General features: G+C 47.3%; 4 protein-coding genes and 1 long non-coding RNA gene across 7 annotated transcripts; all 5 read left to right on the top strand.

The window, feature by feature from the left end:
• The first annotated feature begins 23,427 nt into the window (after positions 1 to 23,427).
• Positions 23,428 to 24,483, top strand: LOC109732995 (BTB/POZ and MATH domain-containing protein 2-like). Its single transcript, XM_020292202.1, has one exon. It carries the CDS (start codon positions 23,428 to 23,430, stop codon positions 24,481 to 24,483), a length of 1,056 nt encoding a protein of 351 aa, XP_020147791.1.
• A 3,049-nt stretch (positions 24,484 to 27,532) lies between these two features.
• Positions 27,533 to 30,008, top strand: LOC109733017 (uncharacterized). 3 transcript variants are annotated; one of them, XM_040391990.2, is made up of 2 exons: positions 27,533 to 28,279; positions 29,698 to 30,008. In XM_040391990.2, the coding sequence occupies exons 1-2, from the start codon at positions 27,665 to 27,667 to the stop codon at positions 29,743 to 29,745; spliced, it is 663 nt and encodes a 220-aa protein (XP_040247924.1). In that variant the 5' UTR covers positions 27,533 to 27,664; the 3' UTR covers positions 29,746 to 30,008. The 3 variants fall into 3 exon arrangements, with proteins under 3 accessions (XP_040247924.1, XP_040247925.1, XP_020147808.1); XM_040391991.2 differs by lacking the exon at positions 29,698 to 30,008 and adding an exon at positions 29,214 to 29,668; XM_020292219.3 differs by lacking the exon at positions 29,698 to 30,008 and having other exon boundaries at positions 27,533 to 29,146.
• A 785-nt stretch (positions 30,009 to 30,793) lies between these two features.
• LOC109732993 (BTB/POZ and MATH domain-containing protein 1-like) lies at positions 30,794 to 31,900 on the top strand. Its single transcript, XM_020292200.2, has 2 exons — positions 30,794 to 31,423; positions 31,502 to 31,900. Exons 1-2 carry the CDS (start codon positions 30,794 to 30,796, stop codon positions 31,898 to 31,900), a joined length of 1,029 nt encoding a protein of 342 aa, XP_020147789.2.
• A 1,699-nt stretch (positions 31,901 to 33,599) lies between these two features.
• LOC109733035 (uncharacterized) lies at positions 33,600 to 37,289 on the top strand. Its single transcript, XR_012187239.1, has 7 exons — positions 33,600 to 33,837; positions 33,937 to 34,191; positions 34,415 to 34,684; positions 34,775 to 35,435; positions 35,519 to 35,910; positions 36,040 to 36,328; positions 36,429 to 37,289. It is a non-coding gene; the product is annotated as an uncharacterized lncRNA (long non-coding RNA).
• A 4,842-nt stretch (positions 37,290 to 42,131) lies between these two features.
• LOC109732992 (peroxisome biogenesis protein 5-like) lies at positions 42,132 to 58,900 on the top strand. Its single transcript, XM_073501767.1, has 18 exons — positions 42,132 to 42,152; positions 42,246 to 42,587; positions 43,356 to 43,481; positions 43,555 to 43,708; positions 43,797 to 43,990; positions 44,200 to 44,490; positions 45,316 to 45,435; positions 46,160 to 46,300; positions 46,976 to 47,148; positions 47,384 to 47,597; positions 47,716 to 47,943; positions 49,289 to 49,479; positions 50,102 to 50,186; positions 50,567 to 50,682; positions 50,918 to 51,134; positions 57,372 to 57,438; positions 58,457 to 58,538; positions 58,637 to 58,900. The coding sequence occupies exons 1-11, from the start codon at positions 42,132 to 42,134 to the stop codon at positions 47,935 to 47,937; spliced, it is 1,998 nt and encodes a 665-aa protein (XP_073357868.1). The 3' UTR covers positions 47,938 to 47,943; positions 49,289 to 49,479; positions 50,102 to 50,186; positions 50,567 to 50,682; positions 50,918 to 51,134; positions 57,372 to 57,438; positions 58,457 to 58,538; positions 58,637 to 58,900.
• Positions 58,901 to 71,036: the final 12,136 nt, after the last annotated feature.

Below are 71,036 nucleotides of genomic sequence, written 5' to 3'. Positions count from 1 at the left end.
GAAGGGGTGGATCCTACTCCCGGTGGGAGTAGGACTCCCCTTGGGGCGCGCCTAGGAGGCCGGCCTTATTCCCCTCCTCCACTCCTTTATATACGGGGGAGGGGGCACCCCATAGACACACAAGTTGATCATTGATCTCTTAGCCGTGTGCGGTGCCCCACTCCACCATAATCCACCTCGGTCATATCGTAGCGGTGCTTAGGCGAAGCCCTGCGTTGGTAGCTTCATCATCACGCCGTCGTGCTGACAGAACTCTTCCTCGAAGCTCTACTAGATTGTGAGACGTCACCGAGCTGAACGTGTGCAGATCGCGGAGGTGTCGTACGTTCGGGACTAGGATCGGTCGATCGTGAAGCCGTACGACTACATCAACCGCATTGTCATAATGCTTTCTCTTACGGTCTACGAGGGTATGTAGACGACACTCTCCCCTCTCGTTGCTATGCATCACCATGATCTTGTGTGTGCGTAGGATATTTTTTGAAATCACTATGTTACCCAACAGTACCCTGATCTTCTTGCGCTCTCTTTCGGTAGCATAGTCGTGTGCGTCTTGCGTGTGATCCTAGGGTCGGCGTTTGAGGGCTACCCCATCACCTTGTATTGTTCGGCCATGTACTGTGTTGGTTTTTTTAGGCAATCTCGCGAAGCTTTTATTTAAACCGTCACAATGTTTACAGGGACGAAGGAAATTCCTTCTGGCTGACCGAGCCATACATGACGACCAGGATGTAAATTTAAGGCATGCTTCGCTAGATTGTGAGCCTCCTTATTGGAGCTGCTATACTCATGAACTATGTTACATGAAATAAAAGAAGTGGTTGTCACCCTAATCTCCTCGATGACAGCTCCGTACGCCGATCCACTTCCCGTTTTGATTTCTGACACCACACCCTGGCAATCTGACGCTAGATGTATACGGTTAAGATTCAAATCTTGAGCCAGAGCCAAGCCTTCCCTAATCGCCATTGCTTCAAGAGTTGCTGCTTCACCTTGATTTTTGAAGACAAAAGCCGACGCACCTAGGAACAGGCCATCTCTACTTCTGCAAATTGTGCCCACTGCTCCATGTTTTCCTCCTCTGCTCACGGCTGCGTCCACATTAACCTTCACAAAAAGCTCAGGTGGCGCTAACCATCCCGTCTCTCTGGTAACTGTAGTTCCCTGAGAAACTCCCTTGAGCTAAAGCAAGAAGCTCTCCCAGGTAAGTGTTAACAAAACCATGAACTGCAAATGGGCTTTTGAAGATACCTTCATATATTGCCTTGCGCCGCGCCCCCCAAATGGCCCATAAAGTTATCGCAAATCTGATAAACTCATCCGATGATAAAGATCTGCTCATGGCAGAAATCCAGTCCTTGGCACAATCTTGTTGATTGGTACTGAGCTGGTCCAGAATCGGTTCGGTAGAGAGTGCCCACGTGCAACGAGACATAGGACAATCTAGTAATGCATGCCTCCATGAATCATGAACTCCACATAAATTACATGCTGCCGATGTGGCCATGTTTCTCCTATGTAGCAGTGCACTCGACGGAATAGAGCTCTTTGCCAATCTCCACATAAACACCCTGATCTTTGATGGGACCTGCACCTTCCACAATGCCTTCCATTCCGCTCCTACTGCTTCTTCAGTTGATGAACCTTCACGACCCTCCAGCCATGCCTCTCTGTTTAGCTTCGTGCGTACAAGCATGTGATAAGTTGAGCTTATGGAAAAGTGGCCACGAGGCTCCTCACTCCATGCCCAGAAGTCAGAAATCCTCCGAGTGCATAAAGGTATCTTTACAATTTCCTCCGCATCAAAAGGTGTGAAAACAGTCCGCACAAGCTTCTCTTTCCACGAAGTTGTTGCTGTTTCTATGAGTTCTGCAACACGCCGAGGAGGATCCGCAACCAAAGAAGTGATCGGCCTCTTGAAGCTCTTTCTTGGGATCCAATTATGGTTCCAGATGTCTGTATCTTCTCCATCTCCTATTCGGCAAATAATGCCCTGTGCCACTATATCTCTTCCATCAAGTATTCCTCTCCAGATCTGTGAGGGATGAGATCCCAACTCTGCATCCAAAAGAGACCGATCTGGGAAGCAGATAGCCTTCAAAATTTTCGCACTCAAGGACTCTGGATCGTGCAACACCCTCCATGCTGGCCTAGCCAAGAGAGACAAGTTAAATAGTTCCAAGTCTCGGAATCCCATACCGCCCATATATTTTGGCATGGTCATTGTATCCCATGCTGGTTTTCTTTTACCTCCCTTGCTTCCCCACCAGAACTGACGGATTATAGTTGTGACACTCTCACACAGCCCCCTTGGGAGCCTAAAACACGACATAGAATAGACCGGGATTGCCTGGGCCACTGATTTTATGAGTATCTCCTTACCAGCTGCCGATAGTAATTTTTCCATCCAACCCTTCACTTTCTCCCAAACTCTATCCCTCAGGTATTTAAACGTACCGTTCTTAGAGTGTCCCACTTCAGTTGGCATGCCTAGATAATGATCACTGAGAGACTCATTATGTACCTGAAGTTTGTCCTTCACTCTGTCCCTTAAGGTTTGAGGACAACCTTTGCTGAAGAAAATGGATGACTTTGCATTGTTCACTTTCTATCCTGAAGCCCCACAATAGGAATTGAGTAGGTTCGATACCTGCTCTGCACCCTCCACACTAGCCTTGAATAGCAGCAGGCTGTAATCTGCAAATAAAAGATGGTTAACGGCAGGGGCCGTAGGTGCCACCTTAATACCTGTCAACAATGATGACTGAGAACTGGATTTTAGGAGGCACGAAAGGCCCTCTGCTGCAATCAAGAAAAGGTAAGGGGAGATAGGATCTCCCTGCCGTAGCCCTTTGGATGGGTTGAATTTCTCAACTTTCTCCCCATTGAATAAAACTGAAAAAGAGACGTTGGAGATCATAGACATGACTGTGTCAATCCAGACTTGTGCAAAACCCAGTTTTCCCATGATAGCTCTTAAATAGTCCCACTCCAGTATGTCATAAGCTTTCATCATGTCCAATTTTAGAGCACAAAAACTATTGTTTTTTGATTTTCTCCGTTTCATAAAATGCAGACACTCGTAAGCACAAATTATGTTATCTGTTATCATTCTCCCTGGCACAAAGGCTGACTGCTCCTGAGATATGATATCTGGTAGAACTTGCTTCAATCTATTTGCAACATCTTTTGAAGCTATTTTGTACAAAACATTGCATAAACTTATGGTCGAAATTGCGAAAGGAGAGTGGGATTGTTCACCTTCGGGATGAGAACCAGGATGGTCTCATTAATGCATTCGGGGCTCTCCTCCCCTCTCACAATCCTTAAGACAACACTGGTCACATCATCTCCACACACATCCCAGCGTTTCTGGTAAAACTGAGCAGGGAATCCGTCCGGGCCCAGAGCCTTTGTTGGGAACATCTGAAAGAGTGCTATTCTTACCTCTTCCCGTGTGTACGGAGCACAAAGGTCTGCGTTCATCGCTGTTGTCACCTTGCATGGTACATGTTGAAGCACATCCTCTACCCCTTGCACCCCTTCTGACGTATAAAGAGTCTGATAAAAATTATTCACCATCTCCTTCAACTCAGTTGGGTCACTAACTCCTACACCCAGCGCATTTTCAAGGGCCCTTATCATGTTCTTATTTCTTCTTAAGCTAGCTCGAAGATGAAAAAACTTTGTATTCTTGTCACCCGATGACAACCATTCGACACGGGCCCGCTGCCTCCACATGATCTCTTCTAGGTGATAAAGCTCTACCAGCCTTTCATTAGTCTTGAGCTCGACGTGTGATGGTGTCGTGCGCAACAGATCCCCACGTAACTCCTCCAGTTTAAGTTTTAGATCCTTGATCTCCCACCTCACACTTCCAAAGGATTGCCTACTCCATCTAGTGATCCCCTTGGAAACAACATCTAGCTTATCATGCAACCTGGACGGTCGAACACGGGCCCGTTGCTAACCATTATGTGCTTACAATTCCTCCAAATCCTTCGTGTTTTTCCCACATAGCCTCATAACGAAATGATTGGCCCATGGTCCGATGTAGCCGTTGTATGGTTCTCCAAGCTCGCCGATGGGAATCGGGCCAGCCACTGAGGATTAACCAAAGCCCTGTCTAACCTGCATCTGGTGTAGGTACCTCCAACCACCTTCTTCTCGAAAGTCCAAAATCTCCCTTTATAACCAATGTCCATTAACATGCAAACATCCGTGGCTTCGCGGAAAGCTTGGATTTGTGCATTGCTGCGTTGTCCCACCCCCTCGTGTTCGTTTGGACGTAACACTTCATTGAAATCACCCATGCAAAGCCAGGGCAACGAGCTCAAAGTGCTTATGTTTTTTAGTACTGTCCACGTTTGATGCCGCAAGTGAGTCTGGGACTCTCCATATACACACGTCATTCTCCACATCTCCTGTCCTGGCTCCTCAACAGACACATCAAGATGATAACAAGAGTAACCCAAAACTTCGATCTTTATTTCATTATTCCAAAACAAACCTAAACCTCCACTTCTACCCTGACTATCAACTGCATAAGCTTGATCATAACCCAAAGTGCTTGCTAAATTTTCTACCCTAGATCCTTCGATCTGTGTCTCAACAATACATAAAAGGGTAGGGGCAAACTTCTCCGTGAAACCGCGAAGTTCTTGGACTGTCGCCGCATTGCCCACACCGCGACAGTTCCAACATAAAGCACTCATTGGGCCCGGCGGCGCTCCTCGAAGGAGCCTGCCAAATTCTTGACTGGAATGCTAGAGCTTTCCCTCTCTTCACCTTCTGTCCTTGAGCGCTTCGGTCTCTGATTAGAGGTGGGCTAACAATGTTAGTGCCCCCCGGAACGATAGCTAGAGCATCAACCTTTGGATCTACCTTCTGTTGCTCCCTCATCATATTGCTTCCAATTAGGTCCTCCCGTTCCACCCTCTTTCTGCTTGGATCATCCAAGGTCATGTCATCCATCCCCGGGTACTGTGCTTCATCAAGTTCTTCATCTCTATCAAAAACAGGCTCGTCCGCTCTAGCTGCATCTCTGTTACCTCTACCCCGGCCGCCTCTACGGCCTCCACGGCGTCCCCTTCCACCTCCTGGACCTCGTCCACTCCTCATGGACCATGAAGCACGCAGGTCCTTGAACACCAGAGCAGATTTGGGATGGATACCATCTCTGTACTCCTTGAAAGTATGGCCCAAGTGACCACAAACTGCACACCAATCCGGCAATCTTTCATACTTTACCCTGTAAATTTGTCTCCGTGTGTCCCTTATTATTGACACCGCATTCTTCAGGGGCCTATGTACATTGATCTTTACCCAAACACGGTAAAAATTGCCCGTGAAATCATGTGAAGCTTTCTCCGAGAACAAAACTTCCGCAACTTTGGCCGCTAGAGAAGGAACTAGATGAGCATACAGATTCGGGACATCATGTATCTGGATCCATATGTCCAAAGTATCAAGCTTAACCTAGGATGGTTGAGTCACACCATCGTAGGGGGTTATGATCACAGCATGACCCCTGAAATTCCACGGCCCTTCCTACATCACTCTTTCCCAATCGCCGAGGCATCGAAACTGAAGTGTATAGAGGTTCGCCTCCAGGGGCTTGAAGTTCACTTCCTGCGCCAGATCCCAAGCTGCTCGCATATTTCTAAAAAACCAGCCTTGACTGTAGGGTTTGTTGGGGATCGTTGCAGAAATTAAAAAAATTATACGCATCACCAAGATCAATCTATGGAGAGACTAGCAACGAGAGAGAGGGGAGTGCATCTTCATACCCTTGAAGATCGCGATGCGGAAGCGTTACAAGAACGCGGATGAAGGAGTCGTACTCATAGCGATTCAGATCGTGGTTGGTTCCGATTTAAGCGCCGAACAACGGCGCCTCCGCGTTCAACACACGTGCAGCACGATGACGTCTCCCACGCCTTGATCCAGCAAGGAGAGAGGGAGAGGTTGGGGAAGACAACTCCAGCAGCAGCACGACGGCGTGGTGGTGTTGGAGCAGCGTGGTACTCCAGCAGGGCTTCGCCAAGCACCGCGGAAGGAGGAGGAGGTGTTGGAGAGGGGGAGGGCTGCGCCTTGGATGTGGTGCGGCTGCCCTCCCACCTCCCCTCTATTTATAGGGGCAAGGGAGAGGGGGGCCGGCCCCCTCCAGATGGATCTAGAGGGGGGCGGCGGCCAAGGGGGAAGGCTTGCCCCCCAAGCCAAGGGGGCGCCCCCTTCAGGGTTTCCCCCAAACCCTAGGCGCATGGGCCCTAGGGAGTTTTGGCGCCCAGCCCACCTAGGGGCTGGTTCCCCTCCATATTCAGCCCATAGGGCCCTCCGGGGCAGGTGGACCCTCCCGGTGGACCCCCGGAACCCCTTCGGTGGTCCCGGTACAATACCGGCAAACCCCCGAATACTTCCGGTGACCGTATGATGACTTTCCATATATAAATCTTCACCTCCGGACCATTCCGGAACTCCTCGTGTCGTCCGGGATCTTATCCGGGGCTCCGAACAACATTTGGTAACCACGTACATACTTTCCCTATAACCCTAGCGTCATCGAACCTTAAGTGTGTAGACCCTACGGGTTCGGGAATCATGCAGACATGACCGAGCCATCTCTCCGGCCAATAACCAACAGCGGGATCTGGATACCCATGTTGGCTCCCACATGTTCCACGAAGATCTCATCAGATGAACCACGATGTCGAGGATTCAATCAATCCCGTATACAATTCCCTTTGTCAATTGGTACGTTACTTGCCCGAGATTCGATCGTCGGTATCCAATACCTCGTTCAATCTCGTTACCGGCAAGTCACTTTACTCGTTCTGTAATGCATGATCCCGTGACTAACTGCTTAGACACATTGAGCTCATTATGATGATGCATTACCGAGTGGGCCCAGAGATACCTCTCCGTCATACGGAGTGACAAATCCCAGTCTCGATTCGTGCCAACCCAACAGACACTTTCGGAGATACCCGTAGTGCACCTTTATAGCCACCCAGTTACGTTGTGACGTTTGCCACACCCAAAGCATTCCTACAGTATCCGGGAGTTGCACAATCTCATGGTCTAAGGAAAATATACTTGACATTAGAAAAGCTTTAGCAGACGAACTACACGATCTTGTGCTATGCTTAGGATTGGGTCTTGTCCATCACATCATTCTCCTAATGATGTGATCCCGTTATCAATGACATCCAATGTCCATGGTCAGGAAACCGTAACCATCTATTGATCAACGAGCTAGTCAACTAGAGGCTCACTAGGGACATGTTGTGGTCTATGTATTCACACATGTATTACGATTTCCGGATAACACAATTATAGCATGAACAATAGACAATTATCATGAGCAAGGAAATATAATAATAACCATTTTAATATTGCCTCTAGGGCATATTTCCAACAGTCTCCCACTTGCACTAGAGTCAATAATCTAGTTACATTGTGATGAATCGAACACCCATAGAGTTCTGGTGTTGATCATGTTTTGCTCGTGGAAGAGGCTTAGTCAACGGATCTGCGACATTCAGGTCCGTATGCACTTTACAAATATCTATGTCTCCATCTTAAACATTTTCATGAATGGAGTTGAAGCGACGCTTGATATATATGCCTGGTCTTCTTGTGAAACCTGGGCTCCTTGGCAACTGCAATAGCTCCAGTGTTGTCACAGAAGAGAGTCATCGGGCCCGACGCATTGGGAATAACTCCTAGGTCGGTAATGAACTCCTTCATCCAAATTGCTTCATGTGCTGCCTCCGAGGCTGCCATGTACTCCGCTTCACATGTAGATCCCGCCACGACGCTTTGCTTGCAACTGCACCAGCTGACTGCCCCTCCATTCAAAATATACACGTATCCGGTTTGCGACTTGGAGTCATCCAGATCTGTGTCGAAGCTAGCATCGACATAACCCTTTACGACGAGCTCTTCGTCACCTCCATAAACGAGAAACATATCCTTAGTCCTTTTCAGGTACTTGGGATATTCTTGACCGTTGTCCAGTGTTCCATGCCAGGATTACTTTGGTACCTTCCTAGCAAACTTACGGCAAGGTTCACATCAGGTCTGGTACACAGCATGGCATACATAATAGACCCTATGGCTGAGGCATATGGGATGACACTCATCTTTTCTCTATCTTCTGCTATGGTCGGGCATTGAGCCGTGCTCAATCTCACACCTTGCAACACAGGCAAGAACCCCTTCTTGGACTGATCCATATTGAACTTTCTCAATATCTTGTCAAGGTATTTTGCTTTGTGAAAGACCAATGAGGCATCTCGATCTATCTCTATAGATCTTGATGCCTAATATGTAAGCAGCTTCTCCAAGGTCCTTCATTGAAAAACATTTATTCAAGTAGGCCTTTATGCTTTCCAAGAATTCTATATCATTTCCCATCAATACTATGTCATCCACATATAATTTGAGAAATGCTACAGAGCTCCCACTCACTTTCTTGTAAACACAGGCTTCTCCATAAGTCTGTGTAAACCCAAACGCTTTGATCATCTCATCAAAGCAAATGTTCCAACTCCGAGACGCTTGCACCAGCCCATAGATTGAGCGCTGGAGCTTGCATACCTTGTCAGCATTCTGAGGATCGACAAAACCTTCCGGCTGCATCATATACAATTCTTCCTTAAGGAAACCATTAAGGAATGCCGTTTTGACGTCCATTTTCCATATCTCATAATCATAGAATGCGGCAATTGCTAACATGATTCGGATGGACTTCAGCTTGGCTACGGGTGAGAAGGTCTCATCGTAGTCAACCCCTTGAACTTGTCGATAACCCTTAGCGACAAGCCGAGCTTTATAGATGGTCACATTGCCATCCGCGTCCGTCTTCTTCTTAAAGATTCATTTATTTCCTATGGCTCGCCGATCATCGGGCAAGTCAGTCAAAGTCCATACTTCGTTTTCATACATGGATCCTATCTCGGATTTCCTGGCTTCAAGCCATTTGTCAGAATGCGGGCCCACCATCGCTTCTTCATAGTTCGAAGGTTCACCATTGTCTAACAACATCATTTCCAGGACTGGGTTGCCGTACCACTCTGGTGCGGAACGTGTCCTTGTGGACCTACAAAGTTCAGTAATAACTTGATCCGAAGTTCCTTGATCATCATCATTAACTTCCTCTCTAGTCGGTGCAGGTACCACAGAGACATTAACTTCATCATCAAGTTCTACTTTCCTCCCACTTACTTCTTTCGAGAGAAACTCTTTCTCTAGAAAGGATCCATTCTTGGCAACAAAGATCTTGCCTTCGATCTGAGGTAGAAGGTATACCAATTAATTTCCTTAGGGTATCCTATGAAGACGCATTTTTCCGATTTGGGTTCAAGCTTTTCAGGTTGAAGTTTCTTGACATAAGCATCGCATCCCCAAACTTTCAGAAACGACAACTTAGGTTTCTTCCCAAACCATAATTCATACGGTGTCGTCTCAATGGATTTCGACGGAGCCCTATTTAAAGTGAATGCGGCAGTCTCTAAAGCATAACCCCAAAATGATAGCGGTAGATCGGTAAGAGACATCATAGATCGCACCATATCTAATAGAGTGCGATTACGACGTTCGGACACACCCTTATGCTGAGGTGTTCTAGGAGGCGTGAGTTGTGAAACAATTCCACATTTCCTTAAGTGTGTGCCAAATTCGTGACTCAAATATTCCCCTCCACGATCTGATCGTAAGAACTTTATTTTCCTGTCACGTTGATTCTCAACCTCACTCTGAAATTCCTTGAACTTTTCAAAGGTCTCAGACTTGTGTTTCATTAAGTAGACATACCCATATCTACTTAAGTCATCAGTGAGGGTGAGAACATAACGATAACCACCGCGAGCCTCAACGCTCATTGGACCGCACACATCAGTATGTATGATTTCCAATAAGTTGGTTGCTCGCTCCATTGTTCCGGAGAACGGAGTCTTGGTCATTTTGCCCATGAGGCATGGTTCGCCCGTGTCAAATGATTCATAATCAAGAGATTCCAAAAGTCCATCTGCATGGAGTTTCTTCATGCGTTTGACACCAATGTGACCAAGGCGGCAGTGCCACAAGTATGTGGGACTATCATTATCAACCTTACATCTTTTGGCATTCACACTATGAATATGTGTAACATCACGTTCGAGATTAAATAAGAATAAACCATTGACCAGCGGGGCATGACCATAAAACATATCTCTCATATAAATAGAACAACCATTATTCTCAGATTTAAATGAGTAGCCATCTCGCAATAAACGAGATCCAGATACAATGTTCATGCTCAAAGCTGGCACTAAATAACAATTATTGAGGTTTAAAACTAATATCATAGGTAAATGTAGAGGTAGCGTGCCGACGGCGATCACATCGACCTTGGAACCATTCCCGACGCGCATCGTCACCTCGTCCTTCGCCAGTCTCCGCTTATTCCGTAGCTCCTGTTTTGAGTTACAAATATGAGCAACCGAACCGGTATCAAATACCCAGGAGCTACTACGAGCGCTGGTTAGGTACACATCAATAACATGTATATCACATATAACTTTGGTATTGCCGGCCTTCTTATCCGCTAAGTACTTGGGGCAGTTCCGCTTCCAGTGACCGTTTCCCTTGCAATAAAAGCACTCAGTCTCAGGCTTGGGTCCATTCTTTGGCTTCTTCCCGGCAGCTTGCTTACCGGGCGCGGCAACTCCCTTGCCGTCCTTCTTGAAGTTCTTCTTACCCTTGCCTTTCTAGAAACTAGTGGTTTTATTGACCATCAACACTTGATGTTCCTTTTTTATCTCCACCTCCGCTGATTTCAGCATTGAATATACCTCGGGAATGGTTTTCTCCATCCCCTGCATATTGAAATTCATCACGAAGCTCTTGTAGCTAGGTGGGAGCGACTGAAGGATTCTGTCAACGACCGCGTCATCCGGGAGATTAACTCCCAGCTGAGACAAGAGGTTGTGCAACCCAGACATTTTGAGTATGTGCTCGCTGACGGAACTATTCTCCTCCATCTTACAACTGTAGAACTTATCGGAGACTTCATATCTCTCGACCCGGGCATGAGCTTGGAAAATCATTTTCAGCTCTGGGAACATCTCATATGCTCCGTGTTGCTCAAAACGCTTTTGGAGCCCCGGTTCTAAGCTGTAAAGCATGCCGCACTGAACCAGGGAGTAATCATCACTACGCGACTACCAGGCGTTCATAATGTCTTGAGTTGCTGGGAAAACAGGTGCGTCACCTAGCGGTGCTTCAAGGACATATGCTTTCTTGGCATCTATGAGGATAATCCTCAGGTTACGGACCCAGTCCATGTAGTTGCTACCGTCGTCTTTCAGCTTGGTTTTCTCTAGGATTGCGTTGAAGTTGAGGGCAACATTAGCGTGGGCCATTTGATCTACAAGACATATTGTAAAGATATTTAGACTATGTTCATGATAATTAAGTTCATCTAATCAAATTATTTAATGAACTCCCACTCAGACAAACATCCCTCTAGTCATCTAAGTGATACATGATCCGAATCGACTAGGCCGTGTCCGATCATCACATGAGACGGACTAGTCATCAACGGTGAACATCTCCATGTTGATCGTATCTTCTATACGACTCATGTTTGACCTTTCGGTCTTCCGTGTTCTGAGGCCATGTCTGTACATGCTAGGCTCGTCAAGTCAACATAAGTGTTTTGCATGTGTAAATCTGGCTTACACCCGTTGTATTCGAACGTTAGAATCTATCACACCCGATCATCACGTGGTGCTTCGAAACAACGAACCTTCGCAACGGTGCACAGTTAGGGGGAACACCTTCTTGAAATTTTAATGAGGGATCATCTTATTTAAGCTACCGTCGTTCTAAGCAAATAAGATGTAAAAACATGATAAACATCACATGCAATCAAATAGTGACATGATATGGCCAATATCATTTTGCTCCTTTTGATCTCCATCTTCGGGGCTCCATGATCATCATCGTCACCGGCATGACACCATGATCTCCATCATCGTGTCTTCATGAAGTTGTCTCGCCAACTGTTACTTCTACTACTATGGCTAACGTTTAGCAATAAAGTAAAGTAATTACATGGCGCTTTCATTGACACGCAGGTCATACAATAAATTAAGACAGCTCCTATGGCTCCTGCCGGTTATCATACTAATCGACATGAAAGTCGTGATTCCTATTACAAGAACATGATCAATCTCATACATCACATATATCATTCATCACATCCTTTTGGCCATATCACATCACACGGCATATGCTGAAAGAACAAGTTAGACGTCCTCTAATTGTTGATGCAAGTTTTTCCGTGGCTGCTATAGGTTTCTAGCAAAAACGTTTCTTACCTACGCCAAAACCACAACGTGATATGCCAACTTCTATTTACCCTTCATAAGGACCCCTTTCATCGAATCCGATCCGACTAAAGTGGAAGAGACAGACACCCGCTAGCCACCTTATGCAACTAGTGCATGTCAGTCGGCGGAACCTGTCTCACGTAAGCCTACGTGTAAGGTCGGTCTGGGCCGCTTCATCCCACGATGCCGCCGAATCTAAGACTAGTAACGGCAAGTTAATTGACAAAATCGACGCCCACAACAACTTGTGTTCTACTCGTGCATAGAAACTACGCATAGACCTAGCTCATGATGCCACTGTTGGGGATCGTTGCAGAAATTAAAAAATTTCTACGCATCACCAAGATCAATCTATGGAGAGACTAGCAACGAGAGAGAGGTGCTACCTCTTGAGCACTGCGTTGGTTTTCCCTTGAAGAGGAAAGGGTGATGCAGCAAAGTAGCGTAAGTATTTCCCTCAGTTTTTGAGAACCAAGGTATCAATCCAGTAGGAGGCTACGCGCGAGTCCCTCGCACCTATACAAAACAAATAAATCCTCGCAACCAACGCGATAAGGGGTTGTCAATCCCTACATGGTCACTTACAAGAGTGAGATCTGATAGATATGATAGGATAATATTTTTGGTATTTTTATGATAAAGATGCAAAGTAAAATAAAAGCAAAGTAAAAAGCAACGGAAATAACTAAGTGTTGGAAGATTAATATGATGAAGATAAACCCGGGGGCCATAGGTTTCACTAGTGGCTTCTCTCAAGAGCATAAGTATTTTACGGTGGGTGAACAAATTACTTTTGAGCAATTGACAGAATTGAGCATAGTTATGAGAATATCTAGGTATGATCATGTATATAGGCATCACGTCCGAGACAAGTATACCGACTCCTGCCTGCATCTACTACTATTACTCCACACATCAACCGATATCCAGCATGCATCTAGAGTATTAAGTTCATAAGAACAGAGTAACGCCTTAAGCAAGATGACATGATGTAGAGGGATAAATTCATGCAATATGATAAAAACCCCATCTTGTTATCCTCGATGGCAACAATACAATACGTGCCTTGCTGCCCCTACTGTCACTGGGAAAGGACACCGCAAGATTGAACCCAAAGCTAAGCACTTCTCCCATTGCAAGAAAGATCAATCTAGTAGGCCAAACCAAACTGATAATTCGAAGAGACTTGCAAAGATAACCAATCATACATAAAAGAATTCAGAAGATTCAAATATTGTTCATAGATAAACTTGATCATAAACCCACAATTCATCGCTCTCAACAAACACACCGCAAAAGAATATTACATCGAATAGATCTCCACGAGAGAGGGGGAGAACATTGTATTGAGATCCAAAAAGAGAGAAGAAGCCATCTAGCTAATAACTATGGACCCGAAGGTCTGAGGTAAACTACTCACACTTCATCGGAGAGGCTATGGTGTTGATGTAGAAGCCCTCCGTGGTCGATGCCCCCTCCGGTGGAGCTCCGGAACAGGCCCCAAGATGGGATCTCGTGGGTACAGAAGGTTGCGGCGGTGGAATTAGGTTTTTGGCTCCGTATCTGATCGTTTGGGGGTACGTAGGTGTATATAGGAGGAAGGAGTACGTCGGTGGAGCAACAGGGGGCCCACAAGGGTGGAGGGCGCTTGGGGGGGTAGGTGCACCCCCCTACCTCGTGGCTTCCTCCTTTATTTCTTGACGTAGGGTCCAAGTCTCCTGGATCATGTTCGTTCCAAAAATCACGTTCCCGAAGGTTTCATTCCGTTTGGACTCCGTTTGATATTCTTTTTCTGCGAAACTCTGAAATACGCAAAAAACAGCAATTCTGGGCTGGGCCTCTGGTTAATAGGTTAGTCCCAAAAATAATATAAAAGTGAATAAGAAAGCCCAATAATGTCCAAAACAGAAGATAATATAGCATGGAGCAATCAAAAATTATAGATACGTTGGAGACGTATCAAGCATCCCCAAGCTTAATTCCTGCTCGTCCTCGAGTAGGTAAATGATAAAAACAGAATTTTTGATGCGGAGTGCTACTAGGAATAATTTCAATGTAATTCTTCTTAATTGTGGTATGAATATTCAGATCCGAAAGATTCAAGACAAAAGTTTAATATTGACATAAAAATGATAATACTTCAAGCATACTAACTAAGCAATTATGCCTTCTGAAAATAACATGGCCAAAGAAAGTTATCCCTACAAAATCATATAGTTTGGCTATGCTCTATCTTCACCACACAAAATATTTAAATCATGCATAACCCCGATGACAAGCCAAGCAATTGTTTCATACTTTTGACGTTCTCAAACTTTTTCAATCTTCACGCAATACATGAGCGTGAGCCATGGACATAGCACTATATGTGGAATAGAATGGTGGTTGTGGAGAAGACAAAAAGGGAGAAGATAGTCTCACATCAACTAGGCGTATCAACGGGCTATGGAGATGCCCATCAATAGATATCAATGTGAGTGAGTAGGGATTGCCATGCAACGGATGCACTAGAGCTATAAGTATATGAAAGCTCAACAAAAGAAACTAAGTGGGTGTGCATCCTACTCGCTTGCTCACGAAGACCTAGGGCATTTTGAGGAAGCCCATCATTGGAATATACAAGCCAAGTTCTATAATGAAAAATTCCCACTAGTATATGAAAGTGATAAAATGAGAGACTCTCTATCATGAAAATCATAGTGCTACTTTGAAGCACAAGTGTGGTAAAAGGATAGTAACATTGTCCCTTCTCTCTTTTTCTCTCATTCATTTTTTTTATTTGGGCCTTTTCCCCTTTTTTATGGCCTCTTTTTTTCGTCCGGAGTCTCATCCCGACTTGTGGGGGAATCATAGTCTCCATCATCCTTTCCTCACTTGGGACAATGCTCTAAAAAATGATGATCATCACACTTTTATTTACTTACAACTTCAACAATTACAACTCAATACTTAGAACAAAATATGACTCTATGTGAATGCCTCCGGCGGTGTACCGGGATATGCAATGAATCAAGAGTGACATGTATGAAAGAATTATGAACGGTGGCTTTGCCACAAATACAATGTCAACTACATGATCATGCAAAGCAATATGACAATGATGGAGCGTGTCATAGTAATCGGAACGGTGGTAAGTTGCATGGCAATATATCTCGGAATGGCTATGGAAATGCCATGATAGGTAGGTATGGTGGCTGTTTTGAGGAAGGTTTATGGTGGGTGTATGATACCGGCGAAAAGTGCGCGGTATTAGAGAGGCTAGCAATGGTGGAAGGAAGAAAGTGCGTATGATCCATGGACTCAACATTAGTCATAAAGAGCTCATATACTTATTGCAAAAATCTACAAGTTATCAAAGCAAAGTATTACGCGCATGCTCCTAGGGGGATAGATTGGTAGGAAAAGACCATCGCTCGTCCCCTACCGCCACTCATAAGGAAGACAATCAATAAATAAATTATGCTCCGACTTCATCACATAATGGTTCACCATACGTGCATGCTACGGGGATCACAAACTTTAACACAAGTATCTCTCAAATTCACAACTACTCAACTAGCATGACTCTAATATCACCATGTTTATATCTCAAAACAATTATCAAGCATCAAACTTTTCTTAGTATTCAACACACTCATAAGAAAGTTTCTACTAATCTTGAATACCTAGCATATTAGGATTATTTAAGCAAATTACCATGCTATTTAAGACTCTCAAAATAATCTAAGTGAAGCATGAGAGATCAATAGTTTCTATAAAACAAATCCACCACCGTGCTCTAAAAGATATAAGTGAAGTACTAGAGCAAAAACTATACAACTCAAAAGATATAAGTGAAGCACATAGAGTATTCTAATAATTTCCGAATCATGTGTGTCTCTCTCAAAAGGTGTGTACAGAAAATATGATTGTGGTAAACTAAAAACAAAGACTCAAATCATACAAGACGCTCCAAGCAAAACACATATCATGTGGTGAATAAAAATATAGCTCCAAGTAAAGTTGCCGATGGAAGTAGACAAAAGAGGGGATGCCTTCCGGGGCATCCCCAAGCTTGGCTTTTTGGTGTCCTTATATTATCTTGGGGGTGCCATGGGCATCCCCAAGCTTAGGAACTTGCCACTCCTTGTTCCCTAATCCATCAAATCTTTCACCCAAAACTTGAAAACTTCACAACACAAAACTTAACAGAAAATCTCGTGAGCTCCGTTAGCGAAAGAAAACAAAAGACCACTTCAAGGTACTGTAATGAACTCATTCTTTATTTATATTGGTGTTAAACCTACTGTATTCCAACTTCCCTATGGTTTATAAACTCTTTTACTAGCCATAGATTCATCAAAATAAGCAAACAACACACGAAAAAACAGAATCTGTCAAAAACAGAACAGTCTGTAGTAATCTGTAGCTAACGCAAACTTCTGGAACTCCAAAAAATCAGCAAAAATAGGACGACCTAGGAAATTTGTTTATTGATCAGAAGCAATTGGAATCAGTATTTCATCACGTTCTGGTGATTTTTAACAATTATTTTCGTGAACAGAAAGTTTCTGGAAATTTCTGCAAGATCAAATAACTATCATCCAAGAAGATCCTATAGGTTTAACTTGGCACAAACACTAATTAAAACATAAAAACACATCTAACCAGAGGCTAGATCAAATATTTATTCCTAAACAGAAGCAAAAAGCAAAAAAAATAAAAATAAAATTGGGTTGCCTCCCAACAAGCGCTATCGTTTAACGCCCCCAGCTAGGCATAAACGCAAGGATAGATCTAGGTATTGCCATCTTTGGTAGGCAATCCATAAGTGGCTCTCATGATAGATTCATATGGTAATTTTATTTTCTTACTAGGGAAGTTTTCCATGCCTTTCTTTAATGGAAATTTGAATCTAATATTCCCTTCTTCATATCAATAATTGCACCAATCGTTCTAAGGAAAGGTCTACCAAGAATAATAGGACATGAAGGATTGCAATCTATATCAAGAACAATAAAATCTACGGGCACATAGTTCCTATTTGCAACAATAAGAACATCATTAATTCTTCCCATAGGTTTCTTAATGGTGGAATCCGCAAGGTGCAATTTTAAAGAGCAATCATCAAAATCACGGAAACCTAGCAAATCACACAAAGTTTTTGGAATCGTGGAAACACTAGCACCCAAATCACACAAAGCATAGCATTCATGATCTTTAATCTTAATTTTAATAGTAGGTTCCCACTCATCATAAAGTTTTCTAGGGATAGAGACTTCCAACTCAAGCTTTTCTTCATAAGATTGCATCAAGGCATCAACGATTTGTTTGGTAAAAGCTTTATTTTGACTATAAGCATGAGGAGAATTTAGCACGGATTGCAACAAGGAAATACAATCTATCAAAGAGCAATTATCATAATTAAATTCCTTGAAATCCAAAATAGTGGTTTTATTAACATCTACAGTTTTGATTTCTTCAATCCCACTTTTGTCAATTTTAGCATCAAGATCTAAAAACTCCGAATTTCTAGAACGCCTTTTAGGCAAAGGTGGATCATATTCAGTCCCATCATTATCAAGATTCATATTTCAAAACAAAGATTTAATAGGGGACACATCAATAACTTTTAGATCTTCATCTTTATTTTCATAGAAATTTGAAGAACACGCTTTCATGAAGCAATCTTTCTTAGCACGTATCCTAGCGGTTCTTTCTTTGCACTCATCAATGGAAATTCTCATGGCTTTGAGAGACTCATTGATATCATGCTTAGGAGGAATAGATCTAAGTTTTAAAGAATCAACATCAAGAGAAATTCTATCAACATTCCTAGCCAATTCATCAACTTTAAGCAATTTCTCTTCAAGCAAAGCATTGAAATCCTTTTGCGAATTCATAAACTCTTTAACACTAGTCTCAAATTCAGAGGGCATCATATTAAAATTTCCATAAGAATTGTTGTAGGAATTACCATAATTATTAGAGGAATTGCTAGGATAAGGCCTAGGATTAAAGTTTCCTCTATACGCGTTGTTACCAAAATTATTCCTACCAACAAAATTCACATCCATAGATTCATTATTATTCTCAATCAAAGTAGACAAAGGCATATCATTAGGATCAGAAGAAACACTCTTACTAGCAAATAATTTCATAAGTTCGTCCATCTTTCCACTCAAAACATTAATTTCTTCTATCGCATGCACTTTTTTATTAGTAGATCTTTCAGTGTGCCATTGAGAATAATTAACCATAATATTATCGAGGATTTTAGTAGTTTCTCCTAAAGTGATTTCCATAAAAGTGCCTCCCGCGGCCGAATCTAAAAGATTTCTAGAAGCAAAATTCAATCCGGTATAAAAAAATTGTATAATCATCCACAAATTCAAACCATGAGTAGGGCAATTACGTATCATTAATTTCATCCTCTCCCAAGCTTGTGCAACATGTTCATGATCAAGTTGCTTAAAATTCATGATATCGTTTCTAAGAGAGATAATCTTAGCGGGAGAAAAATACTTGATAAAAGCATCTTTGCACTTATTCCAAGAATCATACTATTTTTAGGCAAAGACGAAAACCAAGCTTTAGCACGATCTCTAAGCGAAAAAGGAAATAGCTTCAATTTAACAATATCATTGTCCACATCTTTATTCTTTTGCATATCACACAAATCAACGAAGCTATTTAGATGAGTAGCGGCATCTTCACTAGGAAGGCCGGCAAATTGATCTTTCATGACAAGATTCAACAAAGCAGCATTGATTTCACAAGATTCAGTATCGGTAAGAGGAGCAATCGGAGTGCTAAGGAAATCATTATTGTTGGTATTGGTGAAGTCACATAATTTGGTATTATCTTGAGCCATCGTGACAAACAAGCAATCCAACACACGAGCAAACAAAAAGCAAGCGAAAAAGAGGCGAACGGAAAAAGAGAGGGCGAATAAAACGGCAAGGGTGAAGTGGGGAAGAGGAAAAAGAGAGGCAAATGGCAAATAATGTAATGCGGGAGATAAGGGTTTGTGATGAGTACTTGGTATGTTGACTTTTGCGTAGACCTCCCCGGCAACGGCGCCAGAAATCCTTCTTGCTACCTCTTGAGCACTGCGTTGGTTTTCCCTTGCAGAGGAAAGGGTAATGCAGCAAAGTAGCATAAGTATTTGCCTCAGTTTTTGAGAACCAAGGTATCAATCCAGTAGGAGGCTACACGCGAGTCCCTCGCACCTACACAAAACAAATAAATCCTCGCAACCAACGCGATAAGGGGTTGTCAATCCCTACACGGTCACTTACAAGAGTGAGATCTGATAGATATGATAGGATAATATTTTTGGTATTTTTATGATAAAGATGCAAAGTAAAATAAAGGCAAAGTAAAAAGCAACGGAAATAACTAAGTGTTGGAAGATTAATATGATGAAGATAGACCCAGGGGCCATAGGTTTCACTAGTGGCTTCTCTCAAGAGCATAAGTATTTTACGGTGGGTGAACAAATTACTTTTGAGCAATTGACAGAATTGAGCATAGTTATGAGAATATCTAGGTATGATCATGTATATAGGCATCACGTCCGAGACAAGTAGACCGACTCCTGCCTGCATCTACTACTATTACTCCACACATCGACCGCTATCCAGCATGCATCTAGAGTATTAAGTTCATAAGAACAGAGTAACGCCTTAAGCAAGATGACATGATGTAGAGGGATAAATTCATGCAATATGATAAAAAAAACATCTTGTTATCCTCGATGGCAACAATACAATATGTGCCTTGCTGCCCCTACTGTCACTGGGAAAGGACACCGCAAGATTGAACCCAAATCTAAGCACTTCTCCCATTGCAAGAAAGATCAATCTAGTAGGCCAAACCAAACTGATAATTCAAAGAGACTTGCAAAGATAACCAATCATACATAAAAGAATTCAGAAGATTCAAATATTGTTCATAGATAAACTTGATCATAAACCCACAATTCATCACTCTCAACAAACACACCGCAAAAGAAGATTATATCGAATAGATCTCCACGAGAGAGGGGGAGAACATTGTATTGAGATCCAAAAAGAGAGAAGAAGCCATCTAGCTAATAACTATGGACCCGAAGGTCTGAGGTAAACTACTCACACTTCATCGGAGAGGCTATGGTGTTGATGTAGAAGCCCTCCGTGATCGATGCCCCCTCCGGCGGAGCTCCGGAACAGGCCCCAAGATGGGATCTCGTGGGTACAGAAGGTTGCGGCGGTGGAATTAGGTTTTTGGCTCCGTATCTGATCGTTTGGGGGTACGTAGGTATATATAGGAGGAAGGAGTACGTCGGTGGAGCAACAGGGGGCCCACGAGGGTGGAGGGCGCGCCTGGGGGGGTAGGCGCGCCCCCTACCTCGTGGCTTCCTCCTTTATTTCTTGACGTAGGGTCCAAGTCTCCTGGATCATGTTCGTTCCAAAAATCACGTTCCCGAAGGTTTCATTCCATTTGGACTCCATTTGATATTCTTTTTCTGCGAAACTCTGAAATAGGCAAAAAACAGCAATTCTGGGATGGGCCTCCGGTTAATAGGTTAGTCCCAAAAATAATATAAAAGTGAATAATAAAGCCCAATAATGTCCAAAACAGAAGATAATATAGCATGGAGCAATCAAAAATTATAGATACGTTGGAGACGTATCAAGAGGGGAGTGCATCTTCATACCCTTGAAGATCGCGATGCGGAAGCGTTAGAAGAACGCGGATGAAGGAGCCGTACTCGTAGCAATTCAGATCGCGGTTGATTTCGATTTAAGCGCCGAACAACGGCGCCTCCGCGTTCAACACACGTGCAGCCCGGTGACGTCTCCCACGCCTTGATCCAGCAAGGAGAGAGGGAGAGGTTGGGAAGACAACTCCAGCAGCAGCACGACGGCGTGGTGGTGTTGGAGCAGCGTGGTACTCCGGCAGGGCTTCGCCAAGCACCGCGGAAGGAGGAGGAGGTGTTGGAGAGGGGGAGGGTTGCGCCTTGGATGTGGTGCGGCTGCCCTCCCACCTCCCCTCTATTTATAGGGGCATGGGAGAGGGGGGCCGGCCCCCTCCAGATGGATCTAGAGGGGGGGCGGCGGCCAAGGGGGAAGGCTTGCCCCCCAAGCCAAGGGGGCGCCCCCTTCAGGGTTTCCCCCAAACCCTAGGCGCATGGGCCCTAGGGGGTTTTGGCGCCCAGCCCACCTAGGGGCGGATTCCCCTCCATATTCAGCCCATAGGGCCCTCCGGGGCAGGTGGACCCTCCCGGTGGACCCCCGGAACCCCTTCGGTGGTCCCGGTACAATACCGGCAAACCCCCGAATACTTCCGATGACCGTATGATGACTTCCCATATATAAATCTTCACCTCCGGACCATTCCGGAACTCCTCGTGTTGTCCGGGATCTTATCCGGGACTCCGAACAACATTCGGTAACCACGTACAAAATTTCCCTATAACCCTAGCGTCATCGAACCTTAAGTGTGTAGACCCTACGGGTTCGGGGATCATGCAGACATGACGGAGACATCTCTCCGGCCAATAACCAACAGCGGGATCTGGATACCCATGTTGGCTGCCACATGTTCCACAATGATCTCATCGGATGAACCACAATGTCGAGGATTCAATCGATCCCGTATACAATTCCCTTTGTCAATCGGTACGTTACTTGCCCGAGATTCGATCGTCGGTATCCCAATACCTCATTCAATCTCGTTACCGGCAAGTCACTTTACTCGTTCCGTAATGCATGATCCCGTGACTAACTGCTTAGACACATTGAGCTCATTATGATGATGCATTACCGAGTGGGCCCAGAGATACCTCTCTGTCATACGGAGTGACAAATCCCAGTCTCGATTCGTGCCAACCCAACAGACACTTTCGGAGATACCCTTAGTGCACATTTATAGCCACCCAGTTACGTTGTGACGTTTGCCACACCCAAAGCATTCCTACAGTATCCGGGAGTTGCACAATCTCATGGTCTAAGGAAAAGATACTTGACATTAGAAAAGCTTTAGCAGACGAACTACACGATCTTGTGCTATGCTTAGGATTGGGTCTTGTCCATCACATCATTCTCCTAATGATGTGATCCCGTTATCAATGACATCCAATGTCTATGGTCAGGAAACCGTAACCATCTATTGATCAACGAGCTAGTCAACTAGAGGCTCACTAGGGACATGTTGTGGTCTATGTATTCAAACATGTATTACGATTTCCGGATAACACAATTATAGCATGAACAATAGACAATTATCATGAACAAGGAAATATAATAATAGCCATTTTATTATTGCCTCTAGGGCATATTTCCAACAGGGTTTATCAATATGAACCCTAGCCACCGCCATCCATCGAGCCGCGTCCTGAGGAATCGATCCCTCATCGACCACGACGTCATCCATGTCATCCTCGCGCAGCCCAAGCTCCGCCATCATCTTCTCTATCTCCGACGCTGATGAGGATCCATGTCCCGTCTTCGCCGCCATGTGTCAAACCCTAGCCCGCAGATGTGAATCGTCGGGCTTCCAAACCTCCGGAGGTGCCCTAACCCGAGCCAATCTTCCAGGAGAAGGGCGACAGGGACTGGAGCCCCAGCCGCGCCTCGCGGACCGATCGGCGGGAGGGAACAAGGTCGATCTCAACGGCGGCGGAAATCGCCTCTGAGAGCAAAAAAAACCCTAACCAGAGGGAACCTCTTGATGTCTCGCTTTTGCCGGGAACCTCTTGATGTCTCGTTTCAATCCATAATAAGTGTATTGTGTTGGTTGTTGCTTTATTTATAAAGCGGGGCGAAAACCTGTTTCGAGGAAACATGTCTGTCCCCCCCGGCCCGTTCTGTTGCCCTCACGTTTGTGATTACCAAGGAGACCGGCGCCAGAAACACACCCATGCCAATCAAGTAGTACTAGTATCCGGGTAAATCTCCGATAAATATGGGCGCAGTTAAAAACTTCGATTCGTTGTACGTACGTGGCTCTGTGCCTGCCCATCGATTCGTTTAGATCGATTTTGTTTCTCGAAACCTCTACGCTACAAGTCCGCCGGCCGGCCGCCATGGTTACCAAGTCCTCCTCGGCGGTGGTAATTCACGCCGGCGAGCACCTGTTCAAGGTCATCGGCCACTCCACGATCACGGGCAAGATTACGCTCACTTCCGACACTTTCCGCGTTGCTGACCACGACTGGGCTATCCTGTACTACCCGAACGGCGACGCTAGGGTCGTCGACGATCAGTTCAGTTCGATTTTCCTTAAGCTGGTGAACGCCGGCGAGGATGAGATCACGGTCTGCTATTCCTTCTGTCTCCAGGACCCCGCTGCGCCGGCGACAGGGGAAAAGCACATATACCAAAGCGGATCCCAGAAGTTCTCATCCACAAATTCGGCCTGGGGTAGGAGCAATTTTGTGAGTAAAGCCGATTTGTCCGGGTGCCTCGACGATGGCTGCCTAGTGATCAAGTGCACCGTCGAGGTCCCAAGACTGATGGACGACCGACAGGAGGGCGATGATAACGACGGCGTCATCGTGCCGCCCGCAGACCTAAGCAAAGATCTGGCTAATCTTCTAGACAGCGGGCTCAAGGCGGACCTGACCGTCAAGATTGGTTGGTTCAAGAGATTCAAGGTGCACGCGTGCGTGCTCGCTGCGCGATCGCCCGTCTTCCGAGCCCAGCTGTGCGGCGCCATGATGGAGAGCAGAGAAAGCAGCATCCGCATCGAGGACGTGGATGCCAAGGTTTTCGAGATCCTGCTGCATTACGTGTACAATGATCGTCTGCCGGAGTCTATGGACGAGACAACGGAGGAGACCACAAACATGGCGCAACATTTGCTTATCGCGGCCGATCGTTACGCAATGGAAAGGCTAAAGCTGATATGCGAGAGCAGGCTGAGCAAGGCGCTGGATATCAACACGGTGGGTTTCACCTTGGATCTTGCAGAGCAATACCATTGTCAGCAGCTCAAGGATTGTTGTCTCAGGTATATGACAAGAAACAGCAAGAGATTACAAGAAATCATAAACAGCGAGGGGTTTGCTCAACTAACGCGAAACCACCCACAGGCCGCATTCGATATTCTTGGACAAGTTATTGCCTTACTGGCAACTTAGTCATGTCATATCGACATGAATCAAGTGACAATACATCTTGAAAGCAGAAGCACATACCAGCTTGATCTCTATGTATTTACTGGTGTGTCATGAATTTGGTTTGTCTAATTGGGCTGTGTGAATGTCCTTGACGCACTACTTTAAAGCATCTTCCATGGCTTGTATCTTATTTTCTGGTAAGAGTGTTTATTTTACAAGACTACAACTAGTATAATACAGTGTGTGGTGATTAAATATAAAAGTTGGTTCTTTACATACAAGCTTACTCCCTCTCCTCATATATGTGTGCTACATCCCGGTATCTTGACCTTTTTCGTGATCAATAATATTTTACTTGATGTACATACTTTTTTTCAAGAAACTTTTGATATATCCATCTTCAATCATGACAGTTCATCGAATATCAGACATGATAAAAATTACTCCCATATTCATAGACCATCCAACGACGACTAAAGCAGTCAACCGTGCCTGCCGTCATCGCCCGTCACTCGTCGGAGCCGAGAAAACTTGTTATACTAGACAGTCAGGAAGCCATCGTATTGTAAATAATGATGGATTTGACAGCGACAGCTTGGATTTGAGAGGTATTTATAAGAGCTCTCCCCAAGCTTCCTCAGTAGATGTTGGTTCTCTCCTTTGATCCAAGGGCTCAAATGAGTCAAATCCTCTCCCCAACACATCTGAGTGTCCTTGGATATTTGTGGGCATTCGGTTTGGTGAAGATAGTTGCAGATGCCCTGACCCTCATACTTTAATGCGAACTATACACTTTGAATAAATTTTAAGCTTGAACTTAATATTTTACTCATCTAGTACTCCCTTCAATCCATAATAACTGTAGCAGTTTTGAACTAGACGTATATTTAACCTTAGTTCAAAAGTGTGACACTTATTTTGGATTAAAAGGAGTAGAATTTATGTCTAAAGTATATTCTTTCCTATCCATATTAATTTATGTTTGAAACATGCTTTTTTTCTTTCTGAATAAATTTTATTTATTGAAAGGCATCCATGAATTTGTACTAACCCCGCCTTTCAAAGTTTCAGCCACACAGGAGTTGGGTGAACCCACCTCCAATTGCCACATGCATAAAAATTCCTGTACGACCGGGTCGTACAGCCCCGACGGTGAGACCATCTCCTGCAGATGACATGTAGCAGAACTGGTCTCAAAGCAATATCCTTAGGCCAATTTCAACGGGTGACCCTATTTGGTCCGGCCGCGTCCATTTGGGGTGAAATGGACACAAATGGCAGCCCAACACGCGACCGCAAACGGATGGGCGTACATTTTTCGTTCGCCGTCAACCCATTTTTAGCCCAAATTTGGGTCGCATTTGTGTCGAAATGGACAGCACACGAATGCATGCGGGCGCTCTCTTTGTCCTCCACCTGACTTGCGCGTCGGTGGAACATAGCCCCTTCCCTATGCAGCATGCACCTCCCCCCCCCCCCCCCCCCCGCCCCCCGCCATAGCCACCGCCCATTTTTCTGGCTGCACAATAGCCCCGCAACATCGACACAAATCCCCCGCCCCTCGCCGGCTTTCGGAGGAGTTCTTGCTGGTGTTTGTGGGCTTTCTTCGCCGCCTCAGGTACTAGAGGAACCACAGCCGCCAGCAACCCCCATCTGCCCCAACACCGCCCGCCTCGTGCTGCAAGGCCACCCGCCACACTCGTCTCGCTACTACAAGCCTACTTCCTATACGGGGAGGCCGAGGTGCTCTTCACCGGCTGCGTCTCCACCACGACCGCAAGGTGTTTCCACTTTGGTCATAAAATCCCATTTACCCTCGAAAAAATCACATAAAATCTTCAAGACTTTATGTCATCGTCTCTGAGGTGGAAACTAAGCAAAAAACTTTTGCTCTCCGACAGAGTGATTCTCCCGAGGAAACTTTTCTTCGGGAGGGGGAAATCGAAGTCATCATCATCACCAACACTTCGTTCATCATTGGGATCATCATCTTCATCAACATCTTCACCAGCACTATCTCATCTCCAAACCCTAGTTCATCCCTTTTGTTCAATCATTGTATTAGACCTCCCATTGACTTTTTACTAGGAGTACTTGCATGTGTTGATTACATCTTGTAGTTGATGCATATGATATTTATTGATGAAAAATATTTATGTGAAGATTGTTTATCAAATATTTATACCCACTAATCATGATCCATATGATGTCTTGTGAGTAGATCCATTAGTTCTCGAGGACATGTGAGAAGTCCTGTTGCTAGTAATCATGTGAAGTTGAATACCATTTAATGTTTTGATGATATGTTGTGTTGTTATTCCTCTAGTGGTGTCATGCAAATGTCGAGTACATAACACTTCATCATCTTTGGGCCTAGGGGAGGGACGCGCCCCGTCCCGGCCACCTCTTGGGGAGGCGGCGCAAGGGCGGGGCCGGGAGAAGGTAGAGGGGGCGGGACCAGGCACGCGTGACCGGCGGGCGGGGCCCTAGAGGGGCTGGGACAGCCGGTGGCGACAGGGGTGGAGCTGGGGAGGAACTCTAGCGGGGGAGCCTGGTTACATGGCACTTCGGGCGTTAACTATAGTTTTTTTAAAGAAAACTATATGTTTTTGCAGTATTTAGGGGCTAACTATAGTATTTTGTGGACTAAGTGTTTGAATGAAATGGCCTATTACGTAACATAATTGGATGATTGCTCATTGGCAGTGCTTGTTGCCACAGAATTCGAATGATATATCATGAAAAAAGAAGAAGAGTTCAAATGATATGCCATGAAAAAAGAAGAAGAGTTCGAATGATATGCTTTACAATTTACACTGTCAATGTCAAGTGCTTGAAAATTTCGGTGTAATGCTATTGAGTTGTATGAATGCCAAATGCTTGCGAATTTCAACGTTATTTCGTTCATATTTTCAGTGTTTTCAAAATTTCAGTGATATGCTACAGATTGTACACTGAATATTAAGTGCTTGCGTGAATCCTGAGCGTTGGATGTAGAATGAGTGGCTGATATTGGAGGCAAGGCCACTTAAGCTGCGTCCGCGTGAGTGACTTGACCTCGCAAAGTCACTGAAGCTGCGTCCGCGATGGAGGCCGCCTCTTCCTGATTCCCCAAACCGTTTGCCCCTTTCCCTGTAGCGAATCTCACCTCCCGAACCAACTCGGGCTCGCCGGCGGCGACCGCCGCCGCGCCGGCTGCGTGATGGAGCTGTCGTCTGCTTTCGAGGAGCGCGTCCGGCAGATGGAGGACGCGCGCAACCACTGCATGACCCGCCTCCAAGCCGAGAAGGAGATCCAGGCCGCCAAGTCCCGCCTCCTCGCCGCCAAGGTCGCCGCCGCCCGCCGCCTCGAGGGCCGCCGCCTCCTCCTCGAGCGCCGCGCCGCGGACCTCGCCTCCCGCGCCCTCGCCGCCCGCGCCGGCATCGACGCCGCCAACGCGCGCCGCCTCGCCGTCGCCCGCGACATCAGCTCGACCAACGGCGAGATCGAGGAGGCGCAGCGGAAGGCGGAGGAGTGGGACCGCTTCTACGAGTCCAAGAGGAAGGAGATGGAGGAGTTCCGGGCGATGTCGCAGCAGTTCGAGGCGGGAGCTCGTCAGGAAGTGCAGAGGCTCAAGGCCTCTGTGTCTCAACTGCAGGCAGCCCTGCAGGAGCTGCAGAGCGGCGGGTTGCGCTCGGACGACGCCGGGATCGGGACCGCGGAAGCCAGGAAGGCCGACCTCATGGCCAAGAAGGCGAAGCTGGATGTGAGCCTGGCTGCTGCCCGACAGTTCAGAGCACTGCTTCGGCAGCAGCTCCAGAAAGCCTTCGCGTCACAGGTTAGGGATCAAAAGGCAGCACAAAACTGACTAGTATGTGGTACTCCAAGCTAAACGACCTTCATTAGCTAGCTCAATCGCTACGGATTAAGGATGCAAGCGTCGCGGACTAGCGGACAATAACATAGTACAAATGTAGTGTTAATTCTAGGCAGATGTTGAGCAAATTTTGAACTGATGGATGAGTTTCGTTGAACGAAGCGGGCTGCAGCTTGCACCCCTGCTACTGATGAAACGAACTTTAAATGTCTACAGGCAGATACATGCTTTTTTTTTATTTCAGTCTTGTTTAGAACACTGAAATTCTCCGGATTCCAATCTTTGCCACTCTGCTGGGTCTGAGACCAAATATTGTAGATAACATGTTGTAATTCAAACGCTAGATGATCAACAGCTAACCCATCATTGAGGCCACAGCAGCTTAGTGCTTCCTCGGCTTCTCTCTCTAGACTAAGATGTTTTACTTGTTGCATTGGTTCTTCGGCGCTGCTATACACACGATGCCTGCACACCGACGCCGTCGCAATGCCAACAGCGAGCATGCTCGCAAGAGCGCTGTTGGGGAGGGAGCATCGTTTGTAGGTCGTCCGGAGACTGTCGTGTGTGAAGCAATTTCCTTGGTTCTTCTTGTTCTTACTTCCGTTGTCCTGGCATGTGTAGGACAAGATGTTTTCCTCATTGCAAACCGAAAGTCGTCTGAATTCTTTAACATATCTTATTTTCATCAATTCCAAGTAAGTTGGATGTGCCTGAATATATGTAACTAGTGCTGCTATTTTCTTCTTAATGAGCCCCATTAGAGGTTCTCCCCTATGCTATTGTGAATATTTTATTTGTGATTACATACATTGGGTTTTCTCTTTTTAATTGGCTTGTATCATGAATTACACCAGGGTTATTTACTCTGACTTATTATGATGTATTCTCTATGCAGGGAATGCTTTCTGGCTTATTTTCTTTCTTGCTAATTTAGTTGCACTGATTGCCAGTAGAACAATGACAATTGCTATATTTCAATACCTAAATCAGTCCATTGGTTGCATTCCTCGCCTCAAAATTGTTAATACGTCTTGAAATTTTATGGCCAATATATGCATTCCAGTCATAAACTGGTTTCTGTTGGTTTTGTGTTTGCGCTTTATTGTGCTCTTTAGAAGCAATGTCAGCAATGCATACGGCAAATAATATTTCACTTTATCGTGCTCTTCAGAAGCACATCTTGAACAGCTTGGGGTGATGATAATGGCGATGGTGTATGTTAATTACAATCCTAACACTTTATAAGGGAGAGAAGTTTTTTTAACTTCAACTTTTCCAATACAACCATTAGATCCATAACTTTGATTTAGGCTGTTGCTATTATGGATATGTTTATTTCTTGTTGGAAAGAAGGTAATGGAACAATGCATCTACAATAGGTGGTATCTCCAAGTGAAACAACTATGGAGGGAGTGGCCAATCGATGATGGACGTGGGGCATGGCGACCTGCTTGATTGAGTTATTAGATCATATTGCTGCATTTCGGCATGACATATTTGCTCACTGTATTGTTTTTCTGAAATTGGAGAAGCAAGTAGCTTCCTCGAGGAGGGCCTAGCAATGCCACTGGTGGAATGATTGCCACATAGCATAACGAAATCTGGTTTGTTTTCACAGCAGTTGTTGCAGCTGTATGGATGATCTGTTTGATGTTTTTGGTCGTTCTTACAAAAGATGTGCGGTATGGTAGAGATCCTGGGAAGCATAGAGGTTCTAGCAAAACTGCATTGTTGTGTCTTCCAAATTCGAAGTGTGGGTGCGGGTTGGTTAGGGGATTGGGATGTGCCATTGATGGTGGTGCCGAGCTTGGATTGGGGAGGCAGATATAGGGGTGGAGCAAGAAAATAAGAGTGACTTATACAAAAAAAGGGTCGACAATGATGTTTGACGTGCATAATGATTCTAAAGGTATAATTGACATGATATGATTGTTGTTGGATCACTACAATATTTATGTTCTCATCACAGCATATGAACCATTAATTAGTTTTTAGCTCAAAAGTTTGTAATGTGTAGTGATTACATGAGCCTTCAAAGTAGACATCAGTTCGTGAAGCCTTCAAAGTAGACATCACGATCAAACTGAGCAGCACGGCATCTGGCGCGAGACGAAACGGCGGCTGGCAAGGGAGGCAGGGGCGCGGGACTGGCCGGGAGCGGCAGAGACGCGGACGTCGACAACTAGGCTGCTAGTAGGTCGCAGAGACGCGGCGCCGGCGTCCGAGCGGTAGCTCCGTGCGTCGTGCGATGCGTCCGTGCGTGCACGCTGACTGGGCCCTTTCTGCCTGGGACCTAGGCCGTGTTGGGCTGTTGTATCCCGGGCCCAGTACGAAACCACCAAGATCTATGGAGATCGATTCCCTACAAAAGGAAAAAAAAGTGGAGATCAATTCGTGGAGATCGGTTCCTTAAAAAAAAAGTGAAGATTGATATGCTCCTCGATTTCTTTTTCTGGGAAGCTCTTGCTCTTGATCATGCCGGCATCGGCGGCGGAGGCCACCACGATAACCAGCAAGACCTCGTCAACGGTGGTCGTCCACACCGGCGAGCATCTGTTCAAGGTCGTCGGCCACTCCCTGGTCACAGGAAGCAACACCATCCTCACGTCCGAGACCTTCCGCGCCGGCGGCCACGACCGGGCCATCGCCTACTACCCAAACGGCCGCGTCCCGAGGGTTGATGAGCAGTTCACGTCTGTGTTCCTCAAGCTGATAAGCCCCGGCGAGGGTGAGGTCAGGGCGTCCTACTCCTTCTGCCTCCAGGATCCTGAAATGCCATCGACCAACAAATTTATTTTTGGCAAAACATCATGTAAGTTCTTGTTCGGCGGTAAGGGTTTGGGCACCAGCAGCTTTGTTAGCAAAGCCGATTTGGCCACGTCCGGGTGCCTCAAGGATGACTGCCTCGTGATCAAGTGCACCGTTGAAGTCTACAAAGTCATCCGTGAGGACGAAGATAGCGGTAACATCACCGTGCCGCCCTCCAACTTGAGCATAGATCTCAGCGATCTTCTAGAGAGCGGCCTCAAGGCAGACCTCACTGTCAACATCGGTTCGTCCAAGAGTTTCAAGGTGCATGCGTGCCTGCTCAGTGCGCGGTCACCGGTCTTCCGCGCACAACTATGCGGCTCCATGATGGAAAGCAGGTAGAGCAGCATCTGCATCAAGGGTATGGATGATAAGGTTTTCGAGGCCCTGCTGCACTACATGTACAAGGACTCCCTGCCGGCATTCATGGAGGAGACCACGGAAGAGGCGACAAACATGGCACGGCATTTGCTCGTCGCAGCTGATCGATATGCGGTAGAAAGACTGAAACTGATGTGCGAGAGCAAGCTGAGCAAGGAGCTGGATGTCAAGACGGTGGGCTTCACTTTGGATCTGGCTGAGTGGTACAATTGTCAACGGCTCAAGGATTGCTGTCTCAAGTATATGGCAAGAGACTTTGAGAGGCTGCGAGACATAAAAAGAACCGAGGGATTTGAGCAATTGAAGAAGAACCACCCACTTGTCGTGTGTGATATTCTCGATGAAGTCATTGACAAACTGAATCAACAGGCTGTAATTACTTTGCCTCCGTGATCTGCAAGAAGTGACACTACAATCTTTGAGAAGAGATTGGTGAGAAGTCTATTTCAACACATTCATATGAATCATATATCATTAATTTGGTTTTCCTTTCCTATTCCCTCTCTTCCAAAATTCTTGAAGTTATAGATACGCCCTAAGTCAAACATTTTTAAGTTTGGCCAAGTCTATTGGAACGGAAGGAGTACCTGATTGACATATTTATTTTTCTTTGTGCTTGCACTCCATGGCTAAAGACAAACTCATCATAGTTAATCCTATTCTATTTTCCTCATCCTATTATACAACATTATATTATTATACTTTGCCTTTCTTTGTACATTAAGCACTCATGCAAACTTAAGTGACAAATTCTAAGGATGAAGCACTAGTAGAGAGAACACGACTTTAGAGGCGGTTTGCTACACAGCTTCTGGGCGGTCTCACTTACCATATCTAGCCAGCGGTCGCTAATACTCATAATACCATGGCCGGTTTCTACACAGTCTCCAATAACATCTATCTCGGGGGTTTAGACTATTCGGCTGAAGAACCGATTGGAATACTTGAGTTGTTTAGGCGGTTCCTACTAGTGAGCTGCATAAATTATATATCACATAGATATACACATATTATAAGTCTCGCATGTGTTTCATCAAAATAATTGACCACTGATTTGGTCAATAAAATCTATTAGTTACAAGTCACAAAAGGGTATACTCCATGATCCGCCACGTCGGGACGTCGTCCCCTTAGTAGATGGACGTGATGCAATCTTAACTTGTATGCTCAACATGCATCAGGGAGGATCATCAAGCAACGGGAGCTCGCGGATCTGGCTCCATGAAACCATGCCTGACATCCTCAGCTGATCTACTTTGTTGTCAACGAGGACCTTGGCTAATGGTGCATCGTTGTCAGCCTGGCTCCGTCCATGCCACTCCTTATTGATGTCACTCACCACGTGACGATGCTCACAATGAGAAAGAAGCACGACCATCATCACAACGAAGCACCATATTATAGTTTCTTTGGAAGGAATAGTTGCTTTTGTTTTAAACCAATGTGGTTTCAGTGATAAATAATTCTGCTAGAGAAAAAAAATTGTTTCCTTGAAAGAAATTTAATGGCACATTGGAAACACTTTGCTGGTCCTCTAGAATACATCTTCATCGCGCCACAAACAAAAAATAATACACTTGAAATTTATGCCGCTTTGTTTTATATATGTTGACGTATAAATGTATTGCGTAGTCTCTTTCATCAGATCGGTATTTGGGTTGCATTGACCAGAGCATGCACTTCTACAATATATAAGAGGGAAACAATGCATCATGCAAGAAAACGAAGCGACCTTTTGGTGTGCATTTAGTTGGATTCTTGGCAAGACAACATCCACATTGTTGCGGTATGCATGGATATCTAGAGAGGAGAGCCAGGAATAGAAGCATAGAACGAGCGGGAAGGGGCGATTTGGAGCCCGAGCCCAGCTGCTCTCGATATCTTGGCCTTCAGTTCAACGCTCGGGATTCGGAAAAAGGGGGTCTGGCGTGTCAGTCGCGGTCCGTGGAAAATTGGCGACGAGGAAGAATGCAAGGAGGTGGGCCCTTGGGACGGCAGGGCTGCAGTCGGGGGCTGGTCCGTGGACCAGGACGTTATTGTTTTTTCCGATCCATGGATCAGATAGAGAGGAACAGGACGTCGGGCGAAAAGCTGAGCCGTCTGTCCGTTACTTTGCGTGTCGTTCGTTCTGGAAACCCTTGCCGCCCAACCACCCCCACACCCGCAGTAATAGTTCGAGTGGCGGCCGCAGCACGACCCAAACACCCTCCCCTCCGGCCGCCGCACCCATCTGTGACAACCGGCTAGGGTGTTCCTTTAGGTGACGCTATCTCGTCGATGGCTGGAGCTGGGTGATGCAGGCATGGAGTTCCTCCTCATGCTGTTGACAGGTAAAATATTTTGGATCCGAAAAAAATTAGTACCGGTAGTAGATTGCATGCCGACTGGCTGTCAAAATGGCCGCCAATGCTCACACCCTATTTTGAAAGGTTTCCCCTGCTTGAGGAATTCACGGACAGCCATGAGCAGCCGGATCCGGTGCCTCTGGCTTTGCTGGCGAATGGAGGAGCAGGAGCGGCGGTACAGGCGGATTCTGATGCTGGCTCTGATTGTGGTTAGCATATCAGCGGCGACGGAAACGATGCTGCGCGAGCTGGCGTTCGCCGACGACAGGAGATGTCCCCCGCGAGGTCTGCGCTGTCTACTGACAGAGTAAATCCCCAGGCCCCTGGATGGACAAAAAGGTATGAAAACAAAGAAAATCGTGGTAGTATTTACAATTTGAGTTCTTGGTCAAAATGGTCGATTGCGGACCATTTGCATTGGAGAGAAAAATGATAGAGAAAGCACATTAGTTAGTGAATGACCATAACCTAGGTGTTGAATAATTTGGTGGCCGGTGTGAACAGAAAACAGCTATGCGTATCAAAACTGAGTAAACGTCTTTTTTTTCTTTCTGAAATGCAGATTAAGACCTGGTAGTGCGCCACCAGACCGGACTCCATGTCCATCCCGAATGAGTGCTATGGAGCAGTCAATTCGGAAATATGTGGAGGAACCAACAAAAAGTGTAATAAGACCTGAACTAGGATTGAGTTTTGATTCATTGGGCGAAGCATACGATACGACTTCTACAATCTGTACTCGTGGGAAATTGGCTTTGGTATTAGATATGGCAAGAGCCGGTTGAATGCAGAGAGAACTAAATGCATGCAGGAAATCGTCTGCGGATGTTCGGTGAGTTCTGAATTTCGTATAGTTTTATGTTTCAGAGTTTTGGTAGGTGTTCTGAATGTGCGTTTTGTGTGGACAACATGGGCAAGCCAGAGACGGAGAATAGCAGATCTTGCAGGTGCGAGTGTCTAGCCTTGATTCGATTGCTACACGTTGCGGATAACAGTTGGTACTTATAGAGCACCGTGAGAGCCACAACCACTCCATGTCGTTGACTATGGGCGAAAAAGTGCACTGGCCCTCCCACAAGCACATGGATGTGTACACTAAGGATTTGATAAAGCAGTTGAGGGAGAATAATGTGAATGTTGGTAATAGTTTTTTCAGATCAGTCGAGAAGGTGCCATTTAAAAAAAGGACTATGAGCAACATTTGCGGGAACATAAGCCGTGAGCAGGCGGAGGATGATGTTCGGAAGACCTTGGAGGTGTTTGCAAACATTGTTAATGGTGACCCCAGGTTTACATATAAAGTTCTTGTAGAAAAGAGTAGCAAAGTGAAGAACCTCATGTGGACAAATGGGAGCAGCAGAATGCAGTACAGATTATTTGGGACGTCGTAACTTTCGACACCACTTACTGGACAAACCTCTACAATATGCCTTTTGGACTATTTGTTGGGGTCAACAATCATTTTCAGAGAATAATTTTTGCTGGTGTCTGAATGAGGGACGAACTAGAAGTGAGTTTCGAATGGGTGTTCTCGGAATTCCTGGAAATGATGGGAGGCCCTGCTCCAAGGACTATTCTGACAGGTAAGTCATAGACAGCAAAAAACCCTTTGTGTTTGTCAAAGAACTCACACTTCATGCCTTGATGACGACTTTTATTTTTGCAGACCAGAGCAGAGCCATGGAAACAGGTGATGCAAATGGCATGTCCTGAAGAAAAAATCTGATTTTTCAGGCTGAGTTCCACAAGGTTGTGAACCACATGTTAATCATAGATGAGTTTGAGGCAGCGTGGGGTATTTTCTTAGATAAATACAACTTGAGGAAACATACCAGCATGACACAGTTGTATGAGATCAGATTAAAGTGGGATAAGCGGTGCTTCAAGGGAGTTTTCTGCGCCAAAATGACAAGCATTCAACGCAGCGAAAGTGCCAATCACATGCTAAAGACCTACATGCCACCAGCGAGTCCAATGCACGTGTTTGTGAGGCAATACATGAGGCTGCAGTTCGATCGAGAGCGAGAGGAAAGCTATGAGGAGAAGAGGACAATGATTGTAAGTAATTAGTTACTGAATTTTTTCAGTTAGAAGACTGGAAGCATTTATTTTCCTTCTAGGTCGAGTAAGTGTTATGTCATTTTTGAGTAGTGCTAAAATCAGGAAAAATGTTCAATTGTATGACAGGGTGGAGCAGTGAGGAGAACTAATTTGGCAATAGAACGGCATGCAAGTAGGATATACACGAGAGCAATGTTTGAAGAGTTCGGGCGACTACTGATTGAAGCCACTGCCTACAATATCACCGAAATAGAGAAGATGAGGAAATATGTAACGGTCCACAACAATGCAGCAAAAAGAAAAAAAAATGGAGCAGGGCTGAGTATGAAGTGAACATAAATGATGATCAATCGGAGTTTACATGCGAATGTGGTCAGTTTCAGCGCACTGGGATGTTGTGCAGCCATGTTCTCAGGTAAACTTCCGCAGCAGATTATGTACTGATGGTAGGAAAGTATGTCCCCGGACCAAGATAACTGATTGCTTTTTTATTTTTTGTTCGTGCAAAAACACAGGTGATGGAAATGCTTCACGTTGAAGAGATCCCTGCCAAGCATATACAGATATACTGAAACGGTGGACAAAGGACGCGAGGGACATACTGCCGGAACATCTAGCACAGTATCAGAGGGACAACTCGGTTAACTTATCCTTTACGTGTAGGCACTCGAAGCTTTACTTGAAAGCCATGGAGGTGGCGAGGATGGGTGATGCGAGCGCGACAGCGTTCGGTCACATGTATACGGGTCTGGAGGCCCTGCTGCTGACTGGTGCACCTTTCGGCGAGAAGAGGGACGGCTTGGGTTTCAAGGACCGAATGGCTGGCTTAACTCCTGGTACATTGCCTGGCAAATGGTGAGATAGCGTATGTGTGTGGCGATGGTGCCGAGAAATGCATTAGCACGAGTAACACTGTTAGTGTGAATAGTCTTCATGGGCTAACAGCGCCGGATAAGCAGAGGGGGGTTCGAAGACCAACAACTAGCAAAGAAAAGGTACCATATGAGGGACTTAGTAGGCGAACCAGGTTTTGCAGTATATGCCGGCGCGAAGGGCACAAACGTACTACATGCCCTGAAAGAGGGGATGCCCAAAGAAACCACGAAAGCCCGGCAGATGCAAGAATTGCTGTATGGAAGGGCACCGGCATACCACATGCACAAGGCCTCTGGGTGTTGCTGATAAATGAAGACTAAAAATTATGTAATTGCATTGAACTAGTTCTGAGGATTTTCTGGTGTGTTTATGAGAACGTTGCCCCACGCTTGTTCCTCAATTTCGAGAGTAGTAGTGACGCCTATCCTGATGTAAAAGAAAATGTGGATCTTCTGTAATATGATGTTTCCTTAAATTATGAATGAAACTGCTTTCTTGAACCTGTTGGTTGCTTTGGCACCATGGGTGTAAGCATACTGGTATTGCGAAAGATTCTGGTAAGATTATTGTGTGTTAGCTTTGATCTTCACATGTAGACACTTGTCCAACATGCCTCCATCTACTGATCCTGTTTGCGAGCACGTCACACGTTCAAATTTCAAATTCCCGAGCAAAAGTAAATGAGCTTCAGTGGCATGGGGCGTACGTAGCACCGTGGTAAAGGACATGCTGGACAGTACAAGAGCGGAAGGCTGGCAGCCCCGTTTTGTGCCTCCACACTCAGCCGTGCTGATTCAAAAAAAATTGAAGCATGGGCGAGTAGCAATGGCGCCATCTTCAGTGGCAGTGGCAGGAGTGGCACCACTGGGAAATCTTCAGGAGCGGCATCAGACAAAGAGAAGCAGAATCAGATATGAACAAAAACCGGTTTTAACCCCTGTTTGATTTTTTTTTAAGTGATTCAGGTCCCGTCAACTGCTCCTGAATCCAACTCATACTCTTCTGCAGTCAACTGCTCGTTGTTCGATCTTGACTGCATGTCTGCATCCAGCGCTTGGAGCACAACAAATCTTCACGCTGAGCGTGAAGAGTATGAGTTGACCAGCGTGCTCGCCGCTCCTTGCTACATTGGTGACGATCTCATCGCCGTACACAGGGCATATGATGACTGATGAGAGGGGGAAGGAAGTCTTCGGGGACGGGAAGTGCGGAGGGAGAAGACGCGTTCATGGTGGCTGGATGGGGCACAAGCGAGTGGATTTGCTTGGTGTGGGTGGGGAGGGGAGCTGGGAGAAGCATTTATTGACAGGGGTTTCTGGTTGCCGTTCGGGCAGCTGCCGGCGTGGGACGGCTCAGGTATAGGCCTGAGCCGTGGGGCGTAGGCCTGGTCCGGATCAACAGTACTCGTGCCGTTACAATCAATGCGTGGCATGCCAATCCAATTCCTAGATGAATGCGTCGCGTCTCAGTTATGCAGACAAGAGCAGGATGCTTAATTGCTTTTTTGGGCCGGATGCTTTTGCTTTAGTTGGATCTTTCTTTTCCGGCCTGCATGCCATGTGCTGGTGAGGGAGCCATGTACCTGACTTTATTCTCTGTCGGGGCTTGGGTGTGTTTGATACTTATCTGTGATGCTGTTGCTACCTGCCTTATGGCTTTATTTATAAAGTCGGGCGTATGCCTTTTCTCTAAAAAAGAAATACAACTGATGGCGCTCATCCCTAGGCAAGTGGGCGGTATAGATATCGGGATCAGCTGAGTCCGAGCTCAGAATCTGATTTTCCCAATTTATAGCAGTACTCTCTTCTCTTTTATTCTTTTGTTGTATATAGCAATGCATACATGGAGAAAAAGCTCTAGAACGGTTTGGAGGTTTGAGCATCTACAACCGTGACACCAAATCTGACCCCTCAACACTCGTGGGCGCAACCGGACGCGTCCGCACGCAGTAATCGGTCACACCTCATACTTTCTCCCCTTCATCCGAGTACCTCATATTTCATCCTTTAAATCCATACAAAGCACGCAAAAAAAATCCTATGTACTATGCAAATCACACTAGCCTAACTATGCTTCGTCGTTGGAGATGCCACACTCTCCGTGTCGGGCGCCGAGTTATGGGCGCGTAGGAGGGCTCCGGTTCCTCCTACTCATCCATATAGGAAAGTGTGTCATCGACGCCCGCTTCCTGCTCCGCCTGGTGGATACGGCGGTTGGCCTTCGCCTTCGCCTCCGACTGAAGGGAATCGAGGATTGCATGTTGCTCCGCAAATAGATCGTGCTTCGCCCGCGTCCTCCTCCTACTCTACGTCCTCCTCATCCTCCTCCTCCTTCTTCGGATCCACCGTGTCCGGAGGTAGCCACGCAGCGGTTCGGGCTTCGCGCGTTGCCTGGATCTGCTCATGGGGTTGTGGTCGGTGCTTCGGCATTAGATAAGGGTAGCTCCTAACTCGTCAGCGTGTGGCGTGGACACTTGATTGTGGTGGTGGCGGGGCAGTGAAATGTGGACGTGGACGGCAATTGGAAAGTAGCAGCGGTAGAAGGGAGGAGAGGAAATGTGGATAGGTAGGGTTTCGGTGCCGGCGTCCACCTGAAATAGCCGGGCTAGGGGCCTTGCGCGGCGCGCCAGAGCGCCGACAAGCGACATCATCGGTCCGTCAAAGAAGACGAGCTCCGGACCGTCGGGATCTCAAAGTGTTTTCTTGTGGGGCTCGCATGTTAGTTCGACGTGGCGGACGCGCCTGGGCTTCCCCATATCTGCCCCAGATTTGAGCTGGGTACGAGGGTTGCCGGTCAGCCCGGGCGTTTGTGGCGCCCATCCGGATCATTTTTTTTACCGTCCAGTGATCGGGTCGTCCATCCGATCGTCTGAGGGGGTTTTGAGGCGCCCAACTGTAGATGCTCTTACATGGGAGGAGATGTTTGCCATGCAAGATTTTGTAGCTATGGTGAAGGTATAAAAGACTAAAAATACTATATTGACAAGCCATGTTTCATGTTGAAAGTGAGAACGGCTTTAGAGCATCTCCAAATCGGAATCCCAGATCGTCTGCAAGTGTCCGAACAGAGCTTTTCATACGCACTTTGCCATCCAACGTCGTCACGCGTCTGCCCGCAAACCGGTCCATCTGTTCGAAATCCCGCAAACCAGAAGCAAATAAGGAGTTTTGCAGGAGTCTGGACATCGGCCTGGCCAATCAAAAGCCACCCCGTGCCTCTCTCTCCTCTTTGTCCGGAAGATGATTAGTTTGGCGTTTGGCCAAATGCTGCTACCGGTTCTGAGCATATTTAAGACATGTTACTACTCTATATTACTACCTCTATAGTGGGGAGTAACATATGTATGGTAACATGCAACACTTCATTTATTAGGCTATAGACTCGTCTTGCTTTGATATGTGTGATGTTACTCATCCTAGTAGTAACTAGCTATGTTACCCCATGTCTCTCTTTCTTCATTTATTACTTGCCACATCACCTATTTTACCTAGATATGTGTGATGTTACTATCTATGTTACTTCCACTGTGGATAGTCTAACGGAAGTCATTAATCACACGGTCACCAGCACTAACTTTGGCGGAAGGTGCTAAACTATTTGAAGCTTCAAGTGCTTCAAGGTGGTTACTAGCCAAATATTACTAGCTTTGGCGGAAGGTTGCTAAAACTTTTTGTGCTTCAATGGCAGATGGTTTAGTGCTTTGGCTGAAGGTTGCCAAGTGCTTTGGCAGAAGGTTGCTAGCCACGGTTGAAAGTTGCTAAACTATTTCCTTTTTCCTATTAAGTTAATAGAAACGGACATTTGAGATATAAGTTGGATGACTGACTCCTATCCCCATGTTCTGAAACCATCCGGATCGGTCTACGGACAAATATCATGTCCGTTTTAGGGGTCCACCGTTGGAGATGCCAGATGCCCTTAGAGGTAGATATTTTAACATAGTAGAAAAGAGTGAATTTTATTTTTACCTTTAGTTTCATGTTTGTGATAGAAATTAACCCATTTAACAGTTTTTCCCACATTTTAACGCAAATTAAGCAAATTTGTGGCACAAATCACCCCATTCATTTTTCCATTTTAGTGATGATTGTACATTGCCACATAGGCGGTGAATTTTCCCTTATTTTCCCTTGATCTGCTCTTGGGGTCATGATCTCCTCCTTCTCCATAGTGCCGGCGCCATTGACTTGTACAGCGAGGTCGTCCTTCTCCACCATGGCCCACTGCTCCGTCGACAACCTATTCACATCCGGTTCGAGCCCTTCTGCGCTGACCTCTAACGTCAATGGTTCAACCTCACATGGCGCATTTTGTACAAAGAAAATCCTAAGCACTTCGCTGATAAGTGCACAAATTTTGCAAGAGCAAAATCGAGGGAATTCCAATGCTTTGACACTGCAATGCGAAAGAAAAATAGGAAGATCCTCCTTTTTGGACTAAAAATAGGAAGACTTCAAGTCTTCAACAACTTGAAATTTGATTTTTTGTAAAGAGAAGAAAAACATTTTCTGTTTTCACGAATGAAAAAAAGAAAGAACCTTTGGACTAGAATAGGAAAGACTTCAAGTCTTCAACCAACCTGAAATTTGGAATTTTTTTAAAGGAAAAAAACATTGTTCCCTGCGTTTTCTCATATGTGAACAAAAAAAAAGTTCCAACCATCCATACGCTCACAGAAAAAAATTCTCTCATATCCTGGCCTTATCGGGTCCACAAGAGCTTAGAGAATCTTTAGCATTACGGTACCGTGGAAGGTGAGAAAGAACAGATCCGATAACACATACGACATAATTTAAACTAGCAGTTCGCGCCAGACATTACATTGTCGGAGTTCGTTCATACTAGCTAAACATAATAAAAAACCTAAATCTCCGCACAGTCATCATCGCCAGACTTCTTGACGTTGAGATGGTACTCCACCGATGAGTTGGAGAGGACGGACGCCAGGGCCAGGTCATACTCCTCCTTCAATGCCGCTTCGTCTTCGGCGGCGGCCGCCTTCTTCGCGTCGAACAACGCGCGCTCCGCTGCCCGGAGTCGCTTGTGCGCAGGCGAGAAGATCCAGTTGAGGCGGTCGAAGTTGCTCCGCGCCCGCTTGGCGAAGCTGCGGGACAGCACGCCACGCTTCCACGACTGCTCCTTGCGCGACTCCTTCACCGGCGGGCTGAGGGAGGAGCTCCCGGCCTCGTCGTTGTTGCGGCGCTTGCGCGGCGGCGAGCCGCCACGGCCCCCTCGGCCACCCCTCTCGCAACCGGAGCTTGACATCGGGGCGAGCTTTGGTTGCCCGCGTCCACGGTAAATCACGACAGGAGGAATGAGGATTTACCGCCGGAGGTAAAGAAATGCGGCGGAAGGGAAAAGGGGTAAAAGCAGACGTGAACCCTAAACGCCGGTCGCCCCAGTATATATGAGGGAATCGAGGGCGGTTACGGGCCGCTCTAAATTTTACAGGCCAGGCCGGGCCGGGCCGGGCCAGGCCGGGCGCTTTATTCGGTGTCTGGCGGGGCTGGTTTTTTTGGGTGTACTGTAAATCCGCCCTAAAGGGCCCGCCAGGCCACCGGGACGCACGCAGCGCGACTCCTCCCCTCACTCCCCATCTCCTCGGGCTGAACGCCTCTCGCCGCCGGCGATTGGAGCAGCGCCAGCGCCTCCTTCCGGCGCCCGCGGGAGCCTTCTGTGGACATGGGGACGCCCAGCTCATCACCGGCCAGAACAACTGCGCCCCGGACGGGGCGTCCTCCTCCAACCCATTCGGCGCCCTCGCCAACACCCTCCTCGGCCAGTCCAACAAAGCGGAGGTAAACCCTAAGTCCGTCGCCGCCCCGTCGGTCAAGACTCTCGAGCTTAAAGGCTTACCCTCTGCATCTGCGGTGGCCTGGATCAATTGGCGCCCTGTAGATCGTATGTGCTCATATGCTGCTTCCGTTACGCGAAGCCAGTGCTGTATCCCGCGCGGTCTAGATGCGCTGAAGAATACGGTTGATTCGTGGGTTGTACTGTCACATGTCTCTGATTGCTTGGTGTATTGATTTAGACTGACTAGACGGGCCAGAGCTATTACTGGTTCAAGGTTCCGTGTCTGGTCCCTTTCACCTTACTCTGAAACCATGCTCTAAAGTGCTGGGCGAGATACTTGAGTCAGTGCTTTGTAAAGTACTCCCTCCGTAAACTAATATAAGAGCATTTAGAATACTAAAGTAGTGATCTAAACGCTCTTATATTAGTTTACAGAGGGAGTATAAGCTACCAAGTTCGCTATAGTATCGGTAGGCTTCTCATCTTGTTTAAAAAAAGAGTAAAGGGTGAAAAGAGCTCATCGTGCTAGGATTCTAACCTTTAGCACACTCATTTCACCAGTTTAAGTAAAAGTACTCTGTGAATTAACTTATCTGAGAATCTCTGACTGACCTTATTCTGAACATACCAGTCATGAGGTACATGTGAAGACATATTTTTTTGTCTCCTACCAGTTTCCATGTTCCTTTATAAGAATTTGTGTGGATTAAATTGGAAATATGGGATGTTTAACATCGAAATGCATTAAATTGGTTATAACTTTTGTGCAGTCACTAAAGGGACTTCCTGGAGCCTCAGTTAATGTTCCAACTACGTCTGATTATAGCGCAGCTCCACTGTCTACTCTCCCTGGCTCTGAGAATGAGTTCAAGCAAGAGCAACGGCCATTTGCACGGGTAATGTTGATTCTCTAAAACTTTCTTTTTGTACCCCGTTTGGTCATTCCTAACTGTTGTTGAACACTTGCAGGGTGCCGACTTCATTCGTGGGGGTCCTGCTAATGATTGGGTTGAATCTTTTCGCCCTCCAGGGCATTCTGCATTTGGAGGGCCAGAAGCAAACTTTGCAGAATTTGAGCAAATTTATAACAATGCAGGCCCTACCTTGGGACCGGCCTTGGATGGTAGATTTCTGTGTCTTAGCATTTCTATCTACTGTGAATGGTTGTCTATTAACCACACATTGCAATGACTCCTAAATTTTGGTTCCAGGTCCACCGCAAAGGGTCTTATCTGGTGTTCTGCATTCTTTTCTTTCAAGTGGCCGAGCTGGTGTGCCATTTCAACCTGTCCCAGTACCAGCTCTTGGTTTGTCCGAAGCTGACAAGCAATGTATACGTGATCGCAGCTTCATAATGGCACATCATATTTTGGCCGATCAACCTGAAGAATATATACAAGCACAGGTTAACTTCTCTTACATTTGTGATTGGAATAGCCATGGATCATACAAATTTTCTCACAACACTTATTTCTGTCCTTTCTCCATTAGCTTAGCTCAGTAGTTTCCTGTTGACTTGCTTGACATTCTAAGTTCCATGTGCTGCCTATGTTTCGTTGATGGATGTTTACTAGAAGAACATTCATGAATGTAACACTTTTATCCGTATATCAGGTAAATACATTGCTGCATTCTCTTGATATTGACAATAGTGATCGAATGAAAAATGCCCTGCATGGGCCGTACCCAGAGATGGAGGAGTACTGGAATCAATCCCAATGTGCTTTGAGATCTGGCCCAATGCACAATGCTGTAAATAATTGGATTACTGAGTTCGGCATGCAAAATAATAACCCTGAGGGTTGGATCACTGAGTTTGGCAAGCAAAATAATAACCCTGAGGGTTGGGCGCACTCTTTTGAGCAGCAATATGGTCCCAATCGATGGGCCTCTGAATTTGAACAGGTCAGAGCCTTCTAAAAGCCTGTTTGACATTTTCACAACCATCAATTGTGAAGCATGTTTTTTCATTGTTTATACTAATCATATTAGCAGACAACGCATCCTAGAACCAAGTTCAGCCATGCTGAAGATACTGTTTAGCTTCTAGGCCAGTATAACTATGTTGCAATTGATACCCTTTTATCTGGATAATCTGATTGCCCAATAAATGACGATATCTGGCTATCTATGTATCCAAATGCAATTCTGGATTTCATTTGTATCTGCACCATGCGCTGCAGTATTCTTGAGTTTGTTCTCTTTCTACTGGTATTTTCTCGTAAACATTAGAAAATTATGTTTTCCATTTTCGTGAGTAAATTGCCAATATCCAACAGGAAACACAATCCAATAAGAAAGTTTGTTTGAGAAGGATATGTGGGTTTGGTATGCCATTACCCAGTTGTAATCTGATAGTTTCCCTACCCTACCCATTATCGAGATATTATGGTATCTATGAGTAATTGTATGCTGTATTTAGAAATAAAGTTTAAGATATTCTTTATATATGTATGTGTGTTTATTTTAGACAGTCTTATGTAAACATAGAATTCTTACTTTTACTAAATGTAGTTATTCTAGAACATGAGGTGACAAAGGATCACATTCTTTCAATATATCTGTTAAATATTAACTAGTTTTATTTGGCTTATAAAGTAAAAAAAAACAAAGCCTTGTAGTTCGTATGGAAATCTGCATACTCGTCATAATTTAGTTTCCTTCTGCACTAGCATGTTCATTTGTGGGATACATGGCTTAAATTATGCTATGTACTTTATGTTGTCTCAGCATCAGTCTCAGATGGCCATGGGTCAGATGGGAGGAGCGAACATGGCGAATCTCGCAGCTATGCAGCAATCCTGTATGATTGCAGAAACATTATCAAGTAATAATGACCCAAAGTTCCAGGTATTTATGATGGCCTGGTTGTACATGTAACTCTATTTTGCTTGCACATTGCTTTTACCCACAGTGAAAATTTGCTTGAACAACAACTCATCATAATTTAATTTTCTTCTTCATAAGGAAATATCCTACTCATGTATTGATGTGATTGCAGTTGCATCTTGATATGATAGGCTAAACCTAAATGTTCTAGATTAGGTCCAACATGCCTAAAGTATCTCAATGAATCCTAAAAAAGTCAGACCAAACCTCCTAAATAGGATCTTGCTTTCCAAACTGATAGAGAAGAACCTCTATTGGATATGCAGAAATGAACTAACATATATTGTGAATAAGTGTTGTATTGTTTCTTCTTATTGACGTACGACACACTATTGATATATCGTGTTATACTCTCATGTGTCCAATGTTTCTGTTTATGTCAAAAACACTATTTTTTAGTGGCAATTGGGGTGATATGAAATCCTATTTATTTATTATATATGTTCTGCTAGATATTCTACGGATACCGCCTATTGCATTTCATGGTTCAAACTCAAATTTTGTGGATATTGGATCATGAGAACTCTCTTTTAAGTCTGTATCTTTCACCAATAATAATATTGTTTATTTACATTAAGTTAATCAACTGTATTGCTTGCAACCTTATATTATACTATAGGATCATCATTATGATCGTCCTGTCTTAAGCACCTGATGACACTTTCTTTTTCCTTTTGTTTCAAAGATGAGCCGTGGTGAACTTATTATAGAAGATAACCAAGTAAAACAAGGTTCCGCATCTCAATCCAGTGGCTCGGCTGATGAATTTCAAACACAGCATAATGCTAATGCTAATTCTTGGGCAGATCAGTTTGTGCATGGAGAGGTAATACCAGAGAGCTGGATGCATTTAAATAATTGTATGGTGTGCTAAATGGGGTTTAGTTTTCACCTGAGAGCTGGATGTGTGTAAATTAATGCATGCCATGCTCAAATGGGGATCTAGTTTTTCCAGGCAGTGTAAAAAAAGGAACAGTGGTGTAATAATAGTATTATCATTTAGGAACACTAGATGATGCCCCAAACGTTGCTACAGGAATCTTGTTAGAATAAAAATAGTTGCTTAAATAACATCTAAAACTAATGGAAAGCAAATGTAATCTTAAAAAGGTGAAAAACATGAAGCATATAAAAAGAGAATAAAAAATGGATTCCAGTTAACAGAACATCATTTCTAATAAAAAATGTGAAGGATGAAATATGTAGGTATGCTGCAATCGCCCAAAACATATACTGTCAATACAAAATGTAATGAAAAGATAACTTATAACTAACATGCACAAATTGATGATGTGGCAGCCCTGCATGCATGCATAGAGTAATGCGAAAAACATGTAATTTATGACTTGCATGCAGGACTTGCTCATGTGGCATGCTTGCATGTGTAGGAAAAATAGGTAGTGGGTTGTAGCTATTTAGGAATAGTACATCGATGTCCCTTCTTTCACACTTACATCTGCTGGACACTGATGATTTTGCCTCACTAATATTTGTTCTACAGCTTTCACAAGGGTCCGATAGTTGGGTTAGTAGTGAGTTCTCTAGTGAACAGAATCAGGGTGGGCTCAAAGAGAAGTGGGTCGATGAGTTCTCCAAATTGAATGTGGATGATTGGGCAGAGGAGTTCAGTGGAGGAGCTTTTGGTGAGAGCTCTGCTGATCCATGGGCAGATGAGTAAGTACAAGTCTCTTGTTTTTGTGTCTTTACTAATAGTATTAAGGTTGAGCCGACCTCTGTTGCTTCTTTCTTGATATGTTATCTGACCAATCTCTCTGTCAGATTACTAGGGTTTGGTTAATATTCATTGAGAAGTCATTTGTTTTTACCATTGGTTGGTTATGTTCTGTTTTACAGAAGGCCCTTACGTATAGCAAATTACAGCTTATCATTAACTATTAGCTTCCAAAAGTTCTGGCGCTTCTCGAGGGGTTTATGTTTCTTCCGAGATGAACCCATATGTTGGTCACCCTAATCCAATGCAGGAAGAGCAGGAGCTCTTTCGGAAGGGCCTCTTAGGTGAAGCTGCTCTTCCTCTGGAGGCTGAAGTTTTAAAGAACCCTGATAATGCTGAAGGTTCGAGGTTGCTTGGAGTAACACATGCCGAAAATGATGATGACCAGCAGGTAATTGTGCCTCATTAATTTTAGTGATGTTCTGATGTTCATATGCTGAGTCAGGGATACAAATGGAGCGGAAACAGCTGGAATTGAGTGATATCACATTTGTTTTCATATTTTTTAGTGGGAGCAGAAACAAATACAGATACCCGAATACGGTATGGACGTGTACACTCTCGCTGGAGGAAGAAGAACCCTTAAACTATGCAGGCATGGCGCATCGGTGTCAGAAAGGTTTACCGGCATAGAAGGGTGGAAAGTGGCGGTGGAAAATTTGAAATATCCGATAGTCATATTCAAGAAAACCATATATTGCAAGTCAACATTGGCATCCGAACTAAAATGAAAATGGGTATGGAAAATATCTGGATTCTTTTTACAAATACAAATGTTGTATGGGATTTTGAAAAATGTGGTAATGGAATTGGATATATCCGTATCCGAAAAAAAGTTAGCCAATTTAAACAATTCTAGCCCTATATGCTAAGTACTCCCTCCATTTCTTTTTAGTCTGCGTATAAAATTTGTTTGAAGTCAAATTTCGTAAAGTTTGACCAACTATATTAGAAAAATATCAATATTCACAATATGAAATCAATATTAGTAGATGCATCATGAAATTAATTTTCATACTATAGAACTTTAATATTGTAAATGTTGATATTTTTAAGATAAATTTGGTCAAACTTTACGTAGTTTGACTTCAAACAAATTTTATAAGCAGAGTAAAAAAGAAACGGGAGGGGGGGAGTATCCAACATAAGAGCATCTCCAATAGGTGCCCTAAAATAGTGCAGGATCACTTTTTCATCACGAGGGGAAAACGCTGCGCCAACAGGTGCCATATATGCAAAAGTTTTACTCCAAATATACAACACCTACACCAAGTGTTGCGAATTTTGCAACACCAGGGGAACCACTCGGGACCACACAATTTGGTGTTGTAAAAAAGCACTCGGAAGGAGGTTTTTGCTGCTGTAAAAAAAGCACTTTTAGGTGTTGCAAATTTTGCTCCAACCATAATTTGGTGCCTTATGGGCACGTATTGGAGATGCTCTAAAGGCCTAAAAAGTTGTCGAATCTTACTTTTTTTGTATGATTCAACTTAGAAACTATTTTGCATTATAGTAGTATGTATTAAGGTTTCACGCACCAACCAGTTGCTCCAAAAGTCCAAACTGATGGAGAAGGTTGGGCATTCCACATATACTTCAACACCCCCACTCGTGTGCAGTCTCTCTGTCTTGCTGCATGCCTCAAACGTGGAAGGGAGCGAGCAGCAATTGTAGAAAACAATCACACTAGCCAGGACTCGAACTCGAGACCTCTGTCTCTGATAGCATACCATGCTTCATGCACCAACCAGTTGCTCCAAAAGTCCGAATTGATGGAGAAGGTTGGGCATTCCCCATATACTTCAACAGTGTTTCTCTGTCTACTGGTCTATCATTGATTTATTGTATGGTGCGAGTCGATCATCTTAGGTCACATAATTGTTGACTTGTTTCTTTTACCTAATATGTCACTAAATTATAAGATATTTGTATCGGCTCTGAATTGAGAAAACACCTGATCCGTATCCATATTCGAGTAACATCCGCTCCGTATTCGTATTCAGCATTCATCTTTGTTTTTGAAATATGAAAACGGAAGTGGAAAGAGCACTATCCAATCCGTTTCCACCCCTATCGGCGTAGGGCATTGACGTCAACGGAGGAGGGCAGTGAGCCCGCGACAGACGATGGTGGTGGAGGCGCTCTGGTTGCCATCCCACCGCAGCAAGGATGGACGGGTGGCAGTGTGTGGGCTCGGGATGATTGGATGGCCCCACGGCGGCGTGCTCGCCTGCTCTGCCCTTTGTCAATTAGGGACAGAGGATTAGGTTAAGGTTGTATTTACATTTCGGTGGCCCACACATTGCATGTCTGCTTGTTCATTGTTGCCTGCTTGATTATTGGGCCACACACAGCCATGATAATAACGGAAATTTCCGTATTTATGGAAACAGATATTTCATTTTCGTGTCTGCTCCGCCGAAAAATGTTGTACCGTTTTTGTTTCCCTTTCTGCCTAAGAAATTCCGTTGCGCAAGATTTCCATTTCCACATTTTTTTTCCGTTTTTCTGCGGACCAGACGGAAAGATTCCGCTCCTTTTTCATCCCTACCAAGTATTATACTACATGTTTGGCATATGTTGAACGGATTATTGTCACTATGGTAGTCCAGCATGGATGTATTGGATGCATCATATTTGTTCATTACCGAGTTTAGATCATTTTCAAGGAATATTGTTTTATCTTGTCTGAAAGGCCAAAGCAATATGCTAATTCTCGTGACTAATGATGTGAACCATTCTCTAATGTAGTTTACCTCACAAGAATTAGATATTCATATATACAAAATAAATAAAGAATGTTAGTTCTAAGAATCTTGGGGTATGTGGGATGGGCTCCATGCTTCTTCTTTGCTAAAAGAGTCTGCTATTATTAATTTATTTCCTTGCTTTCAGGCCATTGCTGCAATGCTGCATGCCCAGGAGGCCAATCCTACCAACTTGGAAGTTCTTCTTGCTCTTGGTGTCAGTCACACAAACGGTGAGTGTTATTTATGTGAGCATTTCAGTGACCTGCTTAATCTGCTGGAGTTGCTCTTATAAGAAATGAAGTGGTAGAAGGTAGGATTGGAAGGTAACAGGTATCTGCATTGTGCAAGCTAGTTTCAATTGTAAAAACTAAGCCATCTTCCAGGTTTTTCAATTTTCATTTACAGTTAGAAAAACTTCCCAATGCTCCAATCCTCCTCCTCCCCAGTGTGTAATAATGCTGCAATAGTTGTGCTCATAACATGTTCTAATATATTTTGAATCTCTGTTAAAGCAGGAAATTTGTCGAAATAGCCCTACTTCCGGTTTTTATTTTCAATATTTGTGTATACCATCATGAGAGGATCTATTTATCTTATATGATCACTGCAGAGTTGGAACAGGAGAAGCATTAAGATATCTTTCGAGGTGGCTCCAGATTCCAGAATCATCCAAAGTACGGAGGTCTCGCCCCTCCCCACCAAACTGATTCACCATATGGTCCAGATGTAAGTGAGGGGTATGTAATTCATAATGATGGTGTATCAAACAAACAATTTTAACTTGTTAAACCCTTTCCATCTCCAGCTTCCAAATGGTATTCTGTATAACTGTCTCAGTTTATTGTACCTTTCTATGAGATATTGTTAACTGTAATCATGTGTCTGTACAATCTGTTTTCTGATCTTACTAAAGTTTATTAGTTTAGGATACTAAACAACCTACCTCTCACCATGTTGTTAGATTGTTTAATGAAGCTGCTCAGATGTCGCCTGAGGATGCTGATGTCCACATAGTTCTAGGTGTCTTGTACAACTTATCAAGATAATAAGATAAAGCTATAGCTTCATTTAAGACGGCACTACAGCTGAAACCACAAGACTATTCTCTCTGGAACAAGCTCGGTGCGACCCAAGCAAACAGCATCCAGAATGCTGATGCCGTACTGGCATACCAGCAGGTAATTATTTTTTGGAACGTGCTTGAACTTCAACTTTGGTGAAATCTTCGTTCTGTTTTTAAGTATATTTATATGCTTGGTTTAAGAAGTACAGCACTTTGTCTCTATCACAGACTCTGGTTATTCCTTTTTAAGGAATGCTCTGGCAGTTGTATTTGCGGTACAAACTGCGAAAGCTAGCAGCATGATTCTTGTCTGACAAAAATAGTTTTATAATATAGTGTCTCTATACATGTTGGAACTAATTTTTTTTTGAAATGATCAACTAATAGACTGATTGGCGTATGGAAAGTAATGTCGCATATCACAAGCATTGGGATTGGGGCAGCTAAATCCCTCTCTGTGGAATGTGGATAAGTTTCTGTGTGATTGACACCAAGATTGTGTTTGCTGCTGAATGTATGCTACATCCCAAGTGCTTCTTGCATCATAATCAAATTATTTGTGATGCAGTGTAATCCCATTGATTTGGTGTCCAATCCTACAAATACATGTTTATTTGCATCCTTCACTTATTTTATTAGTATAAATAAACTATAAAGTGGATGGTAGGGCTAGGGTTCCTACCGGGCCTCCGGCGTAGATTGTATGGACAAGGGGGAGGAGGACGAGGGCTGGAGCGGGCGCGCCGGCGATGAGACGCCGTCGCGGCTAGGGTTGGTGCGGCGGCTAGGGTTCCGGCTCCTTGGGGAGCCGGGCAACAAAAGATTATAATATCTTTATTGCTTGCCTCAAACGGTGTCTTACAACTAGTATTTATAACTTTAGCCTAAGATAACTTGCCTAATATAACTTGCCTAAGATAACTTGTGGGTCAAGCCCCTAATACTAATGCCCGGTGGGCCTCTTTCTGGTATAGACCAAACCGGTCATAACATCTCTCCCCGCCTGCGCAAACAGCTCGTCCTCGAGCTGAAGGTCTGGATAGTGTTGGCGGAAGTCGTCACGCTGCTCCCAAGTAGCCTCCTCCTCCGGAAGGCCCGCCCACTGAACGAGGACGAACCAGACGCCACGACGGAGCTGCGCCTGCAACACCTTTGCCGGCTCGGGAAGAATGCGACCATCGGCGAGTGGAGGAAGCGCTGGAGGAGCCGCCGGTGGCTCGCCACGGAAAGGCTTGAGCAGCCCAACATGGAAGACGTCGTGGATGCGAGCGCGGGCTGGAAGCTGAAGACGATAGGCCACCTTCCCAATGCGCTCCAAGATAGGGAAGGGCCCGGCGTAGCGAGGGCCGAGCTTGCGCTTCGCGCGCGGGTCGAGTGACTGCGTAGAGCGGTGGAGGAGACGCAGCCACACCCAATCACCCACCGCGAACTCCGCCTCGCGATGATGATCGTCGTAGTAGTGCTTGGCCAGCTGCTGTGCCTGAAGGAGACGCTGACGAACCTCAGCAAGCATCTCATCACGAGTGCGGATAAGGTCACCCGCAACCTCCGTCCGAGCCGTCTCCGGGTCCACTGGAAGTATAGGCGGGGGTGGTCGACCATAGACCACCTCAAACGGCGTCGCGCGCAGGGCGGAGTGATAAGAGGTATTGTAGCATCCGCCCAAGAGAGCCAATCCACCCAAGCGCGAGGCCGATCACCTGTCACACAACGCAAATACATGGCAATGACCTTGTTAACCACCTCGGACTGACCATCTGTCTGAGGATGGAACGCCGTACTCAGGCGGAGTTGGACACCCGCCATCCTGAAGAGATCGCGCCAGACATGGCCCGTGAACACTGGGTCCCGATCACTGACAATCGAAGCAGGGAACCCGTGGAGACGGACGATGCCGTCGAAGAAGGCCCGGCCCACTGACGCCGCCGTGTACGGATGGCCGAGCGCGATGAAGTGGGCGTACTTGGAGAAGCGGTCGACCACCGTGAGAATGACCGACTTGCCGCCCACCTTGGGAAGGCCCTCGATGAAGTCCATGGAGATATCCGCCCAAACCTGAGACGGCACCTCCAAAGGCTGAAGTAAGCCAACCGGCCTCAGGGTCTCCGTCTTGTTGCGCTGGCATGTCTGACAAGACCGAACCCAGTCGCGGACCAGGGCACGATCGCCAGGGATGTAGAAGTCGGCGCGAAGACGATGGAGGGTTTTCTGCACACCCTCATGACCCGCCGAGTGGGCGAGCTGTAACACCTGGTGACGGAGATCATCATGCGCCGGAACAAAGATCCGGCGCCCATGGAGAAGCAGTCCGTCAGAGAAGCGCCAAGGCTCCTCCAGGTCGCCGGCCGTGAGCTGCTGCTGAAGAAGGACGGCGTCGTCGGCCGTCGCAGTGGCTCGGCGAATGTCGGCGAAGAGACCGAACGTCGGCCCGGAACGGATGCACAGGGCCGCCCCGGCGGACTCGTCGGTGGAGGAAGCACGGTCGGAGTCGCGACGGGACAGCGCGTCGGCCACGATGTTAAGACGGCCCGGCCGATACTCGACGGAGAAGTCGAAGCCGAAGAGCTTGCTGATCCACTGGTGCTGCGGCACGGTCGACAACCATCGGTCCAGCAAGAACTTCAGGCTGTAGTGGTCCGTGCGAATGTGGAAGGACCGTCCCCACAAGTACGGCCGCCAATGACGAACGGCCTGTACAAGGCCAATGAGCTCCTGCTCGTATGCCGCCAGCTTAAGATGGCGTGGAGCGAAAGGCCGGCTGAAGAAAGCGAGGGGCCCATCGCCCTGATGAAGCACGGCGCCGAACCTGGCGCCCGAGGCGTCACAGTCCACCACGAACGGGCGGTCGAAGTCGGGCATCTGGAGGACGGGGCCCGTCGTGAGGGCCCCCTTGAGGGCCTCGAACGCCGTCGTCGCCTCGGCGTCGCAGGCGAAAGCGTCGCGGCGAAGCAACCGCGTGAGGGGCGCCGCGATGAGCCCGAACTCCCGGATAAATTTCCGGTAGTAGCCGGCGAGGCCGAGGAACCCGCGGAGAGCCCGCGGCGAGTGAGGCGTCGGCCATGCAGAGACGGCCGCCACCTTGTCGGCGTCCATAGCCACCCCGTCGGCCGAGATGACATGGCCGAGGTAGGCGACGGTAGGTGTCCCGAACGAGCACTTCGAGCGCTTAAGGTGGAGGTGGTGCGCCCGAAGCTCGTTGAAGACGATGGCGACGTGCTGGAGGTGCTCGGCCCAGGTGGCGCTGTAGATAAGAATGTCATCAAAGAAAACAAGCACAAACCGCCGTAAGTAGGGTCGAAGGACGTCGTTCATCAGGGCCTGGAAGGTCGCCGGGGCGTTGGCGAGGCCGAAGGGCATCACCAAGAACTCGAAGTGGCCATGGTGGGTGCGAAACGCCGTCTTGGCGATGTCGTCTGGATGCATGCGCACCTGATGATAGCCCGACCGGAGATCGAGCTTGGTGAAGAAGCGCGCCCCATGGAGCTCATCCAAGAGCTCGTCGACCACCGGTATAGGGAACTTGTCCTTGAGCGTGAGCGCGTTGAGGGCGCGATAGTCGATGCAGAAACGCCACGTGCCGTCCGACTTACGGACGAGAAGCACCGGCGCGGAGAAGGGCGACGTGGAGATCCGGATGATGCCTGCCGCGAGCATAAGGGCACACTGTCGCTCCAACTCATCCTTCTGCAGCTGAGGGTAGCGGTAGGGCCAAACCGCCACGGGGGTGGAGCCCGGTACGAGGTGAATATGATGGTCGTACACCCGGGTGGGTGGAAGACCCCGTGGCTCGTCGAAGAGGTCGATGTGCTGCTGCAGAAGGGGATCCAGCAGGGGGTGCTCGGCCTCCTGGGACGCGGCGACCAGCTGGAGGTGGGGCACGGCTGGCGCGGCGCCCCCAAAGCCGTCCCATCGGATGCGGCGGCCCAGCCGCCAGAACGTCATCGAGAGTGCGTCGAAGTCCCACAGGATGGGCCCGAGGGTCCGGAGAAAATCCACCCCGAGGATGAAGTCGAAGCAGCCGAGGTCGATGCCTGCACACGTAATGGAGAAGTGCTCGCCATCGATGGAGATGGGAACGTCGCGGGCGAGCCCATGGCACCGGAGGCGATCGCCGTTTGCCACCGTGATCCGTAGGCGCTCCCCGCCCGTGGTTGGCAGTGCTAGCCGACGCATGGTCGCCGCGGGCAGGAAGTTATGGGTGGAGCCAGTATCCAGCAGGGCCACCAGCTGCTCGCCATGGACCGTCACCGGTAGCAACATGGTCCGCTCGCCACGGATGCTGGCGAGAGCGTGGAGGGAGACGACGCATGCCGTCGCCGTGGAATCCGCGGGCGTGTCCGCGGCCGCCGCGGGTGGTGGCTCGTCAGTCGAGTCGTCCGCCTCGGTGTAGTCGACCGTCTCCAAGTAAAATAGGCGGGGGCAGACATGGGTCGGCGTGTAGGGCTCATCACAGTTGAAGCAGAGGCCCTGACGGCGACGCTCCTGCTGCTCGGCCGGTGACAACCGACGGAAGGTCCGGGTGGTGGCCGGAGGTGCGGTCGTCGTGGCTGGAGGAAGCCGGCCCGGTGATGGTGGAGTCGGCGCTGGTCGACTGGGATGGCGGCCGCCCCGGCCGGCCGGCTGCTGCAGCGCCTGAGCCCGCTGTTCGAAGGCCCGGGCGTAGTACATGGCCGTCTGGAGGTCGGGGGGATCCCGGAGCTCGACGTCCACGCGAATATGATTCGGTAATCCGCCCACAAATAACTCGGCGCGCTGAGTCGCGGAGACGCCCGGCGCATGGCATGCCAGGGCCTGGAAGCGGTCGGCGTAGTCCTGCACCATGGATGTGAAAGGCAAGCGGCCGAGGGCCGCCAGTCGACTCCCGCGGATAGGAGGCCTGAACCGGAGGAGACAAAGCTCCCGGAAGCGCTCCCATGGTGGCATGCCGCCCTCGTCCTGCTCGAGGGCGTAGTACCAAGTCTGCGCCGCGCCTCGGAGATGATAGGACGCGAGCCAGGTACGATCCGAAGCGAGCGTCCGCTGCCCTCGAAAGAACTGCTCGCACTGGTTGAGCCAGTTAAGGGGGTCCTCCGTGCCGTCGTAAGTGGCGAAGTCCAGTTTGGCGAAGCGAGGGGGTGTCGAGCCACCGTGCCCGGGAGCTGCAGTCAACGATAGTGCGTGTGCCGGGTCGGGGATCTCCGGGGCGTAGTTCACCGAGCTGGAGGGACGGTCAGATCGGAGGGCGGGCATTGGGTGTTCCGGCGCCGTAGTATACACCGGGTCCGGAGACGAGCCAGCCGCCCATGCGGGAATCGGCGATGGCGAGGGCGGAAATTGCACCTGGTGAAGGGGCCGGCCAGTAGGTCGGGACGCGGGTGGTGGTGCTGTCGATGGCGGCGGCGCCTGGTGGTGCTGCTGCACCGTCGCCTGCGTCGTGGGGCCCGGTGGTGGCGCTGGGAGGAACTGCTGAGGCGGGCCCCCAGCGATGCGGTGGCGGTCGGCCACGCTGGCCATGGCGTTCCCGCGGCCGGGTAGTGCGGCAGCAGGAGCGGCGGCGGAGGCGCCCCTCCGTAGGGCGCCTGGAAGGCCGGGGCGGGCCACTGTAGCGGCGGCGGCCCATAGGCGGTGGTGGCGGTGCTCGGCGGCGGGGGCTGGTTCCCGGCGAGGTAGAGGGTGATGCCCCGGACGGCGTGGACGAGCTCCCGCAGGGTGCCCGACACCTCCTCGGGCGTAAGGAGCGGGGGCGGATCCGCCGTGGTGGTGGTCGGCGCTGGCGCGGTGGTGGTGATGGTCCCGGACGTGATCGCCGTCATCGGCGAGGAGGTGGCCGGCGGCAGCGGTGGTGGGTCGGAGGTGGATGGCAGCGGCGGCGGTGATGGAGGAAGCGACATGATCGGCCTGGTGTCTCTGGATACCAAATTGGTAGGGCTAGGGTTCCTACCGGGCCTCCGGCGTAGATTATATGGACAAGGGGGAGGAGGACGAGGGCTGGAGCGGGCGCGCCGGCGATGAGGCGCCGTCGCGGCTAGGGTTGCAGCTCCTTGGGGAGCCGGGCAACAGAAGATTATAATATCTTTATTGCTTGCCTCAAACGGTGTCTTACAACTAGTATTTATAACTTTAGCCTAAGATAACTTGCCTAAGATAACTTGTGGGTCAAGCCCCTAATACTAATGCCCGGTGGGCCTCTTTCTGGTATAGACCAAACCGGTCATAACAGTGGATGACTGATCAAAACCATCTTAGCGCTCATTATAGAAAATACGGGTATACTAAAGAGTTCCCCAGGTCTTTGGCTTATTACTTTAGATGTTGATTGTGGTATACCAAAAAGTGCCTGGAAGTAACCCCAAATTGTTGCTTGTTATTTCAGGCTCTAGATTTGAAGCCCAACTACGTCCGTGCATGGGCTAATATGAGAAATAGCTATGCTAAACCAGGTAATTCTTGTGTACCACAATGATCACTCGATCATGTTGTTGACTGTATAATTGCATTTTTCGCAAATACCCTGCGATTGCGAAATAAGAAACCTTATATTGAGTTAACATTACTCCACTGGTCCACTAACATGCTTGTCATCATTACATAAGTGAGTTTATGTTCTTTCACTTTTAGTATTGAAATGGTCGTCTTATTATCATGCTCTCTCAGTATTATAAAAATTCTGGGCACTTTTTGTACAATGAATGTCACCTAGTGAATAATGTTGATTAAGCGCAGACGGTTATAATGTGAACTACTCATTTACCTAACTTACTATAACGATGAACACGGAAATCTATCTTTACCGAAAAAGGGTTTCCCCCCGCTTTGTATACAAAGCAACCAACCGAGACAACCAACGATAGGTGCTGGGGCGGAAGCAGCACAGTCACGCCCAAAAGAAATGAAAGAGAAAATACAAGAGAAACAAATGTTGACAACGGCGGATCGACAAAAAACGAAGAAGCCTCGCGACCGCTGCATCCACCGGAGATCGCCCCGGGCAGGAGCACGCGCGGGTACTGGAAGACCCGCCACCGCCGACACCACCCGGCCAGATCCGGGGGCGACCGCCGGCGGCGGCGGGAGGGCAAGAAGGAGGGTGAGGGACGAGGGGGAAAGGGGCGCGCGCCGCCCCAGGCCGCCTCCCGGGGAGACGGCGCAGGGGCGGGACGGGGAGGAGAGGAGAGGGGAGCGGGGCGGGCCGGGGCGCACGCACCGGCGGCCGGCGGCGGCGGGAGGGGGCTAGGGTGCCACCGGCGGCGGGGAAACCCTAGCGGGAGAGGTTGGGTCGGGAGCGAGCGGGGAGGTTAGCTATTTGAGTGTTTCACTCGGCCCTGAAATCTATCTTTATCCAATGGTGTGATAACTCAGCACAGAAATTCATTGTGATAATATATAACAGTTATTCACATATAACCCCTGTTGCAAGATTGTTTTCTAAGTTGCTTTCTATGCACGGTCTGTACGAAGATTCCATTCGGTACTATGTAAGGGCGGTTTGCATGAATCCAAAAGAGGACAATGCCTGACAGTACTTGAGAATCTCACTTGGGTATGTCCGATTCGCTTCCTTTTATCTACATGTGAACATGAACAAATTTTTTTTATGATGATTTTACCTTACTAACACCTTTTCCCCTTTCCAACCAGTAACGCTTCATGCACTGATATGATGTGAGCAGATTTTAAGATTTGGAAAAAAGATAAAGAAAGATGCCACCTAATTTGATGGCTCTCTTTCACTTGTGTTGGTTTCTATTTGTTGTGTTAACAGTAATGGCCTCCTGACTTGTAGCTGGGTAATGTTGATGACTTATATGCAGAGAGGTGTTAGGAATTGTTGTTATAAACTAAAATAATGCAGAGTTGAGGGTTCTGAACTAATAGTTTGCCTTGAACATTCTACTTTTCTCATGTCTTTGGTTAGTGTCATGATTTTGGTTTGTTGCTTATCAAATTGATTTTTCAGAAGGAAATGTTCTTCTCATTGGTGCTTCTTGAACAAATAATTTTTCCTTGAACATTCTACCTTTCTCATATCTTTGATTAGTGTCATCTTCGCTAAATATGATTCTGGTTTGTTGCTTATGGAATTGATTTTTGAGAAGGGAATGTTCTTCTCATTGGTGCTTCTTCAGTGGAATCTGGATCATGGAATCTTCAGTTGCATCTGTCCACACATCTTGTGATTCTGTGACCGCTCACTTGGCTAATTCGATCACTATGCTTTGTACATATGCCAGTTTATTTTGTACTTCGTCCATCTGTATTTTAACACACAAAGTATCTTACAACACAATCTTGCAGTCTTCTGACAGTTCACTGACTAATTTGATCACTATTACGGAATCTTCAGTTGCATATTCTTTGTTTGCTGGGGAACTTCTAATTTAATTGACAACTATAGACTGACTAATTTGATCACTATTACGGAATCTTCAGTTACATATTCTTTGTTTGCTGGGGAACTTCTAATTTAATTGACAACTAGTTAAACACTGATTTGATAATTCCCGTCGATTGTATTTTCCTTACATTCTGGAGTTTTAGGACAACGTGCTGGGGAACTTCTAATTTAATTGACAACTATAGACTGACTAATTTGATCACTATTACGGAATCTTCAGTTACATATTCTTTGTTTGCTGGGGAACTTCTAATTTAATTGACAACTAGTTAAACACTGATTTGATAATTCCCGTCGATTGCATTTTCCTTACATTCTGGAGTTTTAGGACAACGTATCTGTTCATATGTCGTCTTGTAACTGCAGAAGCTTTTTCTGTACGTAGTGATGAAGATAATAGGGCTCTACCTTCCTATTTTCGAGACCTTCAGGTTCTAGATTTTGTGTACTTAGGTCTTACTAACAATGTGTTTGTACCTCTGACTGTTTTGTGCCATTGTGTGTGAATATTGTTGTGTGTCATTGTGTGTGTGTGTGTGTGGCTGTGTGTGAATATTGTTGTGTGCCATTGCGCGCGTGCGTGTGAATATTGACTTGGTGACTGTGGCTTGTATGCTTTGCAGAATGATTGGCTGTAGCGTTTGTAATTTGTGTTTTGTACTGTTGCAGTTTAACACTGCCTTTGCCGGTCCCAAGCCCGGATGAGAAAATGTGGAGGGAGCTGAAGTTTAGCTCAGTGTTTGCATGATAAGTTTTATTATGGTCCAGTTATTTTATATTGAGTACCAGTGAATGAAGTGGATAGAAATTAAAAGAGTTTCCAAATAGTGAATCATCACATAATGCTGTAGCATACAAGCTGTGAAATTCATCCTTTCTAGGCAAGTTTAGTTCTAGTTACAACTGACTGCCCTCGAGGAACTGCTGCTTCCTATTTGAAGCTGTACAAGGCCGGTGTTTTTCTTAAGACCCGAAAGCGAAGTGAGTGTATAGGAAGCTCCGAAGCCTGGGCCTCATGTAATATTCGTGAAGCCCACTTGAGGGGAAACCCTAGTCGCTGGCTTAGCTCACCTCTTTCCCTTCCCCTCTCTCATTGCAGTTGTTGGCACACGTGGACGGGTGAAGCCCTGTCAATGTCGTTGCCGACGGGGCCTCCCTTCCCCTTCCCGATGGCGGCCGGCGTGGGCTAGTGTCGTCGGGCGGCGACCCGACGGTGCTGCGATGGGCGGTGGTGGTGGGGACGGCGCCCGATGGCGGTGGGCTCCGTGGTGGTGGTGGTCTGTGCGTGGAGCGCCAGGAGACGTGGCGGCGGCCACGGTCGGGTGGCGCCTCATACTAGTGGCTGGTGGTGGGCGCAGATGCGGGGGTGCTCTGCCCTTGGCCATGCGGGCAACAGGTTGGCGTCTACTCCTGGGACCTCCTCGTCTGTCCTTGGAGCGGATCTGGAGAAGGTTGTCTCTCCCTCGATCCACTTCCTTTCCTGCCGGCCCACAATGTTGGCAACCTATGGTTGGTCAGATCTGGTGGCTGGCTAGGGTTGGGGTGCTGGAGGCTACGGATTGGGGGAATCTCTTGGCCGGCTGCAACGGCCACGATGTCGGTGGCACTTTAGGCGCCATTCCCCTGCCTGTAGGTTGTATCGAAATCCGGCCCATGTCCCCACCTCCAAGTTCGGGGTGAATACCCAAATTCCCCGGATTGGATGGCGACATCGCTCTAGCGTCGTTTTACTTCTTAAAGGCGCTACCTTGGGACTGTGGAGTGTTGGTCGAGGCTTTGTTCTTGGAGAGTGACTGTCGGGATTAGAGGTGCTCCCCCTCGTCTGCTTCCGGTTGACGATGATCCTTGTTGAAGGCGGTGGCAATGTAAAGGGTGTTGCTTTGCAAGGTGAGGGAGCCATGTTCGTCGCCCTCTCCCCGGAAACCTGTTGGTCCAGGTCATATATATGAGTTTGGGGTGAGCGGCTCTGCCCGTCGACGGCACGATGTCCTTCGGTCCAGGACGAGAGGGCAGGGGGCCATCTTCGGAGGCATGCACTGATTGCGGATAAACGATGGCTGGCCTAATGGGAATTGACAAAGCATGGTTTTCCTCCGGCGGAGGGCTACTACCAAACAGGAGCTTGGTTCGACGAGGGCCTCGATGCCCAAGCTTGTTCTTGGTGCACTCGAATCTTGTTAGTGGCTCGTTCGGTATCATGTATCTTTGTCGTTTTCTTTTACTTTCTGTTGTATGGTCGTTGTATTCTGGCTGTGCATTTATCTATAAAGTGAGACAAATGCCTTTTTTCTACAAAAAGGTCCTATCTGCATCCTGTAGACGTGAAGGACACAAGTGATATTTCTTGTATGTGAGTAATATTAACTACACAAGTGGCATGTATAGTTATATATATATAAGGGCGTTAATTTCTTGTATGATATGGACCCATTACGTGATCTATCGGTGCTGGCGCACTGGACACGTCTTACCACCTACATGCAATCTGATTCAAGTATGATAGGGAGATTAAGGCCAGATAGTGCAATTCCTTCCATCATCCTCAGTAGTTCAATTTCGAGAGCCTTATGACAAGACCGATATTGCCTGCTGAAAGTACCATTCACTACTGGAATTTTTGAGTTTCCCGAGTACCAGGAAAACTCGCATGAAAGCTGTTTCGCACTTGGCAGAAAGTTTCCCGAATGTAGTTCTCGGCTAAGGGTACTCGGCCCGAAACCTGCCGGCAAAGTAGCCGTCTGTCGGGGACTCGGCAAAATCTTTGCCGAGCACTACATGGAGGACTCAACACAAAAAAGTAGCTTGAGAGGCCTTATGGAGACGGCGGCTGCCACATGGTAGGCGTTTTTGGCCAGAGCCAAGGTAAGGGACTCGGCGAATTTGGAAGGCCAGCAGCGAGCCACGTGGCTGCATAGTTTGCCGAGAATGGCCCGCTTGATCTCGGCTAACTTGGTCTTTACCGAGTACTCCCACTTGGTCATCACTTGCCCAGGCAAGCCCCAACGGCCAAGGTTTGTCGAGACCCCCTTATGTGTACTCGGCAAAATTCTGACAAGGCTACCAGAACAGGACACGTGGACTATTTGCCGAGCTTCGTTCTTGGAAATTAGTGTTTACCAAGTTGTGTACTCGACAAATATTGAATCATATGTTCAGTTTCATTTGTTTCTGCATCAGCCCTGCAACAAAAAACACATACATACATCAAAATGTGTCCGCAGACAGTACCACATCATAGCAAATGCACAGGAATCATATCAAGTCCCAAATTCCTCGCCAAACTAACTAAAGAATCATAACAAGTTCCAAGTTCTTTATCAAGCTAATTAAAGCATCATAACAAGTACCAAGTTCTTCATCAAACTAACTAAAGCATCAAAACAAGTCTAAAGTAGTCACTAAAAATCTCAATATCACCCATTTGTGTTACATGGACCACACAAGCATCACACTAAGAATGATCACAACTAGGACAAATAGTTCTTCATCCAACTCCACCCTATCTAATTTCTCTCGACTTGGAGTAGATCCCTCGTGGGGGAAGGTCACATTTTCACACAACCTCCGTGAAGGCGTATTCGAAACAACCTCAGAATTTTACCATAGCCTCCAGGGGCCGTGTGAAGACGCCGCACCAGGCCCCGTCAATTTACGGGCTCCCGTGAAATTTCAGAGATTTAAACGGCAGCATACGCGCGTCGATGGCCTCCCCGTGCCCCCACCCCCACGGGGCCCACCCTCTCGGTTGTGTGCGCAGGGCCTGGGCCTGGACCGAAGACTGAGGGACTCCCAGCCATTTTTGTCCATGATTTCATGTGGACGTTGCCCCGTTCTTGAATTTCTGGCATAAACCCCTGAAAATGCGGGAAATGCATGAAATATGGCTGGCGGCCCTCCAAAAAGCTTAGGTCCTGACACATGTCTTAGACCGGAACCGTATGAGCGCAGAAAAAGTTTCGAGGTCAACGAAGGAACGGGCCCCGCACCCCCTTCATAAACCAGATGCACCCCCCTACAAAGCTAGATCCCTCGTGGGAGAAGGTCATGTTTTCGCACAACCTCCGTGAAGGGGACGAGCCACGACCTGCCCCGATCGATAGAATTATGTCAGTGGTGGCTTAGAGCATCTCCAATAGGCGCGCAACACGCGGCGCGCTAAAAAAACGTTCAGCGCCTCCATAACCAGTTTTTGCGCGCCACGGAGCGCTGGCTCCAGCGGCCGCTGCAAAATATTGCACGCGCACACCGCTCCAGCAGACGCGCTATATTTTTACTACTCGCGTCTTCTCCTTCTACTCCGACTCGATACACATTCGACTCCGACTCGATATGATAGGCATAGATAGATAAATAAAAAGGTACTGGATAGATAAAACGATACATAGATAGTTCATAGCCTAGATAGATAAAGAAAAGATAGTTCAACTACTCCTCGTCCTCCTCCTCCTCCGACTCCAACTCCGCCTCGGTGATGTCCTCCTCCGACGTCTCAATGAAGGCGTCAAGGTACCGATCGTCGTTGGAGTCCAGGACGACGCTGCTCCTAGGTCGATGTTGAATTGAGTGGCCGCCTTCCGCGTATGCATGTCCTCGCGATAGGCGGCTCGCTCCGCCCTCCTCTCCGCCCTCCTTTGCGCGTACAACCGACGCTCGTTTATGATGTCTTGCGGGAAGCGTTCGTGCCACAGCGCCATGGCTTCCTCGTCCATCTCGGCGAGGCCGAGACGGCGCTCCCGCCTCCGGTTGTCACGACGATCCTCGTCGGTGATAAGCCGCGGGGGAGGCGCGAGCTCCTGCGCTCGCTCCCACATCGACACGTCGGGGAAGTTCATGTCCCTACGAGGCCGCCGGAGGCGCCACGCCACTACGTTGTACGCGCGGGCGGCTTCGTGGGCGGTGTCGACAGTGCCGGGGCCGAGGCGCATCTCTCCGGACCGAATCTCGGCGAAGAAGGCGCCGGAGGGGCCCGCACGGACGCCGCGGTAGCCCAAAACTCCCCAGTGGCGCGGCGGTGGCGAGGCGAGATAGAGCGGGGAGAGAGCAGTAGAGGGCGAGTGGCGAGGTGAAGAGCGGTGGAATGGCACGTGGCGGGCGCTGCATTTATAAAGCGCGCGGACGTCGTGCACCAAAACTAGTGCGCGCCCGGCCGCTTTTTCGCGAGCGCGCAATCTTTTCCCGCGCGCCTGAGTTTCCTGCCACCGCTGGAGCGCGTGAAACCGCCCCCCGCGCGCTAAAACCCACTTTTACCCCGCGCGCGCGTTTTTTACAGCCACTGTTGAAGATCCTCTTAAAAACCACATAGTTTGCCGAGTATCTTCCATCGGGTTCTCGGCAAAGGTTACCCACGGTCATGGGCCCATCAGCTATGCCACATGGCCCCTATTTGCCGGGTGCCTTCGACTTCATATTATGACTAAGCGGAGTTCTTTTGGCAAGTTTCTCGGCAATGGTTCTCCACCGTCACAGAGCCGTCCGCTATAAATGGCCGTGCCACGTGGCATATATTTGCCTGCTTCCTTCGAATATGTTCTCGGCATATTGCGCATAAGCCGAGTTTTTTCATGTTTGCCGAGTACGTCCAAGACGGGGCTCGGTAGTACCTCCCATGTCCCGTGTCTTGTTGTTCGCCAAGAGGCAAACCCGGCGAACACTTCTTTTCCCGTGATCCCGTGTTCCGATACTCAGCAAACTACAAAGAACTCGGGAACGACGATTTTTCCAGTAGTGGTAGTACAATACTTGGGCCCTCAAACGGTCAAATCATCGTGGTGATGGAGGGCGATGACGGCGGTGCGCCTTCGGCTGCTCTAGTGCTTGTAGTTGTCGCTAGGTGGTCCATTTCGGCTGCTCTAGTGCTTGTAGTTGTCGCTAGGTGGTCCATAGACCTAGTTGTAATTTTTATTACCTCTTGTGTTCTCTGTACTGCCATGATTGATGAATAGATTGAAAATTTCTCTCGCAAAAAAAATCATCATGGTGCACCCACTACTGGAATTCTGGGCTACGCCGAGTGCCACGGACACTCGGCAAAGGGCCGAAAACCGCCGGCAAAGCCTTTGCCGAGTGTCACCCTCGGCGAAAGCCACCCGGCGTACACCTCTTCGGCAAACAGGAGTTTGCCGAGAGCCAGAACACGGGCACTCGACAAAGGCTTGGCCGAGAGCCAAACAGTACCACTCGGCAAAATAAAGTAGCTAACGGATAGCAGACGGTGCCGGCGGTTCCTGACACGTGGGACCAGGGGAACAGGCCGAGGGCCTTCTTTGCCGAGTGCCACTTTCAGCAAAGAGAGCCAGTAGGTGGCTGACACGTGTCAGCTGCTGACATGTGGGACCAGGCGAACAGGCCGAGGGCCAACTTTGCCGAGAGCAACTCTCGGCAAAGCCACCCAGTAGGTGGCTGACACGTGTCAGCTCCTGACATGTGGGACCAGGCGAACAGGCCGAGGGCCAGATTTGCCGAGAGCCACTCTCGGCAAATCCACCCAGTAGGTGGCTGACACGTGTCAGCTCCTGACACGTGGGACCAGGCGAACAGGCCGAGGGCCAGCTTTGCCGAGAGCCTCTCTCAGCAAAGCCACCCAGTAGGTGGCTGACACGTGTCAGCTCCTGACATGTGGGACCAGGCGAACAGGCCGAGGGCCAGCTTTGCCGAGAGCCCCTCTCGGCAAAGCCACCCAGTAGGTGGCTGACACGTGTCAGCTCCTGACATGTGGGACCAGGCGAACAGGCCGAGGGCCAGCTTTGCCGAGAGCCCCTCTCGGCAAAGCCACCCAGTAGGTGGCTGACATGTGTCAGCTCCTGACATGTGGGACCAGGCGAACAGGCCGAGGGCCAACTTTGCCGAGAGCCACTCTCGGCAAGGCCACCCAGTAGGTGGCTGACACGTGTCAGCTCCTGACATGTGGGACCAGGCGAACAGGTCGAGGGCCATCTTGGCCAAGAGCCCCTCTCGGCAAAGAGAACCACTAGGAGGCTGACACGTGTCACCTCCTGACATGTGGGACCACGAGAGCAGGCCGAGGTCCAACTTTGCCGAGAGTCACCCTCGGCAATCCTTTTCCCTTTACCGAGAGCCCTCTCGGTAAAGTTGTCAGGGCCACCACAGGTTATTATCCTTTACTGAGAGGCCTCTCGGTAAAGGTGTCAGGTGCATTATGGTCCAGTTTCATAGTTATTACCGAGAGCCACCCTCGGTAATGGTGTGCCCAGGAGCCTTTTTTTCCTGTTTCTGTATCTTTCCTGCAGCGAAACATATACAGCAGCAGCATATAGTTCATCACACATAGAACATGTCACATATAGGCATCATTGAACAAAAGAAGCAATGATTCTGAAAAGCATTCCACATAAAAGCAATAGTGCATAAAAGGTGAAATAGTAGTGAAGACACTCGACTACCACAAGTTTACAAGTCTCAAGATGCAAGAGTTCTCAACATACAAGGAACAGTTTCTAACATAACATAACATGAAGTTCACGCGATTTTGGAGATCGGAGTGATAACATCAACATTAGAAGGCATCATTCCGTTTGCTGCCCCAACTCCATCAACCGGAGTGATAACATCAACATTAGAAGGCATTATTCCCTTTGCTGCCCCAACTCCACCAACTTGAGGTGGAACTACCGGAACATTGTTCGACCCTTGTGATGGGTTGAGCTGTGATGGATTGACCCAATAGTGAGATGAATGCATATGGTAATGCCAAAAATGGTGATAGAAATAGTTTGAACGAAACTCACAATGTTCCACTCTGGCGTCGGTGGCATCTCTGGCACTGGTTGGCCTTGCGTGGAATAAAGATTGGCCACCATATGTTGTAAAGACTTCACTAGATCATCTTGTGCCTTCAGCTTGGCCCGGTTTTCATCTCGTTCTTTCTCGGTGTCAATCAGTCGAGTCTACAATATGGCAATGCAAATGTCATTCATGTTGAAATGCAAATATGCAGGACCATGAAGGATCAATGAAGAAGCACTGACCTGAATATCCTCAATAATGCTCACGGAATGTGGTACGTGACGCTCTACGGTAGGAGTAGAGCCAGTACTCATAGCACGGAGCGTGTTGACTCTCGGAAGGGAGGAGGTTATGACAGAATCGAGGTGAACCGCCATCCGGCCATTCGGTCTACCGCCTGCCGCGGCAATGGCCACAAGAGGGTCAAACGGTAGCACGTGAGGATCAACGTCAGGCCCGTACGTCTCCTTCAATTTTTTGGTGTAGTTCTCTCCATCTGACCGGTCTTTAGAGCTGATCCAGTCCCTCTCCGGGTGGGGAGGGTCCTTGTCCTTGTCGTCTTTGGTACGTTTGATGGTCCATGCCTCGAAGTAAGTGATATCCTTGCCAGTGTCTTCTTTCTGCAAAAGAAAGCGATCCAAACAATCAAGGGAGTGCTCACAAATGAAAGAGAACATGATGAAAAGGATGTGGTTGCCTACATGTTTTGAGACGACACCTGGGATGGTGAGGTTGCCTTGACGGTGTCCTCGACCCCCCATCAACTTACGCCGTTCAGATATTACTTTGTGTTCATCCTGCCACCCTGGATCTGTCCACCGTTCGACGATCTTCTCCCAACACGGACGTTTGTCAGCGCACCACCGAGGAATCACCTGTAAATTAAAAAAATACATCTTAGCAAGGATTCTAATTTTGCGGTAATGTAGGGAATAGCAAGCATCCATCGTCACTTGCCTTGAAGTAATTTTCCCGTGAAAGATGCGTCCCTCGAGCCTCCTGTTTGGAAATCCTATGGTTGAGATAGTCCGCGTGATACTTGACCACTAACCGGACGCGCTCCTCATAGTGCATGTCGTGGACTAGTTTCTTGGCAATATTCTCGACCACCACATTTGCACGATCCTTCTGACCCTCAACGCATGTATAGAAATCCTACAAACATGCATACATGTGAGAAGGGTTAAATCATGACTATGGCAAATTTAAACCTTTTGGTATTGACATTTAGGTGTTTGAAAGGACTTACCCAGAAATCGTTGACCACTCGCATGGCTCTGTTATCATAAACCCTCTGACGCATATCCAGGAAATCCGGTGCAAGTTTGTAGTGATCCCATGACCAAGCTGGCTCAATGATACCGTTCGGCAAAGTGACCAGTCCAGGATAATTTAACCTACAGAGACCCCCAATGATGCCACTCGGCGACCGTGGCAGACGCCTCTCACCACCTTTTACTAAGCTTCTGCATTTCAAAGAGTGAAGTCATATTATATGTGAGGAAATGACAAAAGGTACAATTTATATGGGAGGAGTCGAGATAACCACTTACTTCTCTCCCATTGGTTTAATCAACACGTCTCTATGCACATATGGACGTCTTGGAAGCTTTGAAGGACCACGCAGCCACACTTTCCCTCCGGAAGTAGTGCTGATAGTCAAACCGCTCTGTTGCGAACCGCTCACCTCGTGGTGCTCTGTCACCCGTGAGGGTCCATCCCCACCCTCAGAAACCTGACGAACAACCAGCCTCCTCTCGGCGGCATCGTCCTCCACCACCACCTCCTCCTCATCCTCCACCACCTCCTCCGCAAAATCCTCCTCGTCCTCCTCCTCACACGCCTCATCCCCATCCTCTGTTTCCTCCTCCTGAGCACGGTGAAGCACTGCATCAGAGGGTCGAGGAGAAGAAAGAGGTGCTCTACTCTGGGCTGCTTTACGTACTCCTCCTCCTGCCTCACATACTCCCCCTCCTCGTCCGCCTCCTCGTCTGCCTCCTCCTCCTGCCTCACCTACTCCCCCTCCTCGTCCGCCTCCTTGTCTGCCTCCTCCTCATGCCTCACCTACTCCCCCTCCTCGTCCGCCTCCTCCTCCTGCCTCACCTACTCCCCCTCCTCGTCCGCCTCCTCCTCCTGCCTCACCTACTCCCCCTCCTCGTCCGCCTCACCTACTCCCCCTCCTCGTCCGCCTCCTCCTCCTGCCTCACCTACTCCCCTCCTCGTCCGCCTCCTCCTGCCTCACCTACTCCCCCTCCTCGTCCGCCTCCTCCTCCTGCCTCACCTACTCCCCCTCCTCGTCCGCCTCCTACTCCTCCCCCGCGTGGTACTCGACCTTGTTTCGCACGTTTTGCTGGACGGGTGTCTAGACCCGCCAATCCTTTGGCCTTCTTGGCGGTTGTCGCAACCGATGAAGGAGCGGCCACCGCTTTCATCGGTCGAGCAGGTTGATCATTGTACAGATCATTCACTTTTCTCAAACTTTCCTTTGGAATCTTCTTGCTACCTGTCATGTTTCAATCAACTGATACGAAGAAGAACAAACCAGTTAGTACAGATGATACAACTTGATGTAAATACAATAAATATATCACATATGAAGAATAAATGGAATTGTCACAATAATACATATAGTTGTTACACACACAAATACATAGAGTTGTTGCACACACGAATACATAGAGTTGTTGCACACACAAATACATAGAGTTGTTACACACACGAATACATAGAGTTGTGACACACATACATAGAGTTCTCACACGATTACATGGAGTTGTTAGAAATAAGGGTCAATATTAGGTGCAACATTTGGATCAGGGCTTTCATCATCGCTATCACGCCCGTTCATACATTCTGTTGGAAATATGCCCTAGAGGCAATAATAAAATGGTTATTATTATATTTCCTTGTTCATGATAATTGTCTATTGTTCATGCTATAATTGTGTTATCCGGAAATCGTAATACATGTGTGAATACATAGACCACAACATGTCCCTAGTGAGCCTCTAGTTGACTAGCTCGTTGATCAACAGATAGTCATGGTTTCCTGACTATGGACATTGGATGTCATTGATAACGGGATCACATCATTAGGAGAATGATGTGATGGACAAGACCCAATCCTAAGCATAGCACAAAGATCGTGTAGTTCGTTTGCTAGAGCTTTTCCAATGTCAAGTATCATTTCCTTAGACCATGAGGTCGTGTAACTCCCGGATGCCGTAGGAGTGCTTTGGGTGTACCAAACGTCACAACGTAACTGGGTGACTATAAAGGTACACTACAGGTATCTCTGAAAGTGTCTGTTGGGTTGACACGGATCGAGACTGGGATTTGTCACTCCATATGACGGAGAGGTATCTCTGGGCCCACTCGGTAATGCATCATCATAATGAGCTCAAAGTGACCAAGTAGTTGGTCACGGGATCATGCATTACGGTACGAGTAAAGTGACTTGCCGGTAACGAGATTGAACGAGGTATTGGGATACCGACGATCGAATCTCGGCCAAGTAACGTACCGATTGACAAAGGGAATTGTATACGGGATTGATTGAATCCTCGACATCGTGGTTCATCCGATGAGATCATCGTGGAACATGTGGGAGCCAACATGGGTATCCAGATCCCGCTGTTGGTTATTGACCGGAGAGTCGTCTCGGTCATGTCTGCATGTCTCCCGAACCCGTAGGGTCTACACACTTAAGGTTCGGCAACGCTAGGGTTGTAGAGATATTAGTATGCGGAAATCTGAAAGTTGTTCGGAGTCCCGGATGAGATCCCCGACGCCACGAGGAGTTCCGAATGGTCCGGAGGTGAAGAATTATATATAGGAAGTCCAGTTTCGGCCACCGGGAAAGTTTCGGGGGTCACCGGTATTGTACCGGGACCACCGGAAG

The sequence above is a fragment of the Aegilops tauschii genome, chromosome 6 (assembly GCF_002575655.3).
Source record: "Aegilops tauschii subsp. strangulata cultivar AL8/78 chromosome 6, Aet v6.0, whole genome shotgun sequence".
In the NCBI taxonomy this organism is placed as follows: domain Eukaryota; kingdom Viridiplantae; phylum Streptophyta; class Magnoliopsida; order Poales; family Poaceae; genus Aegilops; species Aegilops tauschii.
Note: the sequence above shows the minus strand (reverse complement) of the source record. Positions and strands in the feature narration are given on the sequence as shown.

Coding starts and splice junctions, on each gene's coding strand:
- LOC109732995 (XM_020292202.1), top strand. CDS start 23,428: ATGGTTACCAAGTCCTCCTCGGCGGTGGTAATTCACGCCGGCGAGCAC.
- LOC109733017 (XM_040391990.2), top strand. CDS start 27,665: ATGGAGCTGTCGTCTGCTTTCGAGGAGCGCGTCCGGCAGATGGAGGAC. Junction 28,280..29,697: donor AGAAAGCCTTCGCGTCACAG/GTTAGGGATCAA, acceptor CATCTACAATAG/GTGGTATCTCCAAGTGAAAC.
- LOC109732993 (XM_020292200.2), top strand. CDS start 30,794: ATGCCGGCATCGGCGGCGGAGGCCACCACGATAACCAGCAAGACCTCG. Junction 31,424..31,501: donor TGCTCAGTGCGCGGTCACCG/GTCTTCCGCGCA, acceptor ATGGATGATAAG/GTTTTCGAGGCCCTGCTGCA.
- LOC109732992 (XM_073501767.1), top strand. CDS start 42,132: ATGCGGCGGAAGGGAAAAGGG. Junction 43,482..43,554: donor AGCAACGGCCATTTGCACGG/GTAATGTTGATT, acceptor GAACACTTGCAG/GGTGCCGACTTCATTCGTGG. Junction 43,709..43,796: donor CTTGGGACCGGCCTTGGATG/GTAGATTTCTGT, acceptor TTTTGGTTCCAG/GTCCACCGCAAAGGGTCTTA.